At 41.1% G+C, this 72,089-nt stretch overlaps 1 long non-coding RNA gene across 1 annotated transcript; it reads left to right on the forward strand.

Annotated features, from left to right (window-relative positions):
- The first annotated feature begins 8,363 nt into the window (after positions 1–8,363).
- On the forward strand, positions 8,364–37,453 carry LOC122460396. The gene is made up of 3 exons (XR_006281674.1): positions 8,364–8,957; positions 10,087–10,183; positions 35,478–37,453. It is a non-coding gene; the product is annotated as an uncharacterized LOC122460396 (long non-coding RNA).
- Positions 37,454–72,089: the final 34,636 nt, after the last annotated feature.

The following is a 72,089-nucleotide window of genomic DNA, read 5'->3' on the forward strand; positions in this document are numbered from 1 at the left end:
GCTTTCAAGGCATAGTACTAGCTTTAAGACACTTAAAGTTTTAACTATGGGTGAAATGTTGGCCCAATTGAAAGTTTTGCCATTTACCTCACTGGGGCCAGGATTTCACACGTGGAGTTTTGCTTTTATGCCTTTCACTAAACTCAGGTCTGTATCAAAATCAGACTTAAAAAAACCCCAAAACTTTGCCACCAGATTTAACATGTGGTCTATGTTCTTCCAATCCAGCTTTTTATTATTAAGCTAATTTCTGCCAATTAGTGAAGGACCATTTCCTTCTGTAACAATTAAGGGTACCAACAAAATACCCGTGACCTTTACATTGCACTCCGGTCATCTTGGAACCTTTATCTCCTTTTGATTTAGTTTTATTACAATACATCAGTTTCTTTTGGAGTTACAACAGCAATTTTGTTCTCAGGTGTCTCTTCAGAACTTTCAGATATTGCAGTGCTTGTATCAGCTTCCAATCTCATATTTATATTATTCATAGCTACATGAATTTGTGCATTTGAGTCCTGTTTAGTCTGTTGTCTTTGATGGTTACCACAGTGACAGCTTGTGGATAACTTTTTAGGACTTTTCAGGAATTCAGATGTATTTTTCCTTCCCTTTGGTTTCTTAAATGAGACATACTGATGTCTGAGCTAGGATGTTTGTTTGGGGAACATACGCTTCCTAATCATGTCAATCGACTCCTCACAGTCCATCTCACCAGGTTCTTGCGGGAAACTGGGCTTTCTGGGCTATACAATTGGATTGACTCACTCTACTATGTTCATAGATTCATAGATACTAAGGTCAGAAGGGACCATTCTGATCATCTAGTCCGACCTCCTGCACAGCGCAGGCCACAGAATCTCACCCACCCACTCCTATGAAAAACCTCACCCATGTTGAGAAGAGGTCTCTGTGAAATGAAAAGAAGAAGGCAAAAATGTATACATGACCATATATGGAAAAACGGACAGTGTCTACTTTTGATGAAAATTAGGTGTTTTGAAATAGCAGCAGTACTTTTATATTGTCGCTAATGAAGATGGTTCCAAGACTGGCTTCCTACACTATGTATGTCTGGTCTGCTTAGACTGCAAACTCTTTGGGACAGGAACTCTTTATTGCTAGCTGCCTGCACAGGGCCTGGCAGAATGGGACCCCAATCTTGGATGGGGTCTCTATATGCTACTGTAATACAAATAATAAAGAAGAGGAAGTAAATATAATTTTCCTAGCCCACACTGGAAATGAGACATATACCGCCTGGAAAGACTTAACTTCCCCTTTGGAACCTGACAAGCTGGACAATGGGGAGTTGCCAGAACAGGCATTTCTTGAAGGAGCCATTTTGGCTTTTTTTCTCCTCAAAACCAATTAATCAAACAAATACGTCCATTAGATGTAATGAAAGGACTGACCACACATCTGGGAAGCCCTGTAAGCCAACATACTGTAAAGAGGGTTTAAGAAAAAATATAAATAAAAGTCCATCTACAGTAAACAGCCATAACAGGGTAAATCTCACAATCTAAGCAGCATCAGTTCTTGGAAGGGAAACCTCTAAAGAATAACTAGGTCCTGTAAGAAATGATGCTGGTGATCCAGTAGGTGGCATTCCTTCCAAGCCAGTACTGAACCAAAGCCCTAACAGTATGATGTAATGGAGCCCTTTGCTGTAGATGTGCTGTCTTTTAGATGAGAAACAAAATCAAAACCCTGACACTTGTTGTCCCTAGACTCCTAGCAAATTCCTGTTTGGGTAAATGCATTATTCTACCTACCTAAACTTGCACTGTAATTTCAGTTGGATGCCACCTTCTCCTTCATTGTAATCCTGGCAAATGTTGTGTATTGTTGCTGGACCCTGTTCAAAGCAGCTATGTGTCATCACAGGGGTTGCTGTGTTTTAGTGATGAGTGAAGTCATCCCTAGTAGTTTAAACTTGTGCAAGAGAGGTAGTATGGTCCAGTTGTCATGTAGGGGGTGAGAAGGAGCATTATTCCATCTTCCTCAAGTCCCGACTAATTCCTCACACACAGCCCATTTGTATAGATAGGAGTAGAACTGTTTGTGATGCTGCATGGTCCCCATCACAAATCTTTTTTTTTTCTTTGTTTTGCTTTCATTTACAACATAGGGGTCCCCTCATGTAAGAATTTTTGGATCACTATGTCACAGTCAAATGTGTTCTTCTCTCCAAACAGCTGCCCTATAGAAAAACAAAATTCAGGTCAGAGGTCCAGTTAGGACTGCGTATCTTTTCACTTTCAGTACTGTCCTCCTCAAGTACATTTTGTTTGTGTCTGTGGACCCTAGAATCAGATCTAGTCATTTTGCCTGTCGCAAGTCACTCATGCTGTGTATTGGAACTTGAACAAAGTTCCATTTGGCAGCATGGAGAGGGGGTGGCAATACAACTGCCAGATTGTGCTGTGTCTTGTTCCCTTGCACTGAGTAAACTCTTTGCTGTACTTCTAAATGTTGCTTTCCTGACCTATATATGGGAGGGCTATATTTGATAGGTTTTATCTGTATTTCCTAGAATATACAACTCAATCAATCAACAAAGAACTTACTGGTTGTCAGGGCAATGGTAATATATCACAAAGAGGGGAATGTGAATCTCAAGGGGGGGGGGGTGTTTCCTCCTTATCTGCAGCCTTTAATACGGTATTGCTAAGATGGTACCACCCATGCATAGAATGCATCCCCCATTTGCCAAGCTACCATCATTCAAGTCCCTCCTAGAGTTAGCTCTTCTGCCTCAAGAAATGACCAGATTACAACAACAATAATAAAAATAACCCCTTCCTCCAAGTTATTCCTTCCTCTGTGCTTTTCAGCACATCCTTACCTTTTTGTGTCTGTTTCTTAGGGTTTGTTCACACACAGCCAAGTGTGTTAACTTAAGATGTGATTTAAATCAATTTAGTTAGACTGGTGCAAAGGTTGTGTGTGGACACTCTATTTCAGTTTAAACCAGGCTTATTTGAGTTTTTCTTAAATCAGGTAGGAACAGGTTTAAGCTAAACTGAAATAAGTCACTCTTAAACTGAAAAAAAAAAGAGTGTCCACATGGGGTTTGCATTGGTTTGAGGTCTTATCTGCACACAAACTTGCACCTAACTATATTGGGTTTTAATTCACACCTTCCATTATTTTGATCCAAGTTTGTGTGTGGACACTCCTATTTAGAAATAAAAGTGTCTCATTCAATTTTGCTTAAGCCTGTAAAGAAATTAGTCAGGTTAAATCAAAATAGGAATTTTATTCCACTGTAAATGTGACCACACTCTTTTTGTGAATTAAAACCATGTAATATATTTTGGTGTAAGTTTGTATGTAGACCAGCCCTAGCTAAACTGGTTCAATTAAACTGGTGCAAGTTTTTTGTAGACAAGACCTCAGATGGGATTGCTTGTAAAATTTGCCTTAAGAAGACAGCTAAGAAAAGCTTTGCGGTAGAACAAAATTGCAAAGAAGTCTTGTTAAAGTAAAAACATGCTCTTCCCCTGACTTTCTTCTATTGTGATCTTCTGGAAGATTCCTGAGACACTTCAAAGGATTCAAACTAAGACATACTAAAAAAAAACCCCTCTTTTGTATAAATGTCTCTGTTGTGATATGGGTAAAGAGGGGGGTTGGTTTAGATCCCAGTTCATTTGCATCTTACACCTACATACATGGTAATATGAAAAATGCTAAAATACATTAACCTTAATGAAACATCCTGCAGTACAGTACAGTCCCCCATTAGCCTAATACCTCAGGAGATATTTAATACATTGGAGTAATTTTCAGTATAACTCATAGGAATTTAGAGACAACACCAGGTTTCAGATCATAGGGAATTTCAGATAATAAAGGTTTAGATAATCAAGATTGTAGACTAAATGTTTCCAACTTAGTTGCCAAAAATTAGGCATCTAAATCCATATTTAAGCACTGATGTAGATGGCCTAATTTTCAAAGGTGTTGCTACCATCATCTCTCTATTGACTTAGTGGAAGCTGCTGGCTCTCAGCATCATTAAAATTCTTATTTAAGTGCTTAAATATGTAGGTATTTAATTTTAGTCATCCAAGTCTGAAAAGAAGTGCCTTAGTGTATTCTATATTAATGTTTTGAAACTGTACACTGGAAATCAGAGTTATAGTCCTACTACAGTGATTGAGGCCAATTACTGTAAACAAGGATAGGGGTTTTTTAAGAGAAAATTGGTGCTTTGTGCAAAAAGAGTTTGTTTTTCCTAAGTAATTTTTCCTACAAACTGTATCAGCTCCAAATACTGTATTTCTGTAGCAAGCTCAGAAAGAGACTAATAGATCAGGGAAGGTCTCGTGTTCTTTTATTTCATGCCTTCTCTCTGCACAGCCAGTATTTCTAGAAGGATCAGGTTATCCCTAGATAATTAGCAATGAGACTGCAGAGGGAACATGATACCCTCTCAAGCCCTTTCCACCTTCCCCCTCCTCCCCCGCCAATCCTCCCTCCAAACTCACACATGTCTTTGGATCTGGTCACAATCTTAAGAGGTAATAACCATAGCCTTGAACTATACTAATGATATCTTGAGTTACGGATTAAATATTGGGGCAATAATGATTGTGGCTGTAGTAATGTAAATAATCAGTCTTGAAATCTCTTTTACTGGAGAGCATCTAACTTTCACATCTGCGATATGAATAATCTAAGCATTTATTTTGTAATGGTACATTCAGAGGCAGCTGAGAGTTGCTCTGCCTGACCCTAATTCATACTAATAAATAAGTAATAAGACTTATGAAATATATTTTCCATTTGCACAGAGATTTCCATCTGAGGACCCCAACACATTTTACATACCTTAATGAACTAATGACAGGTTTCAGAGTAGCAGCCGTGTTAGTCTGTATTCGCAAAAAGAAAAGGAGTATTTGTGGCACCTTAGAGACTAACAAATTTATTTGAGCATAAGCTTTCGTGAGCTACAGGTCACTTCATCGGATGCATTCATCCACGAAAGCTTATGCTCAAATAAATTTGTTAGTCTCTAAGGTGCCACAAGTACTCCTTTTCTTTTTAATGAACTAAGCCTCCCGACCTTCCCAGTGAAATGTGTAAGTATTATTCTACCTATTTATAGATGTGTGAAATGGAGGCACAGAGATTTATGTGACTTTCAAGCTCACTCAAGAAGTATGTGGAAGAGCTTTGACCCCCAAGATCACCATCCTTCATTTCACAGTCTGGAATTCCCTGGTATGAAGGAAAGGCAAGGTGCTCTCGGCTTCCTACTGCCTTGTGTACTTTACCTCAAGAGTTTCACAGATCTGAGCTGCCACAGTTTTACACGGGGAGAGATGCAGTCTCTTATGTGAATGAGTCTCAAGCCCTTGAGGGGTCATTTATAAATAAATGTATTTGAAATTATTTTGTTACTGGGTTTAAATCATCCAGCAATAGAATGAAATAATCTCTCATCATTCAAAGGTGAGGTCATATGAAAAGGGTTTTATTGGCACAAGTATTCAGAAAGTATTGTTTTCTTTTCCTTTCCATACATATATTTGAAACTGTCCAAAATATTTTATTGGTTCATACTCTTACTGGCTTGCCATCTAGCATGTACAGTAAGCTTGCCAACTTTCTACAATGAGAAAAATAAAAATTTCCTCAGAAAATCATGATTCTTATCCCATGGGACTAATGGGGGAGTCACTCAGAATGCTCTAGATCCAAAAATGAGGATTCAATTCTATTTTATTAATAGCATGCAGAGCACTGGAATAGAGTCATAAAACTTGAGCAAATCCCATGTTAAAGCCAACTGGCTGTTGTCTGTGTAAGAAGTGTTACTCCCACTAATTTACAAAAAGACACAAGTCTCTATAATATCAGATGTGAATTTTTGTAGTATGCACAAAACAGGTTCACTACCAATCTCACCTTTTCTCTTTCTATCTTGCCCCTGTAGTCTCTCAGATACTTTGTAGGCTTTAGGTGAACAATCATTGAAGGAAATGAAATATTGGAATACAAACAGACGATTCAGATGATGTTGCCTTGACCTTTCGCTAAGGTTATTTAAATAAGATGCCATAAATAAGTGAAGAGTTCAGAGTATGGCTTTTCAGTCAAGAAAGATTTTATATTTATCTATATAGAAATAAATTCTTCAGTCTGTATTCTACGTCTTCTTTTCTTTTCTTTACTTTTCTTTTCTTGACTCTCATTTGCTTTCTGTCTTTTTTTTTTCTGTTTAACTCCTATGTCACCCCAGCTTACCCATGGGACTGGATAAATGTACATGCCCTCTCAATCAGTTCAGTTGTTCATAATAGAAGTTCAGCTGCTACAAACCTTTGGACAGACAGTCAGCCAGCATGACCTGGTATAGTTTCATTGAAGTCAATGGCATTCGGTTGGTTTCCACCAGTTGAGGATCTGGCTAATTGTTTTGATCAATGAACTAAATGTAACAACCTGATTGAAAAGGAAAGTATTTTTTGCCACTGAAATGAATAACTGCATTCTTGAACCTTTGAGACTCTGCTTTGTCGTCCCCACCCTTTAAATGAAATTTAACCTCACCAACAGGGAATACAATTTTACTATTGAGATCTTGTTCATTGCTCATCTAACCTTCATCATAAAGATAGGACATGATCTCAATAAAGAAGAAAAATAGTGGAAAGAAACAGGTTTGCTGCCACTGCAAAGATTAGAAATTGAGGTCTTTTTTTAAAAACTAATTTAATGTACAACCCCTCAAATGTGATGATTAGCAAATTCTATACTTGTGCAGACACGGCTGCACAATTCTTCTCATTCATTCACTTTACTACTTGGTATTTCAAGGATAGTTTTCCCTTGTAGTAGAAGAGGATAAACAATCCGATATGCTGTCAGCAATGCAAGGTGCAATGACAATTTCTTTCTTCACCGCAGAGGATTCTCCAGCACAAAAGAAACCCACTATGTGCTAGTGCCTATGACTGTAGCAGTCTCTGCAGTTTGCAGTGTCTGAACAGTGGAGGAAAATGTGGAGTAGCGAGTAGGCAGCTGTTTTGTGGATTCTGTACCTCTACATGTAAAAAATCCACTTGCTGGTCTTCGGGGGGGAGGGGGAGGAAACAGGCTAAGAAAATGAAGGAACTTGCAGAGCAAGAGACACACTCTGCTTTCTTGCTGATGGAAAGTTTGTCAGTGTGACCATCTCTCCGGGTTTTATCCTGAATCTCATTATATTTTGCATTTTTCTTAAGGCCCAAACACATGGAATTATGTTATTACTGTTTCTCCATCTGCAAAATGGAGATAATAGTACTTATCCATTTGTATAAAGTGCTTTGAAATGCACTAAAAGCACTAAATGAATGCAAAGTATTATTACCAATATTCAGGGACTTGAGGGTTGTTTCTATTAGGAGGAGAAATTGCTGATGAAGTCAGGTATTTCTTAGGTGTAAAGAATGTAGAGTTCTGTTTCGCTGAACAGTAGGAATTCAACAGCAGCAGCAGACAGTTTCCTTGCTCAATATTCTAAGACTTTTTGTCTTGACAGCACTCTATGCAAAAAACGTTCTCTCTTAGCTTCCCTCACAGTCACTCTCTCTTATCTTTCTCTCAAAGTCACACCACAAGTGCTTCTCTGGCTGTCCTTGACTTTCTGCTTCATTGTGTTTCTCTCACATGCGCACACAGACTCTTCCTCTGAAGCAACATCCAGCCCTCTGCACTTGCCTTCAGCCTGCCGTGAAACAACTCTATCCACATAGCTCTGCTTCTGAGGAACCAGCTTCTGGCTGGCATACCCTGACCTGTGTTACGGAAGGTGGTTGTTTAAGCTATCTTATTCCAAAAAGGAATTTAACTGTGTCTTACCTTTATCCTGGCTATAGGATAGCTATTGAACAACAGCTTCGATAAGGTTTCACCCAACCCCCAGCATAACAGTTCTTGGTTTATTTTATTGTTTTACATGAGAATCTCAGCTTTCATATTTTTTTTAAAAGGACATTTCTAGTCCTCCTGGTTGCAGAGGAAAGCTTGAAAACATAAAGGCTCAAAACAAAGAAGGCAAATAAAAATAACCCAACATTTATTATTTTTAAATCTCATGATTTATTATTTTTAAATCTCATGATTTTTAATCGGTCTCATGATGTTTTGGGAGTTGACTCATGATTTATGAACCATGGAGACTGACAATATTGTTTTATATTTGTTCCTTCTCATTTGTTGTTTTTTCTTTCATCTGAACTAAAAGTAATCTTGAATGAAATAATATGTTTTATTCTTTGTGTAAGAAAAGCATAACAGGAAAATCCACATTTGTCAGCATTAAGCTCACACTAATTTGGGGGGCAAATTTTAGGATAAGCAGCCATTCATACAATATACACTATATGCATTTGCCAAGAGGCAAGAGTTTTTGAAGGAGACATACAGTCACAGAAACAGACTGGCTGTTGTGAAATGGATGGATGGCTGCTAATGATTCACTTAAACAAGTCCTCAGTCCTGATATTTGTCTCTAGCAGTAAATGTTGACAAACTTGAATTTACTCTCCCTTGTTATGGGAATGTTATATACAGGAAAAGCTGTCTTAAGCAACCACCCAAGGGACCAATGAAAATTGGTTGCTGAGTACAGACAGTCTTTAACTGAAGGTCAAACAAAATTACAAAGGCAACCATACAGTACTTTAAAACGGCCATTTAAGATAGAAGGTTGTCTTTAATACAGGTTTCATTGTTTATAATATCACAGAATATGATTATAGTCTGTATTGTTTTGCTTTGTTTTATGTTTTGATGCTCTATATTACAGATGGAAAAATCTCTTCTGGATGTTGCTACTTACACTTTATACAGAGAAAGTATGTTCCTCTGATTGTAGACTTTTGTTATTTCTGACCTGAGGAGCTCAGATGCTATGGTGTTGTGACCATGTAAATACCTGGATTAATAGAGAGGTAGGTAGATGAATGCAAATATTATAATACTAAAATCTAGCAGTGATGCAATATTATATCAAGGCAGCTGGGTGGAATAAACTGGTACATTGTCTCACAAAAAGGAGAGTCATGAGAAGTCCATGTTGAAATCATCTCTTGATTTTTCTACTGCTCTTCGAGACACACTTTCTTCTGCATCAGCTGTTCCTGATGGCCTCACTGAGACAATGCAGGGAAGTTGGGGTCTCCATTATAGTTAAAAAGATTAGCTTCTTGTCCTTATTATCTGTTGGGGTCATGTTCCTTTCACTCAGGACAGTGGGAAAACCAGCAACCTCACAAAAGCCAGCTTCAACTACTATGTTTTGAATTTCAACAGTGACTATCTGAATTTAATATAGCAGAGTATCCAGGGATTGAGTGAGGCCCAGAAAAGGAGAAGGCAACATAAAAATCACTTTTCTTCACTCTGGAAAGAGTCTGAACCTCTTTTGGAAAGGAGACTGAGTCTGTCAAGTATGAAACAAAAACTTTGCCATCACCTGAACTGTTCTTCAGCTGTCTGGAAGGAAGGCTTAGCTCTTCTGTCCAAATACCAATGTTGGGTCCACTGCTGTTTCAGCCTTACATATGATTTTCTGGTCTAGTATTCATGATCAACACATTCTCTCTTGCTCTTCTCCCTTCTAACTCTGTGCCCACTGGCCTCCTCAGGCTTACCAAACAAGCTAAGGTACAGTATATAAGGGCAATAGGCATAATCTTCTGAAGTTTTGATAACATTAATCATTTTCCACCCCAGTTACAATGAAATCAGTTAAATAAAAGGTGCCTAATGTTATTCATCAATATCTTTTAATACTTTGAGTCTAATATAGCCAAGTGTGATTAAATGCCTGTGTAATCTGTTGTTTCTCTTTATACATAGCCTTCTCTGTGTTATAGGAAGTACCACAAACTGTAAAATATATTAGGTTCATAGAAGCTTCATGAATTTGTTGGGTGGGTCCTAAAGAATGCTCGGCAAAGCATCTTTGAACTTCCGTAGATTATCTGCATCCTGCAAATTCATGCAGACCATGCAACAGAGCTCAAATACTTTCCCAGACAACCCTGTTCTGTCTGTCTCTCTGTTCTCTCTCTCCAGCTTTCCATCTAAGGTCCCTGACTTCAATTGGGTACAGGATCAGACCCAGACAGACTTTAGTCTGGCACTATTTAAATAGCTTCAGCAATTTTCTCAAGTAATTTGTAAAAGTAAAAAGTAAGTGAATTGCCCTCATGATAATGGGTTTTCATGTAGAGCTTGATTAGTGGGCCTGGGAAGTATGCTGTACATTAAATACATGAAGGGCAACATCTTCTCTCTGTGTGGCAGAATGTACTCTTATTATGTGTTGTCTATGTTAAGATCACATTAAAAGACTCTAGGTCTGTTTGTCAGTGTCTGTGTGTGGGAGGCTTTTTTTTCTTGATTTAATTGTTTTATGCATTTGCAAATGTATAACAGAAGAACACATAAAAGGGATCATATTGTTTTAAAATATGATTTCATGGACTTTTAGTCACTGTTCATTATTTTATGGCATCTCAGTGCTGATAGAATAAAATTAGAGTGTGAATTATCTCACATTGTCCTTCCTTTCTTGTTCTGTAATTTTCCACAAGAACTTGCTCTATAGCATGTGGATCTGTTAGCAGTGCTAGAGAGATAACTGTGTGGATAAGCTAAGGCCAAATTTTTCAAATGTTTTTGAAGATAGGCACCTAAATGCACATGCACATGGCACCTACATAAATGCCTGATTGTCAGACATGCTGAGCACCAGGACTTCAACTGATTTCAAATAAGGGTGCTCTCACCTCTGAAAAATTAGACCATTTTTATGTAGGTGCCTAAAAATGGATTGAGGTACCTAATATTGGGTGGCCAAGTTTGAAATATTTGCCTAAGTGGACACCTTAAAGTGGAGCACAACAGCTTCCAATAGTGCTTCAGTGTTTTTAATGCCCACGAAATTATGACGGAACAGAATAGATAGAAACCAAAGCTTGCTCTCTTAAACCACAATCTCCCATTTTTGCATCATCTCTCCCCGCTATTAACAAAGCACAACCCCTAACCACCCAGATGCACACCCCATTTTAAAAAGGAGAATATCAACCATGCATCATTTAAATAACAAAATCAGGCGAGATGTCTTCATTTACAGAAAATCCTGTGGCAAAGAACAGGAGAGACATGCCTCAATGTACAATTGGCCATAAAGCATAAATGCCAATAATCCCTCTTAAGGTGAGAGAGTCTCTAATTTATTTAGCAAAACATCTATACATTTTCCACTCTGGCTGACTGAAATGGAGAGTTTTTGACAGAGTTAAAAGGTGTTCCCAAAATGTTCTCCCCAATTTTTTTGATTTATAGCTTTCAAATGTTGGTCTGACTGCAAATTATTGGTTTTATTTTTAAACAGTGTGAACTGCTAAAACATTTCCAAACTGGCATACAAGCTGTTCTCCAGTGCCTAAGGTTTTGTAGAAGGCTATGCTAAAGGGACACAGTTCTGATAAAAAAATATAGAATCAGAAATCTAGGACTGGAAGGGACATCTACTTAAGGGGTCATCTAGTTTATCCTCTGGCACTGAGAGAGGACCAAGTATACCTAGACCAGCCCTGAACCCTAGGTGCTGACTTCCCCTGTTTCTCGCGGGTGCTTGACCCCTCCTCTGCCCCTTCCATGAGGACTCGCCCCGCCCCGCCCCCGCTCCGCCCCTCCTATCCCTTCCGTGACCCCATTCCAACTCCTTCCCTAAAGTACCTGCCCCAACTCTGCCCCCTTGCTGCCAATATTCCAACTCCTTCCTCAAATCCACACCCCAGCCCTGCTTCTTCCTCTGAGTGTGCCATGTTCCCACTCCTCCCCACCCCCCAGAGCATGCTAATGCCGCCAAACAGCTGTTTGGCGGTGGCCAGGTAGGAAATGCTGAGAGGTAGATGGAGAGCGTAGACGTGGTGCTCTCAGGGGAAGAAGAGGTGGGGTGGGGGGTGAGGGGAGCTTGGTGCCAGTGGGTGCAGAGCACCCACTAATTTTTCCCTGTGGGTGCTCCAGCCCTGGATCACCAATGGAGTCGGTGCCTATGGTCCTGACAGGTGTTTGTCCAACCTGTTCTTAAAAACCTTAAATGATGGGGGATTCCACAACTGTCTCAGAAGCTTATATCAGTGCTTAACTATTCTTATAGTAAGAAAGTTTTTCCTAATATCTAACCTAAGTCTCCCTTGCTGTACATTAAGCCAATTACTTCTCATCCTACTTTCAGCAGACATGGAGAACAATTGATCACCATCCTCTTAATATTGAACATATATATAAAAAAACATTCCTAGGGTGAGATTCTGTACTGCACCTTCACGGGGCACAGCACAGAATTCACAGCCTGGTGGAGTGGGTCTCTCAGATCCCTTATGTTTCTCACCTTTGGATTTTTTGAAATGGCCCCCAGAGTAATTTTGGCAGTGGTGAGAAACTGCCCAAGTTATGACAGTCTGTCCTCAGCTGCCTATAGCTCCACTCAGAATCCCCTCAGCAACACTAGGTGCTGCAAACATTCCCCATCCTGCCTCCTATGCTGGAATCTGCAGAATCAGCCCATAATATAGTAGAAATCTTTAAAAGTACCAATTCCAGTGACATGGAACTGAAAACAAAATGTGCTACAGGGAGGTGCCACAGCTGCTTTGCAATGCTCAGGCAGTGCAGAGGAACCATCCCAATGAGATGTGTGGCCCTCAATGGTGTAGAAGAGGAGTCCTTATTAGCAGAGAATGTAGCAGATCACTGTCTACCCACTGTTTAGCCTCCAGCCCAGGGGATGTTCCTGGGAGGAAAGGAGTATGGCCAGGACTTCCCTATTCTGTGTCAATCTCCTCTGTGGGAATTGTCCCTTGGGGTTTTGGATAGTATGGTGCCTGGCTGTCCCCAGTATCAGAAGAACATAAAGGTGCCCTAAAGCCATCTTTGCCTCTTCCCTCCTCAGGGTTGTAAGCTGAACATAGCTCACCCAGGCTAAGGAATCTGGCCACTTGGCTTGGTTTTATGCTTTCAAAGCCTCAAGTGAATATAAACCAACTGACCAGAGAGCAGTATAAGCAATTGCAAAAAAGGCTAATATCATTCTGGGTTGTATTAACAGGAGTGCTGTATGTAAGACACAGGAAGTAACTGTCCCATTCTACTTGGTATTAGTGAGGCCTCAGCTGCTAATGGTCTTCAAATATGTTAAGGGCTGTTATAAAGAGGACTGGGATCAATTATTCCCAATATTCACTGAAGGTAGGACAAGAAATAATGGGCTTAATTTGCTGCAAAGGAGATTTAGTTTAGATATTAGGAAAAACTTTCTATCTATAAGTGCAGATAAGCACTGGAATAGACTTCCCTGGGAGGCTGTGGAATCTTAATCACTGGAAGTTTTTAAGAACAGGTTGGGCAAACATCTGTCAGGGATGGTCTAGATTTACTTGGTCCTGCCTCAGCAAAGGGAGCTGGACTTGGTGACTTCTCGTGGTCCCTTCCAGCCCTACATTTCTACAAGCAGAACATGTAGCATTTCCCGTTACATTGTAGGGCAAATTAGCACAACACAGAATTACCTTGAGGGCTCCACTTTACTATTTATATTACTGGAGTCTGATAATACACTGATCTGGCATGTTGTATAGTTCATATTACTTCAAAGCACTTCAAAGCTCAAAGCACCATTAGAATGTATACAATGGGACCGCTCAACTCTGTGCCTTGAAACTATATGGCTAATGTCACTCTGATGTGTTTACATGTTAGGACAAACTTCTTACAGGTCAGTGACTCATAGTGAATCTGGTGGATCTCAAGAGTCAGGTCTTTTCCCCTAATGGCCACTGGTCTCAGGTTACATACATGTTTTAGAGGTTTTGATCTGTAAACAAACTGCAGACAAAATAACAGATAGTGACCTCAAAGACCTGTTGACAAAAGTCAATGTAGTGGAATTGACCAGAGGTTAAGAATACTCATTACCTAACTCTCTCACAGGTAAATAACTAATGGACCACAGAAGTCTTGACCATTCAGGTGTCAGCTTAAATTATGAACAGGCCAAACTAGTTAAAGCCAAAAGTCATAAGGAATTCCTGATGAAATAGGTTTTGATGTGTAAATACAGTCTGAACTATTTGCAAAATTTCTTCCAATTTAAGTTCTGCATAGAAATCTTTCCCTCCATCCTCTCCTCCCAAGTTGACTTGGTACATGTTGAACATCCAAACTTTACTCTCTGAAATGAATTACTAGCAAATGTATTGACAGTATATAATACTATGTAGCCAAAGGGCTCTTTGCAGAGGATCTGAACTTTATACAAGTACCACATTTTCCATTTTAGAGATCATAAGAAGAACGTTACAGAATTGGCCATTAAACGTGGATTCTGGTCACTTCTGTTCCTCATACCAGGAAGAAATAATGGCCATTTCTATACCAGGGCCTCTAATGGGGTGTTTTTCGGTGTCAATCTGTCCGAAGTTATTAACTTTGTGGTTGTCTCTTAGAAAAAAACATTCAGGAGGTTTGGTGACCATTATGTGCTGTGCAATCTGGATTTGTTAAATGATAGTACCAATTTCTAGACTATGCCAGGAGTTCTCCAGCATTTTCATTTACTTTACAAGACAGAGATCCTCTGATGGACAGCTTTCCAACCTAATCCCCTTACCAATTGGTTCTCAAATAATTCATTCTGTGGCCCAAAAGGAAGGGGTCCATGGACCCCTGGCAACCCACAGAGTGCCAGTTGAAAACCTCTGCTTTATACCTCAGGGAGAATGAATACCACCACAAAAACACTCCCCATGACCAAGCAGAGATGATAGAACACTAGTGATATTCAATAACTTGTAGAAGTTTTAGTAGCACCAATGCGCATAATTTGTATCATTTTGTTCAGTGATCTTGGGTCACTAAGAATCTCTCCTGCATAGAGATAACAACAAAGTAACACTTGCTCCTTGTATCCTCTAACCTCAGATTCTAGCCACGCTTCTGGTAGAAAATTATATTTAGAGAACAACTAGTCCGCTGCCGGCAATACCTGATGATGCTCTCTCTTTTCTGGAGGATGTTGGACACTTCTTACGGTAACTCTTTCCATGGAAATTCCAAAATGGGCTGCAACTAAACTGTGGGTGAACAGAGAACACTGCCTTTGATATGCTGGGCAACCCTAGGCTGGGACAGCTGCAAGGAGCCAGCTCCTGCCTTTGGCCCCAGCTCTTTCTTTCAAAATAATGTAGGGAAGAAAATTAAATCTTCTGGTTTAAAAATTTCTGAAGCTTTTGGGTTCCCAAAGATAATATTCATTGGGTCACCATGAACACAGTTCAAAGTGGATATGAAGATGTTCCGGGTGAGGATTCCTGGTAAACAGGATTTTATTTTATTTTTTAAAGTTCTAACACAAAATACTCTCCAATTGTTAAAACTTATGACAAATCAAATCAGGAAGCTGTCTGTCCATTATCCAATAGCCATAATCTAAGTTAGAATTTGCCATTTCACTTTTTGAAAGATCTCATTGAAAAGAAATGCTCTATGAATTTATATTTCTGAATGCCATGGCATTGACTCTCTCTCCCTGGAATATTGCTGAGTCTGTAATTTGTATATTCAGATCATTTGAAGAATTGAGAAGAAAAGATGAGTGTAGCTGAAGTCTGCATCTCTGTTGTTGTGCCAGCTGTTTGTGCTTTGAACATGCACTTATGGAAGTTCCTGCAAAAGGCATAAATACAATGAAAGTCAAAATAATGAACTCTGATTCATCATGCTTTAGCCAGACTGAGTCAGAACCAGGAGATGGAGTTGCTTGTGTCCTCATGTTAAATTATGTCATTGGAACTCAGATAACAACCTTTATGATGTCAAATCTGCCACTTAAACTTCACTGAGCAAACACTCCTAAATCATGCCACTATCACTAGCTGTGATGACAAAAATAAAGAAATATCGCCAAGCAGTCCATCAACAAACCATGCGTGGCCAGTGCAAGCCTGTGGAGCTCCTGGGGCAACCCCTTAGAAGACCTGAAGTCACCACTTTCCTCCAGTTGTGTGGATACAGAGCTGTTATTTTATCTGTGAAAGCCACAGGTATAGATTAGTGCAAGCTGAGTGCTATCAGGTTTATTTATTGCAAAATTATCCCTTGGAGCCCCACCATGCAACTTGCCCTCCAAGAAATTGATCAGTCCTGCTAAGGAGATCTACATGGATCATTGATTACTCCCCAAAATGCAGGCAGATGGGTGTTTTAAAATTAAATTTACTGATAATAAATGTGTGGCTGGTTGTGTTTGTAGTAGCTACAGAGTGATTGATTTAATCTAGAAACTATAGCAATTGCAAGCAGTAACGTTGAATTTATACTGAAAATAACTAAAAAAATTCCTTGTTTTTAGTTATTTTATATATGATAGTTTCAAATGACTTCCATACTTACAGAGTAGATACTCCCAAGGTCATAAAGATACTGAACTTTGTGAAATGACAAACAGGACAGTAATGCCTTAGGATTTACTAAAATCTTAACGGATGATGCTCAGAAATTTCTTTTTGATATGTAATTCCCAAACCTAACAAAAGACTGATTTCTCAATAAACACTATTTCCAGGCAGTGTGGAATGTCTGGCTGTGATTATCACAGGAGTTAGATGTCAAACTTCTTTGAATTTCAATAGGAGTTGCGTGTCCGATTTTCTTAGGCTCTGAAATTTTAGGCTTTTTGTTCAGATAGTTAAAGTTACTGGTGAGGAAAAAAAACAAAAACAAACTAAAAACAATTTTTTTACTCTGCAATAATTAAACGTTTTGTCAGAATGGAATTTCCTCAATTAAAAAAAATCAATGTTGGGATCACACCTCCATCATAAAAAGTTTCAGCCTCAGATTAGAATTTTTTAGAAAGTTACCAGCATATGAGATCATAGTGACAATCCGAATGCAATTTTAATTATATATTTCAATGCTGGGAAAGTTTGACTAAGAATTATCAATGTGAAAACACTAGGTACCCACAGCATGGAAGTTGGTAGGAAATGCTTTGCTTTGTCACAAGTTTAACAATTGGAGAATATTTTGCATTAGAACTTTTTAAAATACTAACACTATGAAAGTTGTGGGATACCAATGAGTAGTGTTCATTTTTTGTTTTACTTAGAAGTAGATAGGTATGTCCAGGATATCACATTCATTTCAGTTATTCCTCTTTCATCCTCTCCTGGCTTTGCATTATCTCTTCTCCTCTTTTCATTTGCTGTATACTTTGACACTTCTTTTCTTCCTAGGGTGGCCCCAATTTTAACTTTAGCTGCATGGCCCTATAGACCTTATCGTAGCTAGCTAGTAGCTGGGGTGTAGGAATGCTCTGGTTATGCCTCTTCCCACACCCAAGCCCTCCTGTGCTCTAGGGATCCTGTAGACAGGGGCAGTTCAGAGCCATTGTCTCTGTACCTGCTGGACTGCTACATTGAGGAGAATCTTATTGTCCTGACATAGCCAGCATGAATTAGTTGCTTAAGTGTCTCTTTTTCCCTCTGAAAGAAGCAGACTGGATGTGAATGACGTGGTGCTTGAGGCATAGGGCCCTGGCCACTCCAGTGCACTTCCCCCTACACACACTTCTCTTCTTTTTCCCCACCCTAGCTCCACCCTAGCTGCCATGCCCCATTTTGTGTCTCCTCTTCCCCCTCAAGTGAGCATATTGAAGATGAATGAGGCAGCACTAAAGCCCAGGGTGATGTCCAACAATGATAGCATCATGAGAGCGGCTGTAGTGGCCTGATGTGAAAGGAGGCAGCTTTAAAACAGCCTTCTATTTGCATACCACTGATCCATTGATTTGTGGCATTTTAAATTCTAATGTTTCTTCCTGGTGCCAAAGGAAATACCCATTTCTGCTTAAACAAAGTTTTAGCCTGGCTTTACTTTGGCAAAGACTGTCAAGCTTATTAAAGCTAATTGCTTTTACAGATGCCACATTAAAAAGCAATGGAATGGCATACAATCTGGGCCATGGCATTTCCAGTTGAGTGGGGCTTTTGGTTTGCATTACTTGCTGATTATGGCATATTGTGATGAATATTCTTAGCCAGAATCCCCAGGCATTCTCCCACTACATTTCCATTAGGAGAGCCAATGTGGTTAGTCCACCCTACAAAAGAAAAAACACAGTGAGATCAATAGCATTTACATTTTCCTGGTTGTAAGTATTCGGACATCTCTATTCATACTGTCATAATTTTTGTAATGGTGGATGGGTTTTTGTGCCCATCCATTATGTCAATGATACCTTTGCTAGCACTGTGTTGGAACTGTTTATACCAATTTAGGGTATTTATGGGAGTAGTGACATTTATGCTGCCACCAGCATGAGTTTATGTCAGTGTTCATTACATTTCACATCCCATTGTTCTTGTCGGTATTCTCTCTGTCAATGTCACCTCTGCATGTGAAAAAAAACACAATTTACACTGGTGTTGCCACATTTAAAAGATGGAGTGATCATAGGGAAACTCTATACTGCAGGGATTTGGGATCTTTAAGCCACTGCCCCATTCCCCATCCAGCTCCCTCAAAACTTTGTTTGTTTCACTCCAAGCATAAAACATCCCCCAAGCACCCTCAGGCAGGAATCCAAAACTTAGATCCTTCTTCTTCCGCCCCCCCCCCCACCAACCTAGCATCTCCCATTTTCTCCAGCCCCAGACCAGCTTCTGAGACTCTCCTGAATCCCAGCCTCACATACTTTACTTCCTTGTTTCCTGATGGTTCCCCTTTTTGCACTGGGGATTCCCCTCAATCTGATGGTGTAACAGGGCATCCCTGGGATCAGCCTCAGCAACACAGTTACGGCAGCCAACCACTTCTGCTCCTCCCTATCTCCTGTGCCTCGTCTCTGCAGTCAGCATTGGGTGACCAGATGTCCCGATTTTATAGGGACAATCCCGATTTTTGGGTCTTTTTCTTATATAGGCTCCTATTACCTCCCACTCCCTGTCCCAATTTTTCACACTTACTGTCTGGTCACCCTAAGTCAGCAGAGGGCAGGAAGTACCATCTGTGAAGGTGGTGTTCCTCTATGTCCACTTGAGGTGTCCTGCAGTGAGAGGGAAAAATCACACGAGGTTGGGAAGGGATATAGAAATGCCCCTGTCCTCCAAGATAAGTGTCTGCTGAAGTGATTTTTTTGAGACAGAGCTGGAGGAAGAAAACTTCAGGGAATGAGAAATCTTGCCCCCTCACTACACCCTCTCCCCCACAATGCAAATAAAACATGTATGTATTCACTTATATTTTTAAACAGCCTGTAGCTACTCATGGTCATCATTAATTGAAACTTAAGTCCTATGTCCAATGGTTTTGCACAAAACATATCTTTTAAAAGGACATTTTCCTTCCTTAAGTCTATTGGATATAGTCTTTGTATAACCCACACACTTTTTGGGTGTGGTATTCTGTCCCATCTAGTGGCACCAAGACCACATAGAGAGCAATTAATGAGACTGTTCCACAGCCTTAGCTAACCGTCAGTTGGCTTTTAGCTCATGCTGTAGAGCAGTGGTTCTCAAACTTTTGTACTGGTGACCCCTTTCACTAGCAAGCCTCTGAGTGCGACCCCCCCATAAATTAAAAACATGTTTTTTATATATTTAACACCACTATAAATGCTGGAGGCAAAGTGGGGTTTGGGGTGGAGGCTGACAGCTTGCGACCCCCCATGTAATAACCTCACAACCCCCTGAGGGGGTCCTGATCTCCAGTTCGAGAACCCCTAGTGTAGAGGCTCATGCACTTAGCTTCAGAGGTCCCCAGTATGAACCCGCCCACTGATGAGCAAGGTCTGTTGGCATTACATTTGCACAGGATGGAAATTAAGTAATTAAAAGGTTAATTATCACTGAGTATATTGCACATGGATTAGTTATCTTAGAACAGGGGTGGGCAAACTATGGCCCGCGGGCCAAATCAGGGCTGTCAGGGCTTTGGATCTGGCCCATGGGATTGCCACCCCTGTGGTGCCACGGGCCTTGCGTGACTCCCGGAAGTGTCCGGCACCACATCCCTGAGGCCCCTGGGGGGTGGGGGGCAGAGGGCTCTGCGTGCTGCCCTTGTCTGCAGGCACCACCCTCGACAGCTCCCATTGGCCAGGAATGAGGAACCAGGCGAGGGCAGCATGCAGAGCCCTCTGGACCCCCCCGCCAGGGGCCACAGGGATATAGTGCTGGCCTCTTCCAGGAGCTGTGTGGTGAGAGGTCAGGGCAGGCAGGGAGCCCACCTTAGCTCCACAATGCGCTGCTGCCACCCCGGAGCTGCTCCAGGTAAGTGGCACTGGGCCAGAGCTCACACCCTGAGCCCCTCCTACACCCCAAATCCCTGCTGCACCGCTCCTGCCCCCCAACCCCCTTCCATACCCCACACTCCTCCTGCACCTCAACCCCCGCCCTGAGCCCCCTGCCGCACCCCTCCTACACCCCAGCCCCTGCCTGAGCCCCCTTGTACACCCGCACCCCTCTTGCACCCCAACCCTTTGCCCTGAGCCTCTTCCTGCACATCACACCCCGCACTCCCTCCCGCATCCCTGCCCCAGCCCTATATTCATGACCCTGCATGCAATTTTCCCACCTCGGGCCTGTTTTAGAATATACATGGACTAATCTGTGGACTGCAGCCTACCTATTGGCTAGAACAGTGGTGGGCAACTTGCGGCCTGCGGGCCGCATGCAACCCATCAGGGTAATCTGATTGTGGGTTGTGAGACATTTTGCTGACATTGACCATCCACAGGCACAGCCCCTTGCAGCTCCCAGTGGCCGCAGTTCTCTGTTCCCAGCCAATAGGAGCTGCGGGAAGTAGTGGTCAGCATACATCTCTGTGGTCCGCCACTTCCCGCAGCTCCCATTGGCCAGGAATGGCAAACTGCAGCCACTGGGAGCTGCGGGGGGCTGTGCCTGCAGACAGTCAATATCAGCAAAATGTCTCGCGTCCCGCAATCAGATTACCCTGATGGGGGCAGCTTGCCCACCACTGGGCTAGAACATCATAAAACACAAGAAGTTATACCTTGTTGCAACTGATGTTGTAAGCTGTATTTGTGTTTCATTAGTCTACAGCTGGAGATGTGTAGGAGAACCTGAGGACTTACTGGAAGCTGGTTTGAGCATTTTCAATGTGGTCATATCTACACTGTAATAAAGCCCATATTCAGGGACCCAACTGCAACACAGTAGTCCACTGACATGGTTAAAACAGTGGGATCATGTAATGTACACCAAGGGTTCACGATAGATTTATATAAAATAATGAATGGCAGCAAGAAAGTAAAGCAGATGATCCTGTTTGCTCTCTCATAATACACGAACAAGGAAATAAAAAACATTGAAAAGGGCTGTAAACCCTCATACTTCATGGCATAGGTCAAACACTGTCTGATGGGCTTATAATGAAACTTCCCCTATGAACAGGTTATTCCATAGTTGCCCACTATATAGCTTCTTCAGTCTTCCTCTGGCCACTGTCACAGACAGGATATTGGACTACATGGACCTTGGGTCTGGTTTTTTGACTGTAATTCCTGTGTTGTGGGTCTGTCATTTTTGAAATACCATGTAACAGAACCAGAGAGTATTGAGAACCAGGACCAAGGTTTATGGTGCTAAACATGATTGTTCCACTGTTAGCTGGCTGGCTCCCCATGCTGTGTGTTACATCCATCTATTGTCTGCTATTGTATGGTAAGACTGTAAGCTTTTCCAGGGCAGCAACTTTTTTTAAAAATTACATGTGGGTATAGTGCCTAGCACAATGAGACTTTGATCCGTGATTGTGGCTTCTAGATACTATCACAAAAGTATTAGTAGGCATTTATTAGTAATGTTAGGTTTCAGAGTAGCAGCCGTGTTAGTCTGTATTTGCAAAAAGAAAAGGAGTACTTGTGGCACCTTAGAGACTAACAAATTTATTAGAGCATAAGCTTTCGTGAGCTACAGCTCACTTCATCGGATGCATTTGGTGGCATCCGATGAAGTGAGCTGTAGGTCACGAAAGCTTATGCTCTAATAAATTTGTTAGTCTCTAAGGTGCCACAAGTACTCCTTTTCTTATTAGTAATGTTGGGAGCTTTTGGGGTGAGCACAGCAGCTTACTGTTACTGGAAAAGAACTCAATAGAAATTCACCAATCCCAAAAGCAGCTCAAAAGTGTGGTTGACAGTAGAGATGACATCATGGCCACATCATAATGGGAATTACACCATCCTGCTATCACCATAGTATCTCTCCCATCCATTATATTGGGGTTCAGACTTTGAGAGACACAGAGTACAACTCAGTAGCTGTAGACAAAAGGTTTTTTAATTTTTTTTCAATCCTGCTCCTTTTCCTTCCCTTCCACATACCAGCAAAGCTACACATGACTACAAAGTTCTAAGACGTTAGGGTAGGTCTATACAGCACTAGAGTTTTTTGCTAGGTCTCCACTAGAGACCAAAATGGAAGTGAGAGCAATACTAGTGCTCTAAGCTTTGTTGTGTATTTTAAAAGCCACGGTTATTGGTTTGGGTCATAGTAGGTTCAGAGGGATGGTGGCAGCATGAGGGACAGACTGAAGAATGAAAGACTCATCCAGGCTGTGCTGGGTTAGGATATGTCTAGACTGTAAGGTAAGCCAAGGGTTAGTAGAATTTGAGTTAACAGGCCCTGGGTTTGTTAACCTAGTGCTTGAGCATCTACACTCATTTGTAACACCAAGACTGGGAGGGGGGGCTCAACTTGGGGTTCCAGCATCTGCACTGCATCATGGGTGCCCAAGTCCAACCACCCATCTCCCAGACTTCCGAGCACTCTCCCAAAAAAAGACAGTGGTGCAGTGTGGGAAAATTTGACGATCCAGAGGACAAAGTCAGCTGTGGTGTTGTGGAATACTTTTGGCAGCCTCCCAGAGCATGAGTCCAGTGGGACTGCATCTACACTGCACAGGAACTAAGGCTTGAACCTTGGGTCCTGGCTTGACTCGGTCTCAAACCCTCTACTGCTATGGAGTCCTGGGACCCTGGGTCTGAGCCCTGGGTGTGTAGACAAAATGGGGGTTAGGCTTGAGCCTGAGTTCGAACCTTTGGCTAACACTGCAGTGTAGACATCCTAAGGGTATGTCTAGATTTCAATAAAAGACCCGCAGCTGGCCTGGTCATCTGACTCCGGCTCATGGGGCTCAGGCTGCTGGGCTATAAAATCACAAGATAGACTTTTAGGTTTGGGCTGGAGCCTGAGCTCTGGGACCCCATGAGAGGGGAGGGTCCCAGAGCCCGACTCCTCCAGACCAAACCCACACGCAATTTTACAACTCCATAGCCTGAGCTCCATGAGCCCATGACAGCTGATATGGGCCAGCCGCAGGTGTTTAATTGCAGTGTAGACATATCCTTGGAATCTGGCATCAGGGGGTAGCCATGTTAGTCTGTATCCACAAAACAACAAGGAGTCTGGTGACACCTTAAAGACTAACAGATTTATTTGGGTATAAACTTTCGTGGGTAAAAACCTACTTCTTCAGATGCATGAGTCTGATTCTTCTAACAAGGGCTGACAGTGTGGAATTGCTCTGCACTCAGCACAGTCTGAGAACACAATTTACTACAGAATCCCACTCCACTTCAAGCACATGCAAAATGAAATAGCTGAATTGATCTCCTCTTTATGATGTTGCTACAATGAATGGAACATCTGAAAGGAATCACTTTTCACCATGTTTACTTTCACAGAATTATTTACCACCACATTGGATTCCTGTTGATTTTCTCGTTTGTTTCCAAAGCCCATCCTTTCTTCCTGATACCATTTGCTCTGTTCTGTGTTTTAGAAAGAGATCTAATGGCATGTAAACCCAACTCCATCGCAGCCTTCATAACTTCATTCCTAGGCATGGTAAGTGTTAATAGTAGGCAATGTATGTGACAGGCACTAAATTATCCAAGGGAGTGCCTTGTCTACAAGTCTTTTCCACAATTATATAACCACTCAGTAACTACTGAAATTGCAGCTATCACCTAAAGGGTGCTTCTGGGATAGCTCTGGGCAGACTTTAAGGTTATCTTACCTCCCTGAGACCTTTCATTAGTTAGCCCTGGAGCAGTCATCTCCGGTTATTGATCTTTTGTGTGCTCCCACTGAATTTAATTGCAGCTAAATTACAGGAGCTTAACGATTGTATGAAGGGAGATTTTTTTCTTTGTGTGTGTGTGTTTGTGTGTGTGTGTGTGTGAGCAAGAGAGAGAGAAAGAATGAAATCACTATGGAAAGCCCCCATCAAGAAAATAACATCTAATAATGATAATAATAATAATAATAACAACTACTATTCCCGACATAGTCACTGGTCAGGAAAATGCACAGCAATCTGTTCTCCCTCTACACATACTGGAACTTGGCTTCAGATTTGGCTTTGACACCAACCACCTCCCTCCTGCACAGGCACAGAGCTATAGTCCAGTGCAGTGGTCCTCAAACATGTTACCCCCCACCTGCCCTTACACTTGTCTGAAGGGAGTATGTGGGCAGGGGTAAGGGGGCCAAGACTGGGGCCACAGTTGGGGGGGGCAGGGCCAGGAGTGGTGCCTTGGCCAGGTGCCGAGTCTGGCAGCTGGGACCCCATGCGCGGGGCTGGCAGCAAGAGCCCCTGGCCTGGGGAGCTGGAGCCAGGAGCAGAGCTAGGTGATGCTTCCTCCCTGCCCTCTGAGGGGGCTGGCCCAGGCCCCAGCCATGCCCTCCAAATATTCCTCCATGCCCCTCTAGAGGGGTGCACCCCACAGTTTGGGGATCTCTGGTGTAGTGACATGGTTGGAGGCAGAAATGGCAACAGTAGTATAATCAAAAAGAAAAGGAGTACCCGTGGCACCTTAGAGACTAACAAATTTATTAGAGCATAAGCTTTCGTGAGCTACAGCTCACTTCATCGGATGCATTCAGAAGGCTAATTACAACAATCTGTAACTCACTGGCCTCCCCTCCCCCCTTTTTTCTCCTATGACTGCGGAAGTGTTAATGGGCCACTTCACCTTGAATGGTCCCTTAGAATATGTGTTAACTACTTATGCCAAACAATCTGTTCTACCTTGTATTTAGCAGTGACACTCTGAATACCTTTCCCAGATGTGAAGAAGAGCTGTGTGTAGCTCATTGGTTCTCAATCGTGAAACCTCAGGGGGTCATGACCCAGTTATGTGGGGGGTCGTGAGCCCCGACCCCATAGGCTGTAAGTTGCGAGCCCTGACACCTGCACCGGGCTGTGAGCTCCGACCACGACAGTGGAGAAAGGCTAATGTAGTGCCCATCTTTAAAAAAGGGAAGAAGAAGGATCCTGGGAACTACAGGCCAGTCAGCCTCACCTCAGTTCCTGGAAAAATCATGGAGCAGGCCCTCAAGGAATCAATTCTGAAGCACTTAGAAGAGAGGAAAGTGATAAGGAACAGTCAGCATGGATTCACCAAGGGCAAGTCATGCCTGACTAATCTAATTGCCTTCTATGAAGAGATAACTGGCTCTGTGGATGAGGGGAAAGCAGTGGACGTGTTGTTCCTTGACTTTAGCAAAGCTTTTGACACGGTCTCCCACAGTATTCTTGCCAGCAAGTTAAAGAAGTATGGGCTGGATGAATGGACTATAAGGTGGATAGAAAGTGGGCTAGATTGTCGGGCTCAACGGGTAGTGATCAATGACTCCATGTCTAGTTGGCAGCCAGTATCAAGTGGAGTGCCCCAACGGTCGGTCCTCGGGCCGGTTTTGTTCAATATCTTCATAAATGATCTGGAGGATGGTATGGATTGCACCCTCAGCAAGTTTGCAGATGACACTAAACTGGGAGGAGAGGTAGATACGCTGGAGGGTAGGGATAGGATACAGAGGGACCTAGACAAATTAGAGGATTGGGCCAAAAGAAATCTGATGAGGTTCAACAAGGACAAGTGCAGAGTCCTGCACTTATGACGGAAGAATCCCATGCACTGCTACAGACTATGGACCGAATAGCTCAGCAGCAGTTCTGCAGAAAAGGACCTAGGGGTTACAGTGGATGAGAAGCTGGATATGAGTCAACAGTGTGCCCTTGTTGCCAAGAAGGCAAATGGCATTTTGGGATGTATAAGTAGGGGCACTGCCAGCAGATCGAGGGACGTGATTGTTCCCCTCTATTCGACATTGGTGAGGCCTCATCTGGAGTACTGTGTCCAGTTTTAGGCACCACACTACAAGAAGGATGTGGAAAAATTGGAAAGAGTCCAGTGAAGAGCAACAGAAATGATTAGGGGACTGGAACATATTGACTTATGAGGAGAGGCTGAGGGAACTGGGATTGTTTAGTCTGCGGAAAAGAAGAATGAGGGGGGATTTGATAGCTGCTTTCAACTACTTGAAAGGGGGTTCCAAAGAGGATGGATCTAGACTGTTCTCAGTGGTAGCAGATGACAGAACAAGGAGTAATGGTCTCAAGTTGTAGTGGGGGAGGTTTAGGTTGGATATTAGAAAAACAAATTTTCACTAGGAGAGTGGTGAAGCACTGGAATGCTTACCTAGGGAGGTGGTGGAATCTCCTTCCTTAGAAGTTTTTAAGGTCAGGCTTGACAAAGCCCTGGCTGGGATGATTTAGTTGGAGATTGGTCTTGCTTTGAGCAGGGGATTGGATTAGATGACCTCCTGAGGTCCCTTCCAACCCTGATATTCTATGATTCTATGACACACAGCTGTGAGCCTCGACCCCTGTGTGGAGCTGCGGGGCTACGAGCCTCGCCCTGGGCATGCAGCTTTGAGCTGTGAGCCCTGACCCCAGTGCACAGCTGTGAGTCCTGACCCCGACCCCTGCGCCGGGCTGTGAGCCCCGACCGGGATGAGTGGCTGCAAGCCCTGACCGCAGTGTGCGTTTGCGAGCCCCGACTCCGGTCTGTGAGCCCCAAGCCCGACAGGGATGCGTGGCTGCAAGCCCTGACCCTGGTGTGCGGCTGTGAGCCCCGACCCCAACAGGGATAAGTGGCTGTGCGCCCCGACCCCGGTGCCTGGTTTTGAGCCCAGACCCCGACCCCTGTGCCAGACTGCAAGTCCCAACCCCGACGTTGGGCTGCGAGCCCCAACCCCAGCACACGGCTGTGAGCCCCGACCCTGACAGGGAAGCATGGCTGTAAGCCCTGATCCTGACCCTGACAGGGAAGCATGGCTGCAAGCCCTGATCCCGACCCTGGCTAGGAGTGAGGCTGTGAGCCCCAGCCAGGTGCGGGGCAGTGAGTCCTGACTCTGACCCCCCATGTGGCTGCGAGCCCAGACCCCAACCCTGGCCAGGAGCGGGGCTGCGCGCTTCGGGCAGGTGCGGGGCTGTGATCCCCGAGTCTGACTGCCACGCAGGGTTGTGAGTCCTGACCCCAACCAGGAGAGGGGCTGTGAACCCTGAGCTGGGACATCCAGTATGCTGTGAGCCCCGACCCCTGTACTGGGGTTGTCGGGTGGAGCCCGGCCATGCTGAGGGTTATCAGTTAGGAGCTCCGCCAGGCACAAGGTTGTTAACCCCCAGCCCTGCCACAAACAGGGTTATCAGCCCCGAGCCCCGCCAGCCAGGTGCTTGGTTGTGAGCCACCATCATCAACATGTGCCGACCTCAGAGCCCCAAGATCCTCCAGCTTAGCTCCACCCCCAACTCACTCCACCTCCAGCACTGCTCCACCTCCAAAGAAAAGGTGCCATTTTTTCTATGGCTGGCCCTGGTACTGAGACAACATTAGAGGGCTTGATTCGCAGCTGAACAAGTACCTTATTAATTAACAGTCACACACACAAGTGCAAACTTTCTCCTGAAAATAAGGGCCACCTGTACTGCTAAAACCACTAAAAAACTAAAGTATCTCGAGTCTTACATTAAACTTGGTTTTACCAGTATCATTACCTCTGGTATTGAAAAAACGCAATGTGTCGTTGGCTGTGAAGTTTTGTCTGCTGAATCAATGAAACCATGCAAACTGCAGTAACATCTTGAAACTCGACATCCTGAGCATAAAAATTGAAATGTGGATTTTTTTCAAATGCAGAGAAGAAGCAACAAAGGCAGCCAGGCCTGGTGCTGATGGAAGTTTCGGACAGCATACGTCCTCAGCTCTGGAGGCCTCTTATGTTGTGTCACTACGAACTGCCCGTACCAAAGTGCCACGTTCCATAGGTGAGGAGCTTATTCTGCCACCAGGCAAAGAGATTGTGGCACTTATGGTTGGCAAGGATACTGCCAAAAAACTGAATATGCTCTCCACGTCTAACGATACCTTGAAACGCAGAATATGTGAGATGTCTGAAGATATCAAAAAACAAGTTGTGCATGAAATTAAACATTCTGCTTTCAGTATGTTCAGCCTGCAACTTGATGAAACCACTGATGTTACTCACTCCGCATACCTGATAGCATCCATACAGTATGTTAGTGCTGGGGATGTTAAGGATGAGTTCTCTATTCTGTGAACAACTTGAAACAACCACAACAGCACAGCCATTTTCAATAAGGTGAACACCTTTTTCGAAAACTATGGCATTGAGTGGAAAAATCTTTGTGGTATCTGTACTGACGGTGCTCCAGCCATGATGGGTGCATGGTCTGGCTTTCAGCAGAAGGTAAAGTATGTCTCACCTAATGTGATTGTCACTCATTGTGCAATCCGTCATCAAGTCCTAGCTGCAAAGACATTGCCAATATGCCTTAATGCTGTGGTGGATGTTGTTATACGAGCAGTGAACTACATTAAAGCTCATGCTCTGAATAGTCGACTCTTTTGAGAGCTCTGCAATGAAATGGGTGATGAATATTAAGTTCTGCTTTTCCACACTCAAGTCCGATGGAATTCTAGGGGATGCGCATTAAAGTGCATTTTTATACTTCATGAAGAGATGGCAGAGTTTTTCCTGCAAAAACAGAAACCTGAGCTGAACAAAATGTTCAGTGACAAGAAATGGCTTCTCTGCTTGGCATACCTAGTTGATATCTTTGGTAGCCTTAGTTATCTCAATCTGTCACTTCAGGGAAAACATTCAACATTAATAGACCTGACTAATAAAATCAAAGCCTTCCAGATGAAGTTGGATCTGGACACAAACAGATACGGCATGTTTCCTGACACTTTCCTCGTTTAGTGAGGAGGAGGAAGTTAACATTGATAGTGCTCTTAAGTCAGCAATCAGTGAACATTTGAGAGCCCTTCAGGAAGAGTTCTCACACTACTTCCCAGAGCTACCAGAAGCACTTTGTTCCCTAGTGAAGAACCCTTTCAGTGTGACAGATGAGCAGTTACCTACTGACAATATTCACACACAGGAACAGTTTGTCGACATGATCAATGATGATGAAGTGAAAGCAAAATTAACACAGTTGCCTCCAAACCAGTTCTGGTTCTCAGTTGCAAGTGAATACCCACTGGTGTCTGAAATGGCCCTGAGAGTCTTTCTGCCATTTCCCACTACCTACGAATGCGAGAGTGGATTCTCCAGCCTTCTCACAATAAAGACGAAATCTAGAAACCAGCTTGATGTGAAGGATGACATCAGATTCACCCTTTCTAGAACAACACCAAGAATAAAACTTCTTGTGTCAAATAAACAGCATCATCCATCTCAGATTTTTCCACACTCAAGTCCAATGGTCATTAATTGCTGTCAAGTATTAAAATAAATTCTACTTAAAAATAACTTTTCCACTTATATTTAATTTGATAAAAATGAGTTTTAGTCTTAATTTAAAAGCAGTGAGAAAAGATAAATTATTTTTAAGCAATAGGGTTTAAATTTAGGATTTAACATAGTGTTAAATATCAAAAATATGTTTTTAATTTCTAAGGGGGGGTCGCACTCAGAGGCTTGGTGTTTGAAAGGGGTCACCAATACAAAGAGTTTGAGAACCACTGGTGTAGCTCAAAAGCTTGTCTTGTTCACCAGCAAAAGATGGCCCAATAAAAAATATTACCTCACCCACCTTGTCTCTCTAACTATTGTATATGTCTAACCTACATGTATTTCATAATACTCTAGATTCAAGGGGAAAGGAACCATGTAGGGATAACTACAGCATTTTTCATGAACTAGGATTTCACTCTGATACCTCTCTCTCTGAAAGAATGTACAATGTGGAGATGCAATGTATTCTAACTTGTGGAGTAAGGGGTTAGTAGGCAAGTAGTAGATACCACAGACTTGGTCAACTGAAAGTACCCTCTCCACACATGCACATCACACACCATTTGAAAGATTATTATGTGTACTTTAAAAGATACGATGTGGAGCTGTTAAGTGGTGCCATTAACATAGAAACGGGAATAACAATGATACAATCAACATGTTAAAATGACCATTTTGAAATATCTGCATTCATTTCTGCTAGTTCAATGACTATGTATTATTTCAAGACACAAAATTGGATTTCTTTGTGATCTCAAAAGCATCACAACAACAACGTAGAGGGTAAAACAAAATCTAATAATACATTTATATAGGTATCATCTAAAAGCGATAGCACTGGTGACATTTGTAGTCATCATTATCATCATCTTGTTCATCATTATGGTCCCGGTTGAGAGTGCATGGGTTACCACAGTCTTCATTGCCTTGGCATGCACACAGTTCTGTGCAGGGAAGAGTGTTCTGAATTTAGACACAGTTGATTATGCTGGAACAGGCACAGATAAGGTCTTGTAGAAGCTCAGATGCCATTAGGCTCTGGAAGAATACAGGAAGTAGTTCATAATCCACATTTTTGCATCCATGTTGCAATGGTGATCCAATATCTAGATTCCCTATGTGCAAAGCCATTCAAATCTTTGTTTACAAAGATGTTCTTTTGTCATGCTCTTCAAAACTGGTGGGAGTTTGGCCAGTGACTTGTTCTTTTTGATAGCTCTAGATTGAGGCACAAGCAATTCAGGTCTCTGTGGGTCTCCTTTTTTTTCTTGCTGTAGTCATATAGCACTGCTTCCAACTTCCTTGCTGCAGAAATTGTGGCTAGTCTATCACTATCTCCCAATTTGGCAAGATTTCTAAAGCAGTGAGCTCCCTTTGTTTTGACAACAACATTAAACAGATTTTTTTGCCCAATACTAAATAGGACTGACAAAGAGTCGCATTCTGTTAATGAGTGTTCAGAAGAAAGTATGTTGCAGAATTCAGAAGCCAGTGCATCACAATTTGCATGCACATATATGAAGCAAAGCTTGTCAGCTGGGCTGCTAAGGGTGCCTGTTTCAATCTATGTTATTTGTGTGATCTGTGTTTGGAAAGTAATGAACAGCAAGGACCAAACATCTGTATCAGGTGACCTCAAACTATGGTTCCTTTGAACAAAGAGACCCAAAAGCCATATTGGCACTTCCAGTATGCAGAAACATTCTTGTGTTTGCTTCCTCTTGAGTACTATACAACTCTCGGGTTTCTTCAACACCTCTAGTGGTGATGGACTTTGCTACTTCACCACTGGAAAAGCCTCCATCAAGAAGTAGTTTTTGTGCTGGTGCACAGGTGCATTTTGAACCATATATTCAAAGAGGAATTTTACAAGTGACTTCTTTTTGGATGCCACATTTAGAAAATTTTTCTCTGGAGGCACAAGGTACCCAGCAATCACCTGAGATTCTTGCATCCAAACTAACATCCTGTCCCAGGCTGTCTTTCTGCGTTTTCAGAATTACTGTTGCTATATCTGTCAAAGACTTTGATTACAGAATTAATTTTGTCAAATCCTTTTAGGAACTGCCTCAAGTACTCAGCAGCCAATTCATCAAATGTGTGGAATTTGTCTCCAGCCATCATTTGTATGACAGCCAGGACATCTCTGATATACACTGTGATTTCTTTGTTGTATGCTCTTAGCTTGTGGATTCTTTCAGCTTGAGGTTCCAATTGATGCCCTAATTCAGTGTTGTCTGTTCTTCTCATTGTTCCATCAGCATAGACAGAGGGACATAGGCACAGGTTCTAGTCAGTGACTAAGAACAGTTGCCATTGAAACATCATTTCTGCATCTTGCTAAGGACAGAGCTCTGCAGAAAACAATTTAGCTGCTGTGATTGTTCCTCACTTGCCAGACTTAAATTTGGTCATGGCCATGTCAGCACATGTTTTGATGCCAGATTTCTTGACTGGGCTGAAGAAGCTATACATCCCATCAGAATCAAATGTACTTCTCACAGATCTCTCCATTTGGTCTTCACCAACATCTGCTGTTTTCAGTAGTTGCATGTAGGCTGGTGATAAGCACCTCTGGATGTGATTCAGGGTCCAATAGGTTTGTCATATTATTGATGACATGGTTGGTAAGAGCTGTAACATGTTCTTTATTCCTCTTTAGTGCAGAGACAAGGATTTGTTTGTGGACTTTGTCTTCACTATTTCTTGTTAGGCTAGTTCTTTCTCTCATAGCTTTTGCATATTCATAATATGATGCGGTGTATTGTTATCTCTAACACGAATACTGACTTGTGCACAAGTGTCACTGAATTAAAAAGCTACTTGCTAGTATAGTTCAAAGGTTTGTTCTGCATCCACAGGCAATTACAATTTAAAACCTTTTACGAAGAAGATTAAATGAAAGTGTATGTACAAAAGCTTACAAATGGAGAAGCATTACATTAGGAATTCATGTACATTTACATCTACACACTATGCAATACAAACTATTGGCTCACAATCTACTGCTCCTGATGCACAACTTTCAGAGAGAGACTGATCTGGTCAGCAAATTTAAATTGAAAATACAGAACATTATTATAATCACTTGAGAGATACTTTGACAATTAAGAACATGATGTGAAAACACTTCATGCTGGTATATTTCAAAATGCTGATATTCCCCATTTTTGCTACATGCTAAGCAGCCTCATCATTTCTGAAGAAGAAAAAAAAAGAAAAGAAATACTTGCCCTGGTAAAACCAATACAAATCTTTTAATACATGGTTGTTTGGTAGCTTTGACTAATAACCACCATGATAAGGTATTTAAATTAACTTAAACAGTAAAACTGTAAAGAGACAAGGTGAGTGAAGAAATATCTTTTATTGGATTAATATCTGTTGCTAAGAGAGACAAGCTTTTGAGCTTACACTGAGCTGTTCTTCAGCTCTGTGTAAACGCAAAAGCATGTCTCCCTCAACAACAGAAGCTGGTCCAATAAAAGATATTACCTCCCCCAGCTTGTGTCTCTAATATCCTGGCACCAACATGGCACCAACAATACTGCATAGCAAAAACTGTAGTCATAGGCTTGTAGAATTTCTGGAACTGTGCAAAACTGAAATTTTGGGCATCATTGTTTCATCTTGCCTACAGGCTTACAACATCATTGACAGATTCACAGCATACCTCAACTAAACATGCATAAAATACGTTTTCAAATGATATATGATGAGGGTGTGTATAGGGTGGATACATTAAATTCCAGAAATATTTGGAGAATTGCTGCATGCTTATAAGGACAGAATGGAGACAGACAGTGACTGACCTATTTGCCTTGCAGTTTATGCCACTTGCTACTTTCTTAGTGGTAGTAGGGGATGGGGAGAGGTGCTTTTACCCATTTAAAATGTTTTTGATGAATGTAAGTTCACCTGCCTTTGTCGCATCACAAGGCCCGTTGTTAAGTTCTGCCTTTCATCATTCATAAAGTAAGATTGCTTTTCTGTTTAAAGATCCCCAGCCACCTCCACTCAGAAACTGCCATGACCTCATGTGTGTCATATGAGTGATGGGAAAGGGCAGGCACAACACACCCTATTGTTAAGCAATTTGGGTGCTCTCTGTGAATATATCATAACAGCATGGGAGCATGGTAAACAAACTTCAAATTCTGAATTTCTTTTATGCCTGACACTGTAACTGTCATCAAAATTAAATGGTACACATGAAGGCTGGAGGCCATTTCACTGTGTATAAGATGCTTTTGCTTTATCGGTAATAGGGATGTATCATTGAGAACTGGCCGTGAGAGGGCTGAAGTAATCATTGGCCACCACCAGCTGGCCCTTTTTTGATCCTCTTGCCCACATCAGAGACAAAGTCCCCATGCTTTGAGCTCTGAAGATCGGACTTCAGGTCAGGAGTGGATACTACCCAGCCACAGACTGGTTGGCAGTCACCCGTAATTAACCTGGTTGCACCAGATCAGTAAAACCCTGTGGAGCTCTTAGATGTCTGGAAGAAAACTATATAGTGTGGTCATGGACACAGGGCACTATGGACCCTGCTGTGTAAATGCACTGTTGTTGTGGTAACTGCATGAATTCTGAACTGATACGTCAGTCATTATGGGTCAGATTCTCCCACTCGTATGTCAGTCAATGGGACTGATAATGGAGCAAGGCTCTACGCAAAATAAGGGTAACAGAATTTCATTCCATGTAATTTTATTTGGGGATATTTAATTCTTTGAAGAAAGTTTCCTGATTCCTGTAAACAGCGTGCTATATTCAATCAGCAATGCTGACACTGGGGGAATGTGATGTGAATGACCAAGCTGAGTTCTGTACGCAAGCAGGCCTCAGGGAAATGGTTACTCAAAAGCCAGCCCAGGCCTGAGAGGTCTCTCCAGTCTGGAGGATGCCATTATGGAAGTTTAATGTTGTCTCCTTTGGTTGTTTGATGGTCTTCAGCGATAATCGCTTATGAAAAGTCTTCTCATATACTCTCTGCAGAGATTAGCATTTCTGACCATGAAAGAATATTTGAGGATAAATCACTGCAATAGATCCAATTACTCTTTGGAGTAGTATGAACAGCAGGCTGATAACTGTGTTCTAATGTCATCAGTATAGATTTCTCACTCAACCATTATCATCAAGGGAGCAATTTTTAGACTTTTTTTAACCAAAATGAGAATTTTAAATTGTAAAATATTATGGCTTGTTAAATAGGGATGTAAATGTCTGATTTAACAAAGCCAAAACATATTTCATTTTAAAGCCACAGTTGTAATTTACTGCATAATTACCTCCAAATGCAAAATTATATAATAAAAGTTAGGAGAACATTTTTAAAACAGTTTCTCCACTTTTTTATAACCTCTATTTGCTTTGCAACAGGAATGGTCTATATTTATACATATGTATATAGTTAGTTAATAGACAATGTGCCAATAAATGACTCTTGAGATTATGTAGCATAATTCTTCAAATTTTTAGGACCAATAAAATTTGTCATCAGTAATGAAGTGCTTCATCAAGACTGCATTTCACAAACCAAACACTCTTCCACTCTTAAGTACAGAGAGGAAGCTGAGGATATATAACACTTTGGTGGTAAGTTTTCTGAGCTGTGGGACTGAAACATGGCCCCTCACTGATAAGATTAAAAAGAAGTTGTGCACAATTCAAATGAAGCATTGCCAAATGATTAAAAGCATCAAATGGTACAAATTCAAGTCAAATGAAGAGCTCCATTTTCTAACTAAATAGGTCCCAGTCTCTCAAAAGATCACCCAACACTCTTGAAGCGGGTATAGTCATCTGTTCCGAACACCTACCAACTTCCCTGTGAGAATCATCTTCAACTTTGACCCAAGCGGGATGGAAGAGACACCCTCCACCCCACCCCAGAAGACTAAAACACAATGTCTGGATGGTGTCAGGTATCCTGCCACATAGCGCACCAGATTCAGCTCCAGACAGAACATCATGGAGGCACATAACATGTTTGGTGGCCTCTATGTTGTTCAGACATGAAACAGCATGAGAACTAACCAACCAACTAACCAATAAAACTTGTAGTATATTGCAAATGGCTTCCTCTGGTTAAAAGTTAGGAGCATACATAGCTTTACATAGCACTCAACAACATACCTTATTTTTAGGCTCTGATTCTGCAAATGTATACACATGTGCATAATTTGAAGTCAATGTTGCTATTTACATGCATAAAGTTAAGCACATGCAGAACGTTTGCAGGACCAGGGCCTTAATGCTCAAGTGTAGAGGACTTCAAAGAAGTCAAATTGTTGCCTCATGACAGCAGTGTATATTACTCATTCCCATAGTAAACTCCACCTTTCTGGGACTTATAACTCTGGCATTTAGGCTCAGAATACAGGATGGCAGGCCAAATGCTTGTATCTTTTCTAGAAAAAAAGAATTTAATGCAGCTACACGTTCTTTACCTAAAGCTACAAAATAGTATCATTTTAAATTGAAATTTTGCAGCCACTTATAACAACACTTTGCACTATTATATGCCATTTTTTCAAGGAACTCAGAGCACTTTACAGATATTAAGAGCTAGCTGGTGGTTTTTCACTTTACCCTGTGTAAGGAGTGATGCATAGCTGCACCATTCTAAGAACACCCCAAGGGAATGAATCGTGCCTCAAAGACCTGTTGTACTCACACATGAAAACGCATGAACTCAAACTGTCTAATATATTTTGGCATGGCTGCTCATTCACTAAGAAGGAAATATCATCAAGACATAACCAAGATCAATCTTATCATGTTTCTCAGTGCATTCCATGTAGTTTAATTATCCACATCTATCAATCTGCTGTGGTTTATGTCTATATAGCCCATGCAGCATGTGTATTTCTAATAGTCTCTCATACAGTTTTTAATTTTTTCTGTCATATTCTCAGCTGTGGTGCCAGTTATATCTGCATTCTCTTGGGTGCCGATTCAAGACAACACTTAAGCCTATGCTTAAATCCCATTGACTTAAAGTGGTAGGCTTCAGTGTGCCAAAAGTGTGTGTGTGTGTATAATATAATTTCTTAAGATTTTTCTCTTTTTACCTAATTATTCATGCTCATTTTAATTGCTCTGTACTGCTCCCAATGTTGCTGATTTGAGTTTAGGAATACCAGCTATGAAAGAAATTTCTTTGTAAGATTTGGAAGACAGGAGGATGAGAGACAACATTTTCTTCTGTATTATTATTCTAGCCTACACTACTCAATGCTCAAGCTGTGCTCGACCCCAATCTCTTTTCCTTTCTGTTTCCTCCCTCTCCTCCTTCTCCTTTCTTCCCTACTGTGCTAGTAGTAATTTGATGCCTATTGTGCAGGCATATCTCCCACCTTAGTGCATGCTTATCTTTCAAGTGGAGCAGATGTTCCCATATGTGTGTCTTCCTTTCCTCTACTGATGCTTTTTCTATGCAAACAGTAGATTGTATTTCCATTGCCCTTTGTATCTAAAGGGGAAAATATGGTTGCTTGTACTAGGAATTTTTTCAGGCTGATTATCATTGGTACCGATGGACAACTGGACATACATTTCTCTCCTACCTTCTCCCTACCCTACACCCCATCATTAGTTCTGGATCCAGGTGTCTTTTATTGCTCTTTCTTCTCTAGCTCCTGTCTCTTCCTATGATTCTTACTCCCATTGTTTGCTGAACTATTTTCTACAACTTTTCAGTCTCACAATATTACAAGAACATGCATGAACACAGAAGAGATTTAGCCCATTTTTGTTACATTTTACTTATTACATTTTCCTCTGTTCCCTGTATGGCCTCCTGCCACTGACAAGTTCTCCCTGCAGTAGGAGGGCTATGTGCAGCACATGAAGCCTAAGGAACAATACTCAAAGGGCCAAATTCGGCCAGACCCTTACATAGGTTTGTGGCAGGGAGATAGTGTATGGGCCTGCCATATTTACAGTTCATGTTCTCAGGAGAGCACAAGGGCTTGCTTCCTCAAGTGTGCCCCAAGGTCAGGCTTCACACTGACCTCTAAGCTGTCTGCGCTGCACTGCCTGGGGCAAGCGGTATCATCTTCAGTCTCCCTACACACTATGCTGGGGGAGAAATTGTGTCACAATCTCTCCCAGAGCTCCTCAGTAGGTGAAACAGCTCTGCACTGATCCCTACTTAGCTAAATGCTACAGTTTGCCCTTGAGCTGTTTCAGCTCTACCCCTCCAAACCCACTGTTAATGCACACATTATAGCTTGAGAAGGCAAAAGACTGATTCCTGACAGCAAAAAGGATTCCTGCTTGTGGAGCAATTAGCAAAATTGTCTGAGAAGAAAAACAGATAGTTTTCCCTATCAACATGGATGGGCTCAATGGAACTGCTCATGTGAGTAAAGATAAGCACATGCTTAAGCTTTGCAGGACTAGGGCTTTAGTTTCGCACTGTTCTTATTTGTCATTAAATTCTGTAACTGTATTATTTATTTCTGTAAAGTATTTTGGGATACAGTTTGCATAAGTATACTGGACAAACTAAAGAAGTATTTGAGATTTAGAGACTTCTATCTAAATTGGAACATGACCCCAATAACATTCACAACTGAGTTAAATTTCCATACGTATAGTATTCCAGTGGGTTCAGAATGACTTCCTCCACCCTTAGCTTTAATCTATTGAGTACGATTAGCTGGTATGATCTCAGGACTGGCCACCCCATCTCAAAAAGGATATTGCAGAAGTAAAGAGAGTTCAGAGTAGGGCAAAGAAAATGATTAGGAGCATGGGAAAATAGTCAAATAAAGATAAATTGAAAAGATTGTGAGTGTGTACTTTATAAAGGTGACAAGTAAGAGGGGACATGATAAAAGAATGAATGGGTTAGCGAATGTAGATAAGGAACTTCTCTTCTCCCTGTCTCATAACACAAGAGCAAGTGGGCATTCAATGACCTTAAAAAGTTCTAAATTCAGAATTGATAAAAGGAAATATTTTCCCATACAAAGTGTAATTAGGCTGTGGAACTCATTGCCACAAGATGTCCTTGAGGGCAAGAATTTAATAAAATTCAAAGACAGATTGTATGTTTCTATGTATAACAAAAGTATCCAGTTATAATAGTTAATGAAACAGAGAAGTTTTGGAAGGGATATAAAACCTCATATTTCAGGGTTTGAGACAATCATTATCTATTAGAGTTTAGAATAAGATTTTAATGGGGACAGATTACCCCACAGCTGCCTTTAGTGGGGTTTTGTGCACCTTCCTCTGAAGCATCCAGAACTAGTCAATGGGAGAGATAGGATGCCGGACTAGATGGACCTCAGGTTTGATCCAGTCTGTTAATTCCTCTGTTCCTATAAAACAGCAGGCATTTAAATATGAAGTATGAACAGAACACGTTCTATTTTGCTTTTCTCTCTCTCTCACTGTGGACTACGCCTCTCACAAGCTATTCATCCACTTAGTCAATAGCTACTTCATACATATTTCAGAATAACACAAAGGTCTTCTCCATCCTTTTTTGCTCACCTCAGCTGAAGGAGAAGCAGAGTTGTTTTTTTTCACAGGTTGGGGTCCTTCAGTGCAAGGATACCTTAAAATAGTCTCTGGAACATCAAGACTGTATCCTTCTACAGCTCAAGGACAGGGAACAGAGGTTAAGATTTTTTTCCTCCCTTTTAGCTAATAGCTATAGCAGAAATCATCTGAACACCACATCAGATAACAGCCACGGGTATTATGACATATTGCAATGATCTTGTAGATTTTTTATTAACTGTGGATTAATGCAGCATTTTATAGCATAATATTATAATCTAGCAAAACCCATCAATAGCTCTGTGACTGCAGAAGAGAAAACATAAATGTGCTTCCTTAGGTACTGGTGTTCTACCACTAATTCCAACTATTTCCAAGAAACAGAACTAGAGCATATGGGATTCAGCCACAATAGCCTAAAGTCACCTTTGCATGTGACAATAACAATCAGGATTTGTGCTGCTCGTTAATTGATTTTTCATGGCTATGGAAAAACTGTGGAATTCAGGCGGGTTTTTTTTGGCTGAATTTGTTTTTGCTGAATTGAAGTAAGCGTCCCTTTGACCATTACTTATACTGCATGACTCAGAGTATGAGTGAGACTGTTATAAACACATCTGTCACAGGTTTCAGAGTAGCAGCCGTGTTAGTCTGTATCCGCAAAAAGAAAAGGAGTACTTGTGGCACCTTAGAGACTAACAAATTTATTTGAGCATAAGCTTTCATGAGCTACAGCTCACTTCATCGGATGCATGCAGTGGAAAATAAAGTGAGGAGATTTTATATACACAGAGAACATGAAACAATGGGTGTTACCAAACAGACTGTAACAAGAGTGATCAGGTAAGGAGAGCTATTTTCATTTTCTTTTTACATCTGTCACAGAGGCCATTGAGAAAGCTAATTTTCCCCCTGGCGCAGCATGAGATATTGAGGGGAGGCCTTTTGTGGTCCAGTTTCCTCTCTGAAAGAAAGCTAGGGGGCATCCAGTCCCACCTCTCTCTGAGCTCCGGCCTCTGGGCTGGTGGTAATGGTATTACCTATCCACTCTTACCTCTGGGCTCTTGGTCTGGTGGGCCTGGTATGATGATGCCAGGAACAACAATGGTCGAATCTGAGCCTGGTCAGGGCAGGTGAATCGCTTTCAGCATTATCGATGGTGGGTGCCAAACCTGAGTGGTGCTGTGTGTGTTCTGAGGGTATAATTAAAACCATGAACTCATGCTGAAGCAGCCTATGGCTTGAAGTAAAGTGGTATAACAATAGGGTTAATAATTTTTTGCTTCTTCTCAAGTGGAGGCATTAATCAATTGTACAGTACCTTGATGGCACTCGAACTAAAGCTAGGGGCTGGTGTGTACTGGGGTTGGAGTAGTGTAACAGTGCTTTACAACTACATTTGCTCCCAACCCTCTAGTCCTCCACAGAGTGAAATCCATCTGGATCAGAGAATCTGAGCTAGAACTGGACAGGAAATGGTTCTCCTGTCCTGTGAACATTTTCAAAATTTGAAATAAACTTCCCATCAAAACATTGTGCATCAAAATAAAACTGAGACCTTTTGAATTATTATTATTATTATTATTATTATTACTATTTTGCAAAAAAGGAGAGTGTTCCCAGAATAGCCTGGTGGTTAGTGCATGCACTTGAGACAGGTCAGACCCACTAACAAGTCCCTGCTTTCAATCAGGCAGAGCAGAGACTTGAACATGCACTCCCACATCCCAGCTGAGTGCCCTAACCACCAGGCTCTCTCTCTCTCTCTCTCTCTCTCTCTCTCTCTCTGATTTTGACTAGAAATTTCATCGCTTCTTGTCAAGTGTTGGGAATGGGCCAACTCCACCCTAACTGAATTGGCCTCATTAGCACTGACTCCCTAACCTAATACCTTTTGAATTATTATTGTTATTATTATTACTATTTTGCAAAAAAGGAGAGTGTTCCCAGAATAGCCTGGTGGTTAGTGCATGCACTTGAGACAGGTCAGACCCACTAACAAGTCTCTGCTTTCAATCAGGCAGAGCAGAGACTTGAACATGCACTCCCACATCCCAGCTGAGTGCCCTAACCACCAGGCTCTCTCTCTCTCTCTCTCTCTCTCTCTGATTTTGACTAGATATTTCATCGCTTCTTGTCAAGTGTTGGGAATGGGCCACATCCACCCTAACTGAATTGGCCTCATTAGCACTGACTCCCTAACCCCCGGTAAGGCAACTCCCATCTTTTCATGTGTTGTATATTTATACCTGCTCACTGTATTTTCCACTCCATGCATTTGATGAAGTGGGTTATAGCCCACAAAAGCTTATGCCCAAATAAATTTGTTAGTCTGTAAGGTGCCACAAGGACTCCTTATTGTTTTTATTGATACAGACTAACATGGCTACCAGTCTGAATCCTGGACCTGAGAACTTTTCCTGATCACAGCTTCATCATACTGATATGCTTCCATGAAAAGTTTTAGTTTTGACAAATCTGCATGAAAACACCGTTTTGATGAAGGCACGCCAGTGAATATAATAGGCTTCATCAGTGATCAAAAGGAAGGCTACAAAAATCTTTAATTTTCATGTGTGAATCCTTAATGATTGGGAGGCCTGATCAGAGCTGGGATTTTTCCTTTCTGGAAACAGTAATAGACACCTTTGGGTTATTCTATATCATTCAACACATTTGAGTTTGGACAGCATTGATTTCACTGGAAGTGCTCTGGATTTATACCAGCATAACTGAGAGCAGAATTTGGTCCATTAACTTCCAACATACCTTAGGTCTGGTCTACATCTAAAAATTAGATCGACCTAGGTACCTCCCTCAGGGCTGTGAAAACACCGTGTGAACATAGTTAGGTTGGCCTAACCCCCACTGTAAACGCAGCGAGGTTGATGAAACAGTTCTCCCATTAACCTAGCTGCCTCCTCTGAAAGAGGTGGATTAACTACACCAGTGGAAAAACCCTTCTGTTGCTGTAGGAAGTGTCTACGCTATGGTGCTACAGCAGCCCAGCTGCAGTGCCAGAGCTGTGCTGCTGTAGTCACTGTAGTGTAGACATAATCTTTGCTTTGACTACAGCAGGTGCCTGCATTTTGGCCAATTTCCCACTCTTGAGTAGTTTCAGTGATAGCTAAATAATTGCTTTATAGATTTCATCTATTAAAAATCTATAAGGTTTTTACTGCCTTGAAAAATAAAAAAGAGCAATATATCTTTAAAAATCATACTAAAACAGAAAACACTACTTCATTCATAACATTTAAGAGACAATTTGTTTATGCATTCCATCTTTTTCTTTGCATGCCAGAAACATAAACCCATCTGAGTCTCTTGCTTGGCTCAGAAAGAGAGGTGAGTAGGCCAGGGAAAATTAGTCTCAGCCATATGGTATGGCATGGAAAAATAATTATTTTCCAAGCCAATCTAAGGAGATTGAGCTGGAATTCAGGCTGACAAAGTATAGGCTCAAATGAAGATGGAAGATTGTGTATTAAAATGCTGTTTCTTAGCAGAGACTCTGAGTGGCTGTTTTTTAATAATACTGTCTCTCTTAAAAATATATTTTAACAAGATGGAAGAGTGTGCACTGTCCACTGTGTCATTTATGGTAAGGACAAATCAAATTTTCATTGCAAGAGTGGTGTTGACATGTTTTCTCACTAATGAACAATAAAGAGCTCTATAGGAGTTGAGCCCATGTAATGTTACTGAAAGTACTTAATGATTGTTGCCCATGTTAATTCAAACAAGTCAGATTCTTGCATGCTGTAAGCTGTTTCATTGTTAAATTTTCCTATATTAAATTGAGTCACAGTTTCCCATTTGGCCCTGTCAACATTATCAATATGTATATTTTTGCTGACATAATTCGAAACGGAATACACTTTATTTTAATTTTTAGAATATTTAGAGTTTTTAGTATTTCCTTGTAATACAATAAGTAGGATGCATAAATGTGGTAAGGCTATAATTTCTAGCTCCAACACATTACCCATAGTTTCTTTTTTAAAAAAAGTAATAAAAACACTTCTCTTAGTATCTTATCTCACACTTGCATCTTTCGAAAACAAAATATAATTGTTGGGCCTATGCCACATGGCAGTGTCCTTTTAAAGAATCTTCAGAGTACATTTTCATACTCACCTGGAGAGATGGACTTCCTGGAACATTTTATCTGTTGAGCTATCAGTGTGAGGACAGAGTATAAAAGACACAGTCTTCTTTTAGCCAATTTCTTCTTGTTATAATCACATAATCTTTTAAGGAAAACAAAAAGCCCTTCGTTTCTGTTGACTCACATTCCTGGATTAGCTGCATAATTCAACAACAAACTGCAAAAAACCTCCTCTCTGCAGACAAACACACACACACAGTGACAATCCACTGCAAGGTTGAGTGGCTGTCCTCTATTGTTATAACCGTTTTGATAACTTTGGAAAAAGTTAATATTGAATTAAGTCATGAAATGACATGAAAGGAAGCCCATGCCTAACAGCAGGTCTGTGATTTCTTTCTTTCTTTCTTTCTTTCTTTCTTTCTTTCTTTCTTTCTTTCTTTCTTTCTTTCTTTCTTTCTTTCTTTCTTTCTTTCTTTCTTTCTTTTTCTCAGTTTTGGTAGCCAAAGCTGTTAAAATAACTTCAAGCATATCATGATAAACTTCAGTGAGAGATCTTTGACAACGGAACAGCACCTAAACCAATGAAGTGCCACGGTAAAGTGCACTATGTGCTCTGAAGTGCCATGAACAGTGGTTGCATGCCAGCTGTGCCAAGAAAGGAAGACAATGGACCATCAATGAAACCGTGTCATACATTCAGAGTGGACTCTTCACCTTCGAATCATCACAGACTCACACTCAGGGATAGACAGACAGACATTTTCATCCAGCCAGAAGATTGCTCCCTAAAACTAGCAGTATAGTTTTACTGGGGGCAGACTGGGAAATAAAAAAGATTATGTGAAAATTTCACCTGGCAAGGCAGCTATTTACTTACATATTTGGGTCACAACATTTTTCTCTTTTTATATGTAGGAGGCATTGAAAATATCTGAAACAAGCCAAACATTTTTGCCTTATTGTAGCCTAACATTTCAATATTGCTAGAGCAGCAGTACTTTGCTGTCTCCTTCTCAACAGTGTGACCTATAAGGTTTTCTTTGAATTTACCAGGTTTAACACATCATCAGAAATTCAGTAAAGTGCATAGACCTATTGGTCCCATTCCTCATACATCTCTCTTCCTCCCATCTTCCTGGTGAATTGTATGGATCTGCCCTGAATCTCCCTTGGCACACATGAGATATGAATTACCCCTGTGTGGGGTCTTTGCTGCTTTTGCTTTCCTGTGCAGAAGACATGCAGTTTTTAAACAGCTTTTGGATCTTAATTACTCACATAAAGATACTTAGCAAAAAGAAAAGGAGTACCGGTGGCACCTTAGAGACTAACAAATTTATTAGAGCATAAGCTTTCGTGAGCTACAGCTCACTTCATCGGATGCATTTGGTGGAAAAAACAGAGGAGAGATTTATATACACACACACAGAGAACATGAAACAATGGGTTTATCATACACACTGTAAGGAGAGTGATCACTTAAGATAAGCCATCACCAGCAGCAGGGGGGGGAAAGGAGGAAAACCTTTCATGGTGACAAGCAAGGTAGGCTAATTCCAGCAGTTAACAAGAATATCAGAGGAACAGTGGGGGGTGGGATGGGAGGGAGAAATACCATGGGGAAATAGTTTTACTTTGTGTAATGACTCATCCATTCCCAGTCTCTATTCAAGCCTAAGTTAATTGTATCCAGTTTGCAAATTAATTCCAATTCAGCAGTCTCTCGTTGGAGTCTGTTTTTGAAGCTTTTTTGTTGAAGTATAGCCACTCTAAGATCTGTGATCGAGTGACCAGAGAGATTGAAGTGTTCTCCAACTGGTTTTTGAATGTTATAATTCTTGACGTCTGATTTATGTCCATTCATTCTTTTACGTAGAGACTGTCCAGTTTGGCCAATGTACATGGCAGAGGGGCATTGCTGGCACATGATGGCATATATCACATTGGTAGATGCGCAGGTGAACGAGCCTCTGATAGTGTGGCTGATGTGATTAGGCCCTATGATGGTATCCCCTGAATAGATATGTGGACAGAGTTGGCAACGGGCTTTGTTGCAAGGATAGGTTCCTGGGTTAGTGGTTCTGTTGTGTGGTGTGTGGTTGCTGGTGAGTATTTGCTTCAGATTGGGGGGCTGTCTGTAAGCAAGGACTGGTCTGTCTCCCAAGATCTGTGAGAGTGATGGCTCGTCCTTCAGAATAGGTTGTAGATCCTTGATGATGCGTTGGAGAGGTTTTAGTTGGGGGCTGAAGGTGATGGCTAGTGGCGTTCTGTTGTTTTCTTTGTTGGGCCTGTCCTGTAGTAGGTGACTTCTGGGTACTCTTCTGGCTCTGTCAATCTGTTTCTTCACTTCAGCAGGTGGGTATTGTAGTTGTAGGAATGCATGATAGAGATCTTGTAGGTGTTTGTCTCTGTCTGAGGGGTTGGAGCAAATGCGGTTATATCGTAGCGCTTGGCTGTAGACAATGGATCGAGTGGTATGATCTGGATGAAAGCTAGAGGCATGTAGGTAGGAATAGCGGTCAGTAGGTTTCCGATATAGGGTGGTGTTTATGTGACCATCGCTTATTAGCACCGTAGTGTCCAGGAAGTGGATCTCTTGTGTGGACTGGTCCAGGCTGAGGTTGATGGTGGGATGGAAATTGTTGAAATCATGGTGGAATTCCTCAAGAGCTTCTTTTCCATGGGTCCAGATGATGAAGATGTCATCAATGTAGCGCAAGTAGAGTAGGGGCATTAGGGGACGAGAGCTGAGGAAGCGTTGTTCTAAGTCAGCCATAAAAATGTTGGCATACTGTGGGGCCATGCGGGTACCCATCGCAGATTGACAGAGCCAGAAGAGTACCCAGAAGTCACCTACTACAGGACAGGCCCAACAAAGAAAACAACAGAACGCCACTAGTCATCACCTTCAGCCCCCAACTAAAACCTCTCCAACGCATCATCAAGGATCTACAACCTATCCTGAAGGACGAGCCATCACTCTCACAGATCTTGGGAGACAGACCAGTCCTTGCTTACAGACAGCCCCCCAATCTGAAGCAAATACTCACCAGCAACCACACACCACACAACAGAACCACTAACCCAGGAACCTATCCTTGCAACAAAGCCCGTTGCCAACTCTGTCCACATATCTATTCAGGGGATACCATCATAGGGCCTAATCACATCAGCCACACTATCAGAGGCTCGTTCACCTGCGCATCTACCAATGTGATATATGCCATCATGTGCCAGCAATGCCCCTCTGCCATGTACATTGGCCAAACTGGACAGTCTCTACGTAAAAGAATGAATGGACATAAATCAGACGTCAAGAATTATAACATTCAAAAACCAGTTGGAGAACACTTCAATCTCTCTGGTCACTCGATCACAGATCTTAGAGTGGATATACTTCAACAAAAAAGCTTCAAAAACAGACTCCAATGAGAGACTGCTGAATTGGAATTAATTTGCAAACTGGATACAATTAACTTAGGCTTGAATAGAGACTGGGAATGGATGAGTCATTACACAAAGTAAAACTATTTCCCCATGAAGAAAAGGAGTACTTGTGGCACCTTAGAGACTAACAAATTTATTAGAGCATAAGCTTTCGTGAGCTACAGCTCACTTCATCGGATGCATTGCACAAGTACTCCTTTTCTTTTTGCGAATACAGACTAACACGGCTGCTACTCTGAAACCTATTTCCCCATGGTATTTCTCCCTCCCACCCCACCCCCCACTGTTCCTCTGATATTCTTGTTAACTGCTGGAATTAGCCTACCTTGCTTGTCACCATGAAAGGTTTTCCTCCTTTCCCCCCCCTGCTGCTGGTGATGGCTTATCTTAAGTGATCACTCTCCTTACAGTGTGTATGATAAACCCATTGTTTCATGTTCTCTGTGTGTGTGTATATAAATCTCTCCTCTGTTTTTTCCACCAAATGCATCCGATGAAGTGAGCTGTAGCTCACGAAAGCTTATGCTCTAATAAATTTGTTAGTCTCTAAGGTGCCACCGGTACTCCTTTTCTTTTTGCGAATACAGACTAACACGGCTGCTACTCTGAAACCAAAGATACTTAGGATTGTCACCTGATACAGCAGCAAAAGCTATAGGTAAAAACCTAACAGTTAGAAGAGTGACTCCTCAGTTTAGTGTAAAACAACAGCATCAGTTAGACACTTCTTAATGGCTTCATTAATGGGGCACAAGTTTTCTTAAAAATCAACCAAAGCCTGACACCTATGGCAGCAAGTTCAAGCTTCTAGTCCTCACCTTCAAAACCCTTCATAAATCTATTTCTCCCTTCCGGTTAGGTCTTTTGTGTTTTAATGCAACACCCTCTTCCCCCCTGCCCCCGCTTCCTCCAATCCACCAAGAACCTCAGCCTAGTCTGCCCATTTGTCACCATCTCACAGAAATATCTCCATGCCACTCCTTACACATAGAACGACCTCTTTGAACCGATCCATAAGGCCACAACCTACTTCAACTTTCTCCTCAAGACATACTCTGCAACATTGCCTAAAAAAAAAAGCCCACCCAATTAATGGTAGCTAGGTTATGGGGCATAAGGGGATAGTTGGCACTGAGTCTATAACTAAAAAATTGCATATGTATATATAGTTATAAACATTTTGTATATATTTGACTGTATACCTCTCTTTCATCCATGATACATATGTCTCCAGTTCTCTAAGTCTGTAAGCTCCCTGGGGCAGGGGTTATGTCATTTTATGTGTTTTTTGCAGTGCCCAACACTGTAAGGTTCCAACACTGACTGGGACTTTCAAGGCAACTGTAATATAAGGATGAGATGTTCAAAGTGCTCAGCATTGGTCTAACTCTTCTCCAGTGGAAGGTGAGTCTAAATCCAGTTATTGACATCTGTATTATATTGTATCCTTCTGTCCTGGTTCATTTTTGATCTACTATGAGCAAGTAGAGTCTTTCTAGCTCTAGGATTGCTGTCTGCATTTTTAATAGCCCTCCTCAGTTCAGAGTTCCAGAATGCTGCTCACATTTTTCCTTACTGTCTCTCACATGTGAATAAGACTAGGGGTTGGAAGGAGAGTGCATTGATAGGAGGAGTCTGGATTCTCTTTCTGCTGCTGGCTGGTAACTGGCACCTTACTGGCTATTTTTATGGTATAGAAGAGATCTCATTTGCTCCAAGTATGACCCTAGTACTCCTATTTCCCAAACATGTTATGTTATAACAGTATAGTTAGAGCAATCCCCAAAGAGTTTTATATGCATGTGAACTAGTAGATTAATTCCAATGGGGCATAGGCAATAAAACAGCCATCGTTTTACAAGTGTAATGAATTTGATGGGATTTGCCTAGTCCCATTACCAAGACTGAACTCTTTTGCATGTGGATCTCACAACTTGGAACGAGCTGCTGTATCTAATCAGGAAAGCCCAGCAGGGAAGATAGTTGGGTTGCTATGGCCCAAGACAGATGCTTCAGAAGAAGTGGGCAGGAAAATTTGCCCAGCCTCTGCTCTCCTTCTAGAAAGGGCTGTCACTCTTTCACTTTCATAAGCAACAAAGTTGCACCTAAATTTTAAAGCAATACAGTTGTATGAGAGAAAAGGAAAAGACATGTGGCATATAACAATACTATTGACTATGTAAGTAAATTTCCCTCTAATGTGGCCAAATAGCATTTACAGGAGGAACGCAGAATTGAACGAACTAGTGACATTCATTGAGCTTTTGATTAGAACCAAACCACTCCTTAAGTTCCATACTCTCTAAAAGGCATTATGAAAATAAATATTCAAAGAGCACATTTGACATGAGCTACAAATGTTACAGTCACACAGCAAATTGATCTTATGAAAAAGAGTTATCATTTCTGTCTAAAAACTGTTTGCTGGATTTGTATTGAACATGACACCGAATTTGTTCATTTCTAAAGTCCTCCATTCAATAAACCAGCAGACATTTTGTGTTTCATGGTTTCATAACATGCCTTTGGGTTTCGGCAACCAGCATGTGAAATCTAAAAACATGGTCTTTAGAAAGAGGCCTGTTTTATATAAAAATTGAGGTGAGCAAAGCTGGTTCATACCGAAGTTTCAGTTCACCCAAAACATTAGCTATTTGGATGAATGTGAGCTAAAGCTACATTTGCTAAGTTTACTTTTTGTTGCATTATGGCTTTATCATATGTGATGGTATGTTGTTAAGCAACTGAATCTGTGACATAACTTTAGAAATTAATGCCAGGAACAGGCTAAGAACAGGGGTGGGATTTCCCTTTTCTTCTGAGGGTATGTCTACACTGGCAAGTTTCTGCACCACAAGTTATACCACTTTTATTAAAACGCTGGAATTAAACTGCTGTTGCGTGTCCACACTGTGCTCCTTGTGACGCTGGAGCGCATCCACATTAGCAGCTCTTGCAACAGCAAAGACAGCAGTGCATTGTGGTAACTATCCCACTGTGCAACTGGCCGGAGGGTGCTTTGGAAAGGGTTTGCAATGCCTCATGGGGCAAACACAGCGTCACATGATGCAGGTTTCCCAATCCCATTGCTCCAAGGGCATCCTATTACGTTGCCAGCTGCTTTTGAAGTGGGGAGGGGGGGTGGAGGAGTGTGTGATGGGGAGTGTATGTGTGTCTGAAGTGGGGGAGAGAGACAGTGTTTTGGGGGGACAGAGAGTGTGTCAGCATGCTGTCTTGTAAGTTCAGACAGCGGCAGGAAGCAACCAGTCCTGAGGCAGTGAGAGGGGGAAACCCGATCAACTCCCACCTCCCTCCCTGGGCTCTCTGCACAGCAATCTCTTGCTCTCTCTCACACACACACACACACATATACAGAGACACCTGCCTCCACTCCACATTAATGGTTTGCTTTGTGTCTCAGAGCAGAACAGCACACAAGGGCTGTCAGAAAAGGTGCTTTGAAAGGGGAGGGGCGCATGTCTCCAGGGCACCTGAGTTCAAAACAGTGAGCAGAGCGGTCACTTGAGGCATTGTGGGACAGCTCCGGAGGCCAATTACAGCACAGAAAGCAATCTAGTGGTCTACATGGGCAATAGAGCGCTGGAGCCTCTGTGCAAATAGCCTTACGACTCTCGTCGAGGTGGGTTTTTTGCAGCACTGCAACTGAGGAGTGTCTGTGCACAAAGTGGCTTGACAATGTGTACAAGTCTGCAGTTTGAGCGCAAAAAGCTGCTTTATTGCACAGAAACTTGGCAGTATAGACAAGCCCTTAGAATTTTAGTACTTACAAAGGAAACCAGGGTGAAAGATCCAGCCTGCAAATGTTCTCATCCAGGACAGATGTTCAGAATAATGTCCTTTAGGCACTATTCAAAGGCTCCTCACTGTTTTTCTATATAGTGGCCCTGAAGGTGGTATTGGAAGGATCAGCTCAGTATACGGCAATCCTCTGGAGGCACAGAGGTTCCTATACCACTTGTGTTCTATGTAGCTGGCAAAGGATTTATGGCTGGGTAAAAGATGGTGTGGTCAAGGCTTCCCTGCATCCAAGCATTACCTTGAGGCCATTGGCAGGCAGAGTAATTTATATCAGCCTTCAGGCTGGTCTAACTTATGCCAGGGGACTAGCTGGGTGTCCAGACACCCCCAGGAGCATACATCTGGCTTAAAAGCCACTTTTGCAAAAACCCTTTGTGGGTTGCACTATGTGCTCCTCAAGGATCTGGGCCAAACATTTTTGACTTGAACAATCAAACTTAAAACTTCTTCTTTTTTTTTATAAGCAATCCTGTGTAGGAATGGTATTATAGAAAATTTCATACCATGCCATTTATTCTATGCTGCCAGGAATTTTAATGCCTGCTTCCAATTTATGAGTTAGTGTGATTAAATAGCCGTGAGAGACACTATAAAGTAAAAGCTTCAATAAGCTTTTTTTTTTTGACCCTTCATTTGCACTGTCCCTGAATGTCTCTTCCAGAGTGACATTAGGTATTGCTGTAACTCAGATTCATCATTTGGGAACAGTGGAGGGAAGTAGAACACAAGGGCTGAGGGACAATCTCTTTTTTGCCAGCTAGATCTCTTTCTGTTCTAAGTAGAACTCACTGAAAAATTTCAACCAGTCCTAGTTCTCAGGCTACATCTCTGCTTTCTACCAGACAAACACACCTGCATTACTGATTGGAAGGTCAAGAGCTAGTCAAGCAAAAATTCCTCAGGCCTAATTCCTCATGCCATGTAGTTCCTCAGGATGCTGCCACCAGGTACACTAACCATAGTTGAGTGAGAAAGATATTTAGTAAATAAGACCCTAACCCTGCAAAGTCTTACGCATTTGCTTAAATATTTGCAGGAGTTGAACCTAATTTGGAGTAAAAAAAAATTTTGGAAGCCATAAGAAGGGTCCTGAGAGGATATGTATCCTTAATGTCAATCTCAATAACTATTTTGCTAACATCTTAAATTGTGAAATACAGAAGTTATGCTATCATAAGTTTCTTTTAATTGTATCACAAGTTTCTTTTAGTTGTATGTCTTAGACTGCGAGATGACCAACATCAAACCTGGTGCCTTGGTAGAGGTGTATTTCTTTAAAAACAGTTCCTTTTATAAATAATCAGAAGGTCCCGTCCTGACGCACATACTTAATTTTACATACTAGTAGAATATTTGATGGAATTAAAGACATGCATCGTTAGGCACATTCATAAATCTTTGGAGGATGAGGGCATAAGGGACAGGAAGGGTTGTCTAGTGGTTAGGGCACTAGCCTAGGACTCAGGAAGACTTACGTTCAATTTCCTGCTCTGCTATAGATTTCTTGTGTGATCTTGGGCAACTCTCCTTGGCTCAGATTTTTAAAGGGATTTAGGCAATGCTCTGCTTGGTGTTTACCACCTAACTGACTTAGGAGCATAAATCTCATTTTCAAGTGACTAAGGACTTAGGATCCTAAGTCCCATTGACTTTCAGTGAGATTTAGTCTGCTAAATCAGTTAAGCATTGCAACACTGAATACCTTAACAATCTGAGCCTTAGTCTCTCTGTGCCTCAGTTCCTTATCAGTAAATGGGGACAATAGTATTTCCCTACCTGAGAGACAGAAAGGAAATATTGGCGACATCATGTCAGTACACATTTTACGTGGTTTCTACCAGCTGCAATCTCTGTATTATATGTTCAGTCGTTATTCTTTTTGTAAGGGTGACAGGTGTGGATATTATTCCAACCCCACTGAAGCATACAACCAAAATGAAACGGTGTAATGCTTGGAATGACCTTTCTATCTAAGCTCTCCCTTCTTGCTGACAGCAATAATTGGATTCACAATAGTAAAATAATATGTAATTGGAATTGATTTTAGCTTTTCAACTTTTCTAATACACACCAGGAGCTAGCTGTGCTGTTCAATTCATTTCTTGGCATTTTATTCTCGGATCAGTTTATAAGGATTTTTCTCCATTGCTGTGGAAATACTTCTATGCCTCATTGCCAGCCTCTTCAGAGTTGACATTTTTGCTATTACTAATGATTTAGGTGAAAAACATAAATAATATCATCAGAGTAAAAAGTGCACTTGTTGATGCTATTCCAGCTATATACACTGCAATTATGAATCATGGATTCCACTGGGTCTTCATGCTTCACAGCCAAGAAAATGCTCATGTTTCTTTGTCTCTTGGAATGGTGATTTCACATCATCTTCTACTTATCATTCCAAGTTGGATAAAAATCCACCTTTTTTTTCCAGGACACAAACAGTGGAACCCTGGCCCCATTGAAGTTGATGGAAATTTTGCCATTGACATAAATGGGGCAAGGATTTCATCCACTGTCTTGTAGATAATTCTGTAAACTTTCTGTAACTATCTTTCTCTTCGAGACATTTTGTCCAAACTGCATCAATCCAAGCGTCAGTTGCAACCACAGGCAGTGAAAGTAAAGTGTATATATATATATATATATTTGAAATCACTTAATAGTATGTATCAATAGTATGCTTGGAAAGTATCTTGCTTTACTGAAATTTGTATGATTGCAGGGTCAAACTTTAACTGTTGGGATGGGTTTTACTGGTTATTCCAATGAGTACGAGGTACATGCTGAGGTTCAGAATGCCATGTTTTTTATACCTTAAAACGTTTAAGCCTTTCCTTTAAGGAACAAACATCCACAGTTCTGTCTATAAGTCTCCAGTGAACGTTTTTATTGATCATTTTATTCTTTTCTTGAATCTTTCAGATCTTTTCTTTTTCCTTTCCTTTTATGTCCTCCGCTGTGTTTTCTCATTCTCCATGGGAGTAAAAGGCACTCCTGTATATAGGGCTCGTATGAGTCCTAATCACCATTTAAATCCTATTTTCAGGGCTTAAGTGGGAGTTCAGTGGCACATAGGTCTTTTGCTGGCCCTCTTTACAGGGGTAAATTTCACCCTTAAGCAGTTTCTTCTGGCAGGCCCAAGATCAGAAAACAAATAGCAATCTAAACAACTTTTCAATGTTAACATTTTCTCTGTCCCTGTCTGTCTCCTCCTTCAGTTTCTGACTATAAATGAAAATACATTCTTCTGGCCATGTACAGTAGAGCCATTGGTGCCAAAAACCATTCTGCAGCAGCACCCACTCTAGACCCCAAATTTAGGCCCAGATTCAGCAAGGTACATAAGCATATGCCTAACTTTAAACATGGGTAGTCTCATTGAAGTCAATGGAACTACTCCAATGCTTAAAGTTAGGCACATACTTAAGTACATTGCTGAATCACAGCTTTACTCCCAGATGAGCAGATGCAACTTCCACTGAAGTACGGCAGCTGAATTTGGCCCTGTGTCACTGTAAGAATCTATCCCTACATCCCACTTTTAGTTTTGACTTCATGACATATCAGAAAGGGCAGAGTAGAGATTGGCGGTTTCAGAAAGGTATTGTATGGTAAAGGATCAATTTTTAATATTAAAGCTGCATTTGACAATACAGGGTTCTAAGACAAACCCCAGAATCCTTTTGCTCATACTTCAAGATACCACAGCACCCAAACTTCTGGGGCCCTGGGAACACAGCAAAGTAGACCAGATAATGTCAAGACTGAAGTTAATGAGAATTTTCTCCTTCCATTTTGATCTATTTCATTAATATATACCAGGTACTGGTTTGAAGGCAGCCGAAAGACACATTTATAAAAAAACAAAATGTGCCCCTTCTGCTATTTTAAAAAGGTGCTTTTCAACTGAAGTAAAGAAATAGGATGCTACAATCCACTTGCTTGAGGAAGTCTATTAGTTCATCAGACATTAACTTTTTTGGGGGGCATAACTTACCACCCATGCTTATAGTATTATGTTGTTCTGGACACCTGATACTATGGTAACAGAGAGACATAGTATCTGTCTATTACCATATACTTGGGCACTATAATTGGCTTTCTAAGGGTAGTACAGTGAGTTACCTTAAGCCACCAGTATTCACTCTCAATTTCAGGGCAGTTTGCAAGGCCCACTTGTTTTCCATAGATGGGTAAGAATGGGAAAGTTCTGCTAGGAGTCCTTAAACACGTTTTCTGCTCTTAGATTATTGGTTGATGTGGAAGGGAGATTACAGGAGTGGTCTGTCCAAGACTGTTTATTTAAGAACTCTCAAAGAGCTCCTAGAACAAGGGACAGGTGCTCCTTTTCAATGATTTATATGTATAATCTAAATAAATACTTAATGAGAAACCACAGTATCTTCTTAGATTCAGGTTAGGAGCTATAGTACCACTGTCACTAAAGAGTGGCAATGATAAATGATTAATGTTGTCCATTGTAGCTGATTTAGTACTCAAGTTCACTATGGCTATGTAAAGAGACAATCTGAAGCTCAATAAAAATCTGAAAGGAAATTAGGAAATTTTAAATGCATAGACAATATGAATGGGTTCAAAATTCTGTAATCAACAGAGGTTATGAACTGCACATATAATGGGCTTCATCAAAACTTAACTGAAACTTTCCTGTTACTGAAAAAACAAAATAGGCCAAGCCATCAAGAAATGCAAACTGCTTCAATTGTGGCAGCCATCAGAGCTTCAGAAATCATGGGATGACACTCAGCATGAAATCAACCCAGCTCTATTTCACTGGACAAATAAAGTTATTATATGGGGTGTGTGCACATGTTTTAGAGCCTTTGGCCATTCATCAGAAGGAGAAAGAGAAGAAACAGGGAAAACATTTGACCCTTCCAAACACAAGTCCCATAAAGACGACGTTATTTCTGGAACACAGTTCAGACTTTCAAGTCATGTTTAAAAACACACACAAAAAGGGCTCCTTTGGGACTCATAAGATTTGACATTAGTTTGAGACCAGACGGGCAGAAAGAGGGAGAGTACATTAATTTAACTCCAACTTTTACATTTTCTAGATGAGAAAAGTGCCAAACGCCAAGAGTTTAGGCATTGTGTTTGTTTCAAAACAGAGCAAATTGTAGATCCAATTGTATTACAGCATCTGAGGAAAGTCTCATTGGTCCAGTCATTAAGCATGCATTTAAGCATTTTTCTTTTTCTCATCCCCCAAACTTTTTTGAGGCATTTTAATTCTAGATTTGAAGCTCAAGACTGTGAACCAGAACAAGTCAAGTACTGAAGTGCTAGAGCGACACTGAGAAGGGCTCAAAGTAAGGCTGGTCTTTCTTTGCTGGTAAGAGATACATCATCCATCTCAGTCCAACACAAAACAGGCATCATGAAAGAAGAAGAGCATAAAATGAATAGCAAAGTACATCTTAGATGACCCAGAGTTCCCAAATACTGGCCTTCAAAGAGACGAATCTATGCCCTTGTATTTCCCTTTTTACATCAGAGAGGGAGGGACTGAAATGAATCTGGGCAATTCTGGTCTCATATCAAAATCTTTTTGGAACCTGCACAATATCAAATCAGTATGACAATGTAACCAATTTATTAAAACAAGCAGGAAACCATCAATTTAACAAGCCAGAGCAATCACAGTGTGTCCACTTAATCACTCTTTTTCATACAAGATAAAAAGCACTTAACAATGAGTCTTACAACAACTCAGCAGGTGTCATTTGAGGGGGAAAAAGAGTAACACCCACCTCAAGCATTGGCAGTAATTTTTGAAAACAAGCTGCACTTTTTGCCTCTCTCCATTTAATAAAACTTACTTAGCATCCCACATGAAAGCTTAAGGGACAAGTAATTGCATGGTTTACCTCCTAGGGTCATTCTGATTGTTTTATCACTAGTGAAAGAGCCAAATTAATCACAGCACCTTGAGATATCTACTTCATTCATGTGCCATGCTTTATACAATGTCAGGACCTGCTGATGCATGGATTTCCTGAAGATTCAGATTAGTCATAAACATTTGGCAGAAGCTTGCAAAATATGCACTATTTTGCTTGGTGAAGTTAATAAAGGCTGATATTCAGAATGAATAAAGTAATCTAGTCCTTGCACATTTTGGGATGGAGGAGCTAACTCAATAGTATTCCACTCACAGAAAGTCTAGCAGAGCAGACAGTGTATACAAGGGCTTATACCAGGAGTGACCAAACTTATTGACCCTCCAAGCCACATATGACAATCTTCAGAAGTTCAAGAGCTGGGGGGCAGGGTTTTAGCCCCATGGGGGGCATCTACCAGAATGCAAGATGAGAGATGTTCTGAACTCTGCTGGTATTCATTAAATAATCTATTTTAATTACCCCTCTCCCCCCCGTTGCCCCCCATGCATAGTGTCCTCCCAATTACTCTTTGGCTAGCTGTCATCCTCATCTCCTTGAACCCTCCCCCCCCCGCCATTTCTTATGACCAGAAAAAAAATCATTTTTGCTAAATTTGCTAACATAAAAGGGAAAAAGAAAAGGAGTACTGGTGGCACCTTAGAGACTAACAAATTTATTAGAGCATAAGCTTTCGTGAGCTACAGCTCACTTCATCGGATGCATTATCCGATGAAGTGAGCTGTAGCTCACGAAAGCTTATGCTCTAATAAATTTGTTAGTCTCTAAGGTGCCACCAGTACTCCTTTTCTTTTTGCGAATACAGACTAACACGGCTGCTACTCTGAAACCTGAAATAAAAGGGAAAGTTAACTTAGAAGAATGTATTCACTTTAAGATTTAAATTTATTTAGTTACACTGCATATACCTGTTGCTCAGATGGATTCTTCAACTAAATTAGACTTGGGGGAATCACATGTTTAAATGGACTGCAATTCAGTTCTTGGTTTTGCAAGTGCACAGTTAGAGAGCAACATTCTAGCACTTATATTTGCAGTTAATTGTAGGTTCTAAATTGGAATCTTTACACATACAAAAAGCAACACAGGCATGGAATATTATTCTATGTCACAGATGCAGAATAAGAAATTAAACAGAAAGATTTTGTTATGGAGCTTTGGAACCTGATTTTGATATATTTCAGTAAAATACCCAAACTCTGCTAGGCTACCCTTGCTACAGTGAAGGATTACAGAAAACTTTCACCCTACCAGGAAGACATTTGAGTTCCAACATGCTGTATAGTATACCCACAGCTCGGGAAAAAATCAAATACTTATAATCAAGGAAAGCTGAGTGTTTGTATTTCCATTTGAGCTTTCTTGAGGAAATCATTAACAACACAACACTTACAAAGGAGGACACATTTAAGACATTCTTTGTAAACGGAATAGTATTAATTTTAGCAATTCCACTGGCCTACATAGTGTTCTTTACTGGTGAACAAAGCCATGGGATTAGGCCAAATATTGTCATGGCAACAGAAAGAAAAAAATCATTCTAAAAGGGTTTCCAATAAGCAAGAACAGCTAGCATTCAGTAAGTAGCCTTCAATAGAAGTTGACATCTGTTACTCATTTGTTGTTTCTAGGTTTGAAGAAAAGCAGGATAACTGGAAACTGTACCATGTTCTGGGAACATATTGAGTGAAAGGGCTCTTAATCCTTTTTTAAATATTGGTCTATTTATATTTAAAAACATTTAGCATGTATCTTTTTTGTCCCTTTATAAACTGGACAAGGTAGGTGGAAGTTGTCTAGAGTCACTTATTTTCAAGCAAGGGCAGATCAAAGGAAGTTTCTTGTGTTTAAAAAGGAGAAACTACCTCTCCAGTTGAGCAAGGAACACCTCTTTTTGGACACAGAGGGGTGAAGGAAGAGAAAAATGACAAGAAAAGAAATGCAATGTGCCAGTGGTAAAAGTTTAGTATTCTGATTATTATCCCCAATCCAATAAAGCAATTAAGCATTTGCTTACCTCCAAGCACATGAATAGTTCCATTGACTCCAAAGTCAGACTATTCACGTGTTTCAAGGTACGAACATGCATAAGTAGAGCTAGATGACATTTTTTTGTTTGAACGCTTTTGCCCACCAAAAAATGCAGAGATTCAGGTCAACCTAAATAATTCACTAATTCAAGTCAAATTCACAAAAGTTTTGATCAAAAAACAGAACATCCTGAGACACCCCCTCCAAAAGAAATTTAAACAATTAATTTCAACATTTTCAAAATGAAATGTATCAATTTTTCAATCCAAAACCCCATTTTAGTTAAAATTTTACTGTGAATTTGTGGGGGGGGAAGGATAATACCCATCCATCCCCCATGAAATTTAATATTCGGTTGAATTAACCATTTGGTTAAATCCAAAACAATTTTTAAAAACTTTTTCATATTGATAAAAATATATGAAAAACATTTGTTTTGGGTCGACCTAAATATTTTTAGTTTGTTTTCTGGTTTAGTGGCCAAACCAAAAAAGTTAGTTTTTTACATAGCTGTAGGCTTAAGAGTTTTGCAGGATCAGGTGCTTTAATAAATCTCCAAATGTCATCTATGAGAAAGGGATTGAAGAGGAAGGAAAATGGGGGACTGTGCATAAATCCCCAAAGGACTCCTGGAAGCGTAAGACATGGAATAGTATTACTGGGCTAAATCCTGAAGTCCCTGATTTAGTTTTTACTCCTGGAAAACACTCTTTGATTTCAATGAGTCAGATATTGAGAATGAACAAAGAAGTCAATGGACTTGTAGGATCTGGCCCTCTGAGAATTTTGTTGAATAACAAAAACTAAATGAAGACTTCAGAATTTGGTCCATCCAAACCAAATGAAAATTTGAGTCCATTCAAGATACATATTATTAGTTTTAAAATAAAAATGATTGTGTCCAAAAACCTCTCATATATTATTATTTATATCAATCAAATTCAAGCCCCCATTGTGCAAGACACTGTACAAATTTATGGTGAGACACAGGGCCTGATTTGTAAAGGTATTTGGGAATTTAAAGATATAGATTGGCACTTAATGGGATTTCCAAAAGTACCTAGGCACCTATCACCATTTTAGGCACTTAAATACCTTTAAAAATCTGGTCCACAGTCCCTGCCCCCATGGAGCATACAATAGATACTGAATACCTAATATGAGTTGTTGGGTTTTTTGTTTCCGTTCTTCTCCACTTCCGTCAAACAACCAGAAATTTTGTTTTTGAGTAAAATAAATTCCTTACAGTCTCACTGTCTAGTCTCACTAACTTAGCCCTAAAGACAACGAATAAAAGGTGCCAATCATTGTACATAACTATGTGGCGAAACATCCATTATTAATCGTTACATATTCTTTTTGTATAATGTACTGAGATCAATAACTATTGTCATGCAAAAATCTCCTATGGCATGTGATAGAGTGATTGATCAGTACAGCAGACTATAAATTGATATTTTTTCATTTGGCTGGCTCCTCTACTAAAACTAACAAAGGCATGGGACAGCTGACAAGGCAGTTAATAAGCCCCTGCAAAATAGCAAAAACACACACACCCCCACAAGAAAAAAAAGAGAGAGAGAGAGAGCATGAGCCAAACCCAAGGAATTAAAATGCTGATGGATCATGGGAAATAAGATGCAAGTATAAAAAGGTGGAGAGATTCTACTCCATTTCCCCACCAACATGTTTCAACTAGGAAAGGTTTCTGACTCTGAGTTTGCAACATGTTGCTTGCCATGAAGATCTGATCCTCTCTGCAACCTATTTAAATGCCATGTTGCATTCAACATTAAACATTTTGTAAGGATCAGCACAATAGGATTACTTCTCTTCACCATTTTGTAAAGTGTTCATAAGAAGGCAATGGTATATTGATTTTCAACTCAGTTTCAGTCCAGATTTTAATGTTGGCGTTCAATTTTGCACCTTCAATAACTATACCTTCAAAAAACTGCAGATGTAAGTGGTAGCACTTAGACATTTACCTACATATTTGCAACAATAAGTCCTTGGGATAGATTCCTGGCTTCAGAGGAGCTGTGCATGGCACAGGCTACTTTTCTGCTGCACGGAATTTGGTGCTAACCTGGTCTATAAATTATGCTGCCTAATGGTTTAATTTACAGTGGTTCGAGTGTTCCCCTAAGAACCACTATACTGGCCAGGGGTAAATGCAGCATAGAGCACTTTATACCCCCCTTTTTCCCCCCAGCCAGGCCCCTTGGCCACACACAAATTCCCCCTGTGCCTGGTGAGGATAATGTAGATTACAGCAAGCTAACAGCTTTTGACATCTGGGGAATCCTCTATATTAGGGCAGATGCCCTTCCTTTGTGACACAAAAGGGATGGAGCTGGGGGCCAGAATCTGTCCTACTGAGTCTGAATGCTACTATCTGAATGAAAAAGTGTGGACACCATATTTAAGGGTGCACATTTGCACTTGAAAAATTAGAGACCATTACTGAAAATCAGATCCTATATATACAAAATATTTGTGCTCAATGTGCATTCAATTTTAATGGGTTTTAAAGGTTTGCACTCAGTTTGTATGTAAGTAGTCTTGACAATTGATAATACAAAGCCATGAATAAATGATTGTTTTCACAAAATTGTATGCAGAGAAATACAGACAAATATGGCTCATAATTGTTTTTGTGACTCTTCTTATCATTGCAAAGTCAGATTTAAAATATTTCTGGTTTTGACATACTTCTGTTTCACTATTCAAGTTGCAATGGGGGAGGTTTAGATTGGATATTAGGAAAAACTTTTTCACTAAGAGGGTGGTGAAACACTGGAATGCGTTACCTAGGGAGGTGGTAGAATCTCCTTCCTTAGAGGTTTTTAAGGTCAGGCTTGACAAAGCCCTGGCTAGGATGATTTAACTGGGACTTGGTCCTGCTTTGAGCAGGGGGTTGGACTAGATGACCTTCTGGGGTCCCTTCCAACCCTGATATTCTATGATTCTATGATTCTATGATTCTATTCTGCCTCATTGTATTTGTCAGTGTTTGCCTATATAGCAACTTGATATATAGGAAAAGAGAAGAATGATTTGGAACTACAGTCACCCTTCCTCCTCTCAGGAGAGTGCTCTAACCCAACAGACGCTGGGATCCCTGTGTCTCTTGATCCCTGAAGCTGTTCCACTGTGGATAAATAAAGACTGAATGGAGCAGGAGAATTGGCCTCAGAGTCTCCTGCCTCCCATCTTCCCCCCACCACCAAATCTGGGTGCTCTAAACTAGTGGATTACAGGATCATCCCCACTCTCTCTATATATCTGGTCCAAGTATTCAGCCACAGTGGAATATCTTCAACAGGAGACCTTGAGGGAGTCCTATGTCAGAATATCAGTGGTTAGAGCTCTCTCCTGAAAGGTGGGAGACCCCTTTTTTTCTCATCTTCCAATGAGGGAAAAATTGAACTTTGGTCTTCTACATCCCAGCTAAGTGCTCTAACCATTTAGCAAAAAGTTGTAAAATGGGCAGCACCACCACTGGGTTGGACCCCTTGGGCAAGCTACTAGGGAATTTTTGCTTTGAAAAATGTAGGCATCGTCTGAGTTTAGGTGCCCACAATGTTCGGTGGGAGTTTTATGGATTTCTATGGGCGACTTAAACACATAACTCTGGGTTTAGGAGCCTAAGTAGCTTTGTGGATTCCACCCTTAGTTTTCACTCAGTCAAAACTCTCATTGACTATCCTTAATGGCAGATGTTGTTTCTAGGACCGAAGCCAATATAAGCCATGCCTATTGTGGACTGACTCCAACTGCACAGTTAAGAGAGGTTGAGGAAAATGTAATATAATGGAAAACTGTAATTTAGAGAGAATAAAAGTGAACTGTAGTTGTCTTTTTTTTTAATCTGAAAGATTTCCCAGTTTTCATATGCAGCATAGAGGTGATTACTTTACACTGTGTGCTGTGGAAATCACCTCAGATAGCTATAGATCATATAATAGTGCTTGAAGTGAAATAGGAAGTTGATTTATTTTCATTGTCCATTACTGCAATTCAGTGCAATTTATTTAAGACCACTGTCTCTCACTCTGAGGGAAACAGAGTACAAACACATTAATCTTCGTTGCCTGTATCTTGGATACCAGTAATTGGGATAATTAGTTTGTTACTCTCTGCGTGTACAATCTTTTCATGGAAAAGCAGCAAAGAGTCCTGTGGCACCTTATAGACTAACAGACGTATTGGAGCATAAGCTTTCGTGAGTGAATACCCACTTCATCGGATGCATGTAGTGGAAATTCCCAGAGGCAGGTATAAATATACAAGCAAGAATCAGGCTAGGGATAACAAGGGTAGTTCAATCAGGGAGGATGAGGTCCTCTTCTAGCAGTTGAAGTGTGAACACTAAGGGAGGAGAAACTGCTTGTGTACTTGGCTAGCCATTCACACTCTTTGTTTAATCCTGAGGTGATGGTGTCAAATTTGCAAATGAAGTGAAGCTTATGCAGTTTCTCTTTGAAGTCTGGTCCTGAAGGTTTTTTTAGCTGCAGGATGACTACCTTTTAAAGGACTTCAAAGAGAAACTGCTGAGCTTCAGTTCATTTGCAAATTTGACACCATCAGCTCAGGATTAAACAAAGAGTGTGAATGGCTAGCCAAGTACAAAAGCAGTTTCTCCTCCCTTAGTGTTCACACTTCAACTGCTAGAAGAGGGCCTCATCCTCCCTGATTGAACTAATCTCGTTATCCCTAGCCTGATTCTTGTTGGCATATTTATACCTGCCTCTGGGAATTCCAACTACATGCATCTGACGAAGTGGGTATTCACCCACGAAAGTTTATGCTCCAATATATCTGTTAGTCTATAAGGTGCCACAGGACTCTTTGCCACTTTTACAGATCCAGACTAACACGGCTACCCCTCTGAATCTTTTCATGTGCAATATGATAGATCTCAGGCTAATCATCTGTAGTGTACTACCTCATGAGCTATTCTGTAAGTGTGTAATAGCTTATTTGTGTCACATACTGTAAGCATGTGAAAGCTTGTTAAGGTTTGGAAATAAGTGACACCATAGGGCCTTCATTTAGGGCCAGATGGGGAGTTTGGTGTCACACGCCTTCTTTGAGAGCTCTTGGAATCATGCTCCATGTAAGTATTATACCTCCTACATTGCAGAAGGAGCATAGCTACTGTGATGCTCTTTAAAAGGATGCAGCTTATCATGTGACAAAGAATCACAGGAAAAGTCACTTCCTTCTAATGTTTCAGAGTAGCAGCCGTGTTAGTCTGTATTCGCAAAAAGAAAAGGAGTACCGGTGGCACCTTAGAGACTAACAAATTTATTAGAGCATAAGCTTTTGTGAGCTACAGCCGATGAAGTGAGCTGTAGCTCACAAAAGCTTATGCTCTAATAAATTTGTTAGTCTCTAAGGTGCCACCGGTACTCCTTTTCTTTTTCCTTCTAATGCTGAAGGAGGAATTTGATCAGAATAAAGAAAAACGGTCTTCCCTGAAGCTACTTTGTTCCTGTGTCTGTTTCATTATAGGGTTTTTGCTGAGAACCTTTGCCAGACCCTTCCTCTTCAGCTTTCTGAAATAGTTGTAAAGAAATAGCACACCTCTTCACCCAGCAACTGCTCTCCTGTGCCCCCACAGGGCAAATTTAGCTCACCTGCCCAAGGAAGAGGGATTCCCGGCTGCTCCTTTTCCCTCCCCACCCTGCTCACTTCTCATGTAGTGCTTGGAAAGACTGAGATTAGGACAAATGTTTACTGAAGCTAAAATTCATGGGAGTTTTAACATGGTTTATTGTGGCATTTTACATCGTTTATTTTCTGCTCTTTCCAGCTCCTGTTTGATCCTCTTGGTTAGGGGCAGGCATTGGAGGTGCTACTCTGACTGCACTAGTGTTGTCAAAGCAGCAGGTGGAAAACAGGCTATTCAGGGACAAGAGGTCCACCCCAGTCCCCAAGTCCCCTAGAAGTGTTCCCCAGTGATATTCAGCCCCTGATACTGGCTACTTATAGAAATCCCTGATCCTTTGCCTCCAAAGGAGCAGTGTTTCTCAGTTTCACCTTAAATCACCTCGGCTGTATAATGCACAGCACTCATAAAAAACAAAGGTTTATTTAAGAAAGAATAGAGATGACATTAGAAACAAAAGAGTGTGATGGAAACAAATGCTCACATTACAAAACAAAAGTCATAAAATGCAAACTAGGATCTACACTTAAGACTTACCTTTCCTAGCTAATAAAGTAAGTACCCCTCCCTCCAAAGTTCATTCTGTTGCAGAGCTGGCTAGATTCACTGGAACCAGAATCCATTCTTTCATGAAAAACACCCCTGCTCCCCAAGATGTCTCCTCAGTGCATGGATGCAGACTGTCTCTCCCCACTCTGGGTTATCAAATCTCTTGACTTTATTCATAGACAGGGTGTTCCCTTGTCTGTTACAATGTTCCTATTTACCTCCAAGTGGTTTTGATTGTTTGCCATAGTCTTTGGTGGTTTTCCATTGACTGGAGAATAACAAATTTATTTGAGCATAAGCTTTCGTGAGCTACAGCTCACTTCATCGGATGCATTCAGAGGAAAATACAGTGGGGAGATTTATATACACAGAGAACATGAAACAATGGGTGTTATCATAAACACTGTAAGGAGAGTGATCACTTAAGATGAGCTATTACCAGCAGGAGCGGGGGGAGGGAAGGAAGAAAACCTTTAGTAGTGATAATCAAGGTGGGCCATTTCCAGCAATTGACAAGAACGTCTGAGAAACAGTGAGGGGAAGGGGCAGGGGAAATAGTTTTACTTTGTGTAATGACCCATCCACTCCCAGTCTCTATTCAAGCCTAAGTTAATTGTATACAGTTTGCAAATTAATTCCAATTAATTAATTTGCAAACTGGATACAATTAACTTAAGCTTGAAGAAAGACTGGGAGTGGATGGGTCATCTATGATTCTATGATTACACAAAGTAAAACTATTTCCCCATGTTATTTCCTCCACCCACCCCCACCCCACTGTTCCTCAGACGTTCTTGTCAGCTGCTGGAAATGGCCCACCTTGATTATCACTACTAAAGGTTTTCTTCCTTCCCTCCCTCCGCTCCTGCTGGTAATAGCTCATCTTAAGTGATTGCTCTCCTTACAGTGTGTATGATAACACCCATTGTTTCATATTCTCTGTGTATATAAATCTCCCCACTGTATTTTCCACTGAGTGCATCCGATGAAGTGAGCTGTAGCTCACAAAAGCTTATGCTCAAATAAATTTGTTAGTCTAAGGTGCCACAAGTACTCCTTTTCTTTTTGCGAATACAGACTAACACGGCTGCTACTCTGAAACCTTTCCATTGATTGTTCATGATGGGGCACTGGTAGAGAATAGAACCTTGAATTACCTCGTCAGCTGACCAAGGAGGGGCGGCAACTCCCTCCTACACAGATAGGCCATCACCAAGTAATATCACTCCCTGGTGACTCCTTTTAACCTTAAGACTATAAGGGCATAAAAGGAAATATACTTACATTGTTTCTTAAATACTACCCATACACATATCATACCATGATTATGAACTTTGATAGTTTGCAAGTTTTCAACAGATACATTACATGTTACCCTTTATGGGTAAATACCCTGTAACTATGTGTTTGATGTAGGGAGTTTGTCAGGTCTGAGACAAGTTGTTTGCAAAGAAGAGGGGACTCTTTGCCAAGGGGCTCATGTGTCATAAATCCAAGTATCTATCTACTGCCCAAACTAGGCTGAGAACCTACAGGGGGTCACTGCTGCCATCAAAATGAGCAGAGTGGGGAACGGGAGAGAGCAAAGAAGCAGTTGCCTGCAGCTATGAGCTGTGAGAACCAGGTAAGTGCTTTTCTCCTCAACACTTCCTTCCCTGGCAGTTGTTATAGTCTTTGATCATCTGCTCCTGGCCAGTCACAGCTGTTCTCACCAAGTTCCATTCTATCTGGGTCTCTGGTAAGGAAGGGCAGGGACTCTTCACCAAGAACCTTTGTGAACATATAGGCAATTTCCACTCTTGAAGTCTTACTGAAATGAAAGGGTGATATCAGACTGTCACAGCAGGAGGGGTTTCCTCAGATGCTCCAGATCGGTTTAGTCTCTCCCACCCACCTCCACTTGATTTGAATAACTAATTTAGTTTTACGTGCAACATGAATCAGGTGGAGTGAAGTAGAAATTGACCATTCCTATCCTATGGTGTCACTGGTGCTAGAGGTAATTTCCATTGAACTTTAAGAGCCAGCAAGCAAGATCTAAAGTGAATCACATAGGGAGACTATTTGTAGATAGCAACTTTATGTGTTAATGTGGCATTAGTAGCACAGACAGGACATTGTGCGCAAATGATGAAGAAGCATATCATATAAAGACATTTCTCTCCATGATGTATCTCACATCACATACAAAAAAAGCTAATTAACCTTGCCATGTAATAAAATTTGAAGCAGGACATTAATAATAATCTGGAGTAAGGGTCACTTCCTCTTATCTGCTATAGCCAACCTTTCTTAAGGCCTTAACCTGAATGGAGTTGAGCACCTTCAACTCTCATTGCAGTCAAAGAGTGTAGCGGGTGCTTAGCACTTTGCAAGATCAGGCTTTTAGAATGGACTGCATTTCACATTCTAATCTTGGTCTGATCTGCCAAAAGGATGAGAAAAACATGTTTTCAGGGACACCAAGGATATCTTATATAACAGCATATGCTGAGTGACAGTCATTCCACTCCTCCCCCTTTCCTACCTTTTAACCTTGCAAGTGTAAAGGATGCAATGGCTTTTGTTTCATTTAAATTAAGCCCCACTGCACTGGTTTCACACCAGGTCTCTAAACAGAAGAATCATTTTAATATTTCGTCGTTCCCAACTGGCTGTCAATTCACAGTCTGTTGTTTATTCTCTAAGACAATATGGAAGATTAATAGTTTTATTGTAAAAGGCTTACGATTATAGTACAAGATCAGTAGAGCTCAACACCAGAGTCTCTAATAGTCTCTTGTGAAACTTGAAAACACAGGACAAGAAAATGGGAAATCTGAGGTTAGATGTATACACATTTAGAACTTGCACTTTGCAACAGCTCCTTTTCCTTTTATCTGTCTGTCTGCCCAGTCCTCAGTTGTCCTGAATCCTCCTAATTCTCTTCAACCTTTAGAAACCAAAGAAAGAATCTGACTTGACTGATAGCATTACAGAGGGAACCAATAAATTGCAGTGTTTGTAAAAAGCAGTAAGCTGAAATAATATGCACAGGGTAATAATAAAATAGTAGTAGTAGTAGTAATAATAATAACTAACAATAAATAGCAACTTTTTAGCATGCTTCATCTGAAAATCCATAAAAGGTTAAACTCTGACTACCCCTTTGCAGGTGCCAGCTGAGGGAACAGTCCATAGTATCTCTTCCCCTTGCATGCCCTGAGGGCCCAGGTAGAAGGCTACTGATAGTGCCCCCCGCCCAAGCATTAGGGGTCAGGACAAATGCTATTCCCGCTGGTGCTTCACAGTTCCAATGGGATGTGCAGCTTGGATCAGAGCAGAACTAGGCCGCACCTGCTCATAGCATCCGACAGCAAGCACAAAGATCTTTATCGGGTAGAAGTGCCAGTGTCCTTAACATCTGTGCCTGACCTGCACCTGCCTTTGGCAATTTACAGGCACTTTTCCACATCCTGCCAACAGTATTCCTACTAGAAAAGCCAGCATTTGGCCCTAATTAATCACACCTGACAGCATACCTGTGAAAAAGGGAAATATTAGGAACCATGGCCCAGATCCTCAGTGGGAGTTAGGTACCTAAATACCTTTGAGTAGTTGGGCACAGGTAAATGTTAGGAACCAGATCATCAGCTGGTATAAACAGGTATAGCTTTATTGACTGAAATGGAGCCAGTGATTTACACTAGCTGGGAATTTGGCCCTTAGTCTATTTTACAGACATTTACAGTGAGGCACAGGGAGGACTAGTAATGACTTGCTGAACACCACGTATTGGGGGGGGTCAGGACTAATATCCAGGGCAAGATTCTCCCCTTCTGTGTAACTACCTGCTATAGCCTCCAGACAACAATGCCTCACTTCTGCCTTTCAGTGGATGAAGATGTGCAGATCTTGACCAAAACTTACTGATCCAGGCTGTTGTTCACTACCCCTTTGCATCATCCCTGATGGGGTAATGAACACATCACTTTGTTTTAGCTAGTGCTTGACTTCTTGTACACATCTGTTTTCTGTAATTTTGTTGGGGGAGAAAACCCCGTAACAAAGTCACCTTGGTGTCCATAATAGACTTGCAGAACCACAATGAATTCAATGATTTGCTTCTACTCTTTCACAGGCATGTGCCCTGGCTAGTCCTTCACCCCTCTCCCTTGGTCTGCCACACAACCTGTCTATGCTGTGTAGGGAGAGCCTATGGGTCCCGCAGTTATGTGGCAGGTTTAGGATATAGAGAGTCCTGCCTAACCTGTTCCCCCTGTAGATCTGCTGTAGTTTTACTCCTTTCAGAGCCCTCCTTGTAATACAGAGTTAGGAAGCAGTATTTTTCCCTACAATTTTTAGCTAAGGGCCATTATTCATTTCCTTCTCTCTGTGTGTGTGTGTATGTGTGTGTGTAACTAGTCTTAAGAGAAGATAATTATTTGGATGTGTCTCAACCCATTTGTTGTCTCGCAGACAAAGGCTAGTTGTTGTAACCTGTTGTGAATGAACATGTAAAGGACAGATTAATCTCTCCAACTCTCTATTAGGAAATAAAGCAAAACAATGAAAGAGGAATTCTGACCCCATTGAAGTCAATGGGATTTGCCATTGACTTCAATGTGGCCAGGATTTCACCTTGAGAATTTTCCATAAGGAAAGCCAGATTGGGCTCACGGTTTAGGAGTCTGAGTTTTCTTCCAATGTCAGTGAATGAACCTAGGACACCGTCTTTTATTTCCAAGCGCTACATTAGAAAACTGAACTAAACATATAGGAAAAGAAGGAAACCACAGATACATTTAAATAAATAAATTTTGCTTTATGACAAGGGAATAGAATATTAATGAATTTGCTGCCCCTGACTTTGGTACTTTTACAAATGCAAAACACAAAAACTCCTGTTTTCATGAGGGACTAGTATTGTGTTAGGGAGAGGGACCATAAAATGGAGACTATTTCCAGTTAACTGTTTGCTTGGCCTGTTTATCTGAGTACATGCTATCTGCAAACAGCAACTTTTCACAGTGTTGCCAACTCACATAATTCTGTCACAATTCTCAGTGTTTTGTTTTTCAGAACCTGGATTACATGAGAATCTCAGGTCGTTTTTGTTTATTTGTTTGTTGCTGATATTTTGTTTTAAGAAAGTTTCTAGTTGCTAGGATTGAGGAGAAAAGCTTAACTATATGATCCAAATGCACCCCAAAGACGCAAAACCCAGAACGAAAACAACAAGAACCCCCAAATTATTTTTAATCTGATTATTTTGGATGGATTGACTTGTGATTTTTGAACTTTTGGGGTAGGCAATACTTGCTTTTTAAATAACATCTCATAAAAGCACGCTCCCCCCAGAAATTGCTGTGATGCATTCAGTAGATATTCTTTTAGCTCAGTAAGATTATTTAAGGACTAGATGATTGTGATATAGTATGGACATGATTATTTATTGTTAACAATTTTCTATCCCACTAAAAATAAGGTGCTTTTCCAAAAAAAAAATGAATAAGGTTTTAAACTTGAAATATGCATATGAACAAACAGTGTCTTAGATTTTTTTTCTGATTGAAGCACATCCTTTTTCATAATGCATCTATGTACCAACAGCAACGTTCATCTTAATAGTCTTTTTTTTTTTGAATGACCCTATTTGTGTTTATAATGATGCCTGGTTATAAAATAGAATAGCAGAGACAAGAAGAGAAGACAATAAAAATTGCCCTTCCTATTCCCTGTAGAAAATGCACAGATTTTGGGCCGGAAATCCCAATAGGTCTTGTCTGTAAAATTCTACGTGGAATATTGTTAAATGTTCATAAGGAATCTTTTCCACAAAACAAGAGCAGTGGTTTACTGTACAGTTTAAGGGTAAGCCCCACAGACAAAATATAATATGAAATTTTACTAAAAGCAAAAGGAAAACTAAGGCACAAAGAAATGTTTAGGTTTCATTTGATTTTTTTTAATATTAATTCACCTGAACATTTTTCCAAAAGGCTGACTCTCACTGAGGCTTCTTCAATGTGATGATTACACATTTAGGCATACGATTCAGGATATACTGCATCTTGCTTAACAGGCACAGACTGAAACACATAAATTAAGCTGTAGTCAAAGACCGGTGAGGTACTTTGCTTCTATCCCTAGCAAAGCAATGAAACAAAGATTAAGAAAACAAAACAGTAAGATCTAGATTTTTAGCATTGCAACCTGTTCTGAATAAAAGGAAGCATGCAGTTGCACCATCCCTGGAGACAAACAGTGCAACACTGTATGAAGAGTCATAATTCCTTTGCTGGTTCTCCCTTTGCTCCAGGAGAGGAGTAATTTGCCACTGGCCACTACCAGTTTAGGTATATGGGGACCTATACCAGCAGCAGAATACTTCCTGTTTGTATCAGGTTTCAGAGTAGCAGCCGTGTTAGTCTGTATTCGCAAAAAGAAAAGGAGTACTTGTGGCACCTTAGAGACTAACAAATTTATTAGAGCATAAGCTTTCGAGAGCTACAGATCACTTCATCAGCTCAGCCTTACTGGCATGCACACTGGGGAAAATGGGGTGGAGACAAGGTTCTGCTTATTCCTCACCCAAACCAATCTGAAAGGGGGTTGGGGGGGAGGAGATAGCCCTACATAGGCAGCTCTTCCTTCATACTCTGTGAACCATAATGTGGGTATCCTGTTCGGAGGATTATGGAAATGCCTTATGCCTCCTTACTCTATGAGCTGTCATAAAGGCAGGTTATAATCCCACTTTAAATACCTATGTATAGTTATATGACCCCCATTACTGGAGTATCTGAGTGGTTCACCATCTTTACAGATGTATTTATCTTCACGTTTATCTGTGAAGTAGGGAAGTACTATTAGCCCCATTTTACAGATAGGGAACGAGGCACAAAGAGACTAAGTGACTTGTCCAAAGTCACACAGGAATTCTGTGGCAGAAGAGGGAATTGAACCTTCATATTTGGAATCCCAAGATGGAGTGTAAGAGAACCACAAGTAATGAACTGCTAAGTTTATAAAGAATACATTTTACCAGAAAAATCATGATTGGTTTCTCTCCCAGAATTATATAATTATTGGCCAAAGGGAACATAGTTCAAGTCATATTCTGGGATTTTAGTAAAACATTTCATCATGTGTCTGCAGAAGCTGGGCCCATTCAACAAAATATATTTTAAAACAGCCAAATGCAAGGAATGAGGGGACTGTATCCTGGAAAGCAATGACTCTGAAAAGGACTCAGAGGCCATAATAGGCAAACAACTCAACGGTGGCACAAAAACAAA

The sequence above is a fragment of the Dermochelys coriacea genome, chromosome 5 (assembly GCF_009764565.3).
Source record: "Dermochelys coriacea isolate rDerCor1 chromosome 5, rDerCor1.pri.v4, whole genome shotgun sequence".
In the NCBI taxonomy this organism is placed as follows: Eukaryota; Metazoa; Chordata; order Testudines; family Dermochelyidae; genus Dermochelys; species Dermochelys coriacea.